The sequence below is a fragment of the Mangifera indica genome, chromosome 17 (assembly GCF_011075055.1).
Source record: "Mangifera indica cultivar Alphonso chromosome 17, CATAS_Mindica_2.1, whole genome shotgun sequence".
In the NCBI taxonomy this organism is placed as follows: domain Eukaryota; kingdom Viridiplantae; phylum Streptophyta; class Magnoliopsida; order Sapindales; family Anacardiaceae; genus Mangifera; species Mangifera indica.
Genome location: NC_058153.1, coordinates 6,248,108 through 6,320,196, shown reverse-complemented (window position 1 = coordinate 6,320,196; position 72,089 = coordinate 6,248,108). Strand labels below are relative to the sequence as shown.

General features: G+C 31.7%; 5 protein-coding genes across 11 annotated transcripts in view; 2 read left to right on the top strand and 3 right to left on the bottom strand.

The window, feature by feature from the left end:
• Positions 1–4,373, top strand: part of LOC123200745 (serine/threonine-protein kinase STY13-like) — a 5,810-nt gene extending 1,437 nt beyond the window's left edge. The window contains exons 2-3 of the mRNA XM_044616109.1: positions 1–470; positions 3,751–4,373. The exon at positions 1–470 is cut by the window's left edge and continues 520 nt beyond it. Coding sequence (XP_044472044.1) covers positions 1–470; positions 3,751–4,090 — 810 coding nt within the window. The 3' untranslated portion in view covers positions 4,091–4,373. The remainder of the gene's footprint in view (positions 471–3,750) is intronic.
• Positions 4,374–6,334: 1,961 nt separating this feature from the next.
• LOC123200744 (YTH domain-containing protein ECT4) lies at positions 6,335–12,872 on the bottom strand. 2 transcript variants are annotated; one of them, XM_044616106.1, is made up of 8 exons: positions 12,728–12,872; positions 11,901–11,938; positions 11,616–11,793; positions 11,190–11,263; positions 10,698–11,102; positions 9,179–9,685; positions 8,130–8,342; positions 6,335–7,277 (listed from the first exon to the last, which is right to left on the bottom strand). In XM_044616106.1, exons 1-8 carry the CDS (start codon positions 12,759–12,761, stop codon positions 6,870–6,872), a joined length of 1,857 nt encoding a protein of 618 aa, XP_044472041.1. In that variant the 5' UTR covers positions 12,762–12,872; the 3' UTR covers positions 6,335–6,869. The 2 variants fall into 2 exon arrangements, with proteins under 2 accessions (XP_044472041.1, XP_044472043.1); XM_044616108.1 differs by having other exon boundaries at positions 11,616–11,790.
• A 5,708-nt stretch (positions 12,873–18,580) lies between these two features.
• LOC123200743 (chloroplast envelope membrane protein-like) lies at positions 18,581–28,556 on the bottom strand. The gene is made up of 7 exons (XM_044616105.1): positions 27,688–28,556; positions 26,757–26,842; positions 23,267–23,440; positions 22,105–22,219; positions 19,335–19,432; positions 19,014–19,149; positions 18,581–18,821 (listed from the first exon to the last, which is right to left on the bottom strand). The coding sequence occupies exons 1-7, from the start codon at positions 28,288–28,290 to the stop codon at positions 18,753–18,755; spliced, it is 1,281 nt and encodes a 426-aa protein (XP_044472040.1). The 5' UTR covers positions 28,291–28,556; the 3' UTR covers positions 18,581–18,752.
• A 20,267-nt stretch (positions 28,557–48,823) lies between these two features.
• On the top strand, positions 48,824–52,101 carry LOC123199940 (30S ribosomal protein S17-like). 6 transcript variants are annotated; one of them, XM_044614993.1, is made up of 4 exons: positions 48,825–49,037; positions 49,419–49,607; positions 49,700–49,852; positions 51,839–52,101. In XM_044614993.1, the coding sequence occupies exons 2-3, from the start codon at positions 49,446–49,448 to the stop codon at positions 49,841–49,843; spliced, it is 306 nt and encodes a 101-aa protein (XP_044470928.1). In that variant the 5' UTR covers positions 48,825–49,037; positions 49,419–49,445; the 3' UTR covers positions 49,844–49,852; positions 51,839–52,101. The 6 variants fall into 6 exon arrangements, with proteins under 6 accessions (XP_044470929.1, XP_044470928.1, XP_044470927.1 ...); XM_044614992.1 differs by having other exon boundaries at positions 51,763–52,101; XM_044614991.1 differs by having other exon boundaries at positions 49,388–49,607; positions 51,769–52,101.
• A 3,355-nt stretch (positions 52,102–55,456) lies between these two features.
• Positions 55,457–59,606, bottom strand: LOC123199935 (glucan endo-1,3-beta-glucosidase 6). The gene is made up of 2 exons (XM_044614982.1): positions 58,659–59,606; positions 55,457–56,909 (listed from the first exon to the last, which is right to left on the bottom strand). Exons 1-2 carry the CDS (start codon positions 59,000–59,002, stop codon positions 55,808–55,810), a joined length of 1,446 nt encoding a protein of 481 aa, XP_044470917.1. The 5' UTR covers positions 59,003–59,606; the 3' UTR covers positions 55,457–55,807.
• Positions 59,607–72,089: the final 12,483 nt, after the last annotated feature.

The window sequence follows — 72,089 nt, the reverse complement described above, 5'->3', positions numbered from 1 at the left end:
AAACTCTATAGAGGTACATACAGTGGGGAGGAGGTTGCAATCAAGATCTTGGAGAGGCCACAAAATAATCCCGAAAAGGCACAGTTGATAGAGCAACAATTTCAACAGGAAGTCATAATGCTGGCTACTCTAAAACATTCCAACATAGTACGATTTATTGGTGGATGTCGTAAGCCAATGGTTTGGTGCATTGTTACTGAATATGCAAAGGGAGGTTCAGTGAGACAGTTTTTAAACAAACGACAAAACCGGTCTGTGCCACTGAAGCTGGCTGTTAAGCAAGCCTTAGATGTTGCAAGGGGAATGGCATATGTTCATGAGCTTGGTTTGATTCACAGGGATTTGAAGTCTGATAACCTATTGATATTTTCCGACAAATCAATCAAGATTGCTGATTTTGGAGTTGCTAGGATCGAGGTGCAGACTGAGGGAATGACCCCAGAAACTGGCACATATCGCTGGATGGCTCCGTAAGATCATTTAAATCCGTAGCTGCTATGATTCTTTTCCACTCATTGCTATCTTCCCTTAACACTTACTGGATGCTTTGCCAATCTTATTGTTGGCTGCGATAATCATTGTTTTTGTTTTAATTTTTGTCTTGGCATGATTTACAGTGATAGAATCTTAGTTTCTGTTGCAATTCTCTGTTTATATAGAAATTTTTATATCTTACTTGCCTAGATATTTTATTAGTATCTTTTTCAATGGCTTCTTCTTGATATTACTTGTGAATATGTTGCTTAAAGGAAAAAGCAGATTAATTATTTATAGCACATCTCATGTTTCTTAGTAGTATCTTTTTCAACTTAATGCCTTTATGAACTTGAGTATATCAACATGTATAATCTCTGGATTGGCTCCACTTACTTGTTGATTTCTTAGACATTTCTGTGGCATGGCAGGGCAGTGTTAGATGTGGTTTTCCCCCTGTACTCTAGAATTCTTGGAGCATTCTTATTAGGAGGGACATAGAAACTCTTTGCCAAAGTTTATTTCTGCTTGCTGGAGCTTGGAGATGTCCTAATGTATTAACTTTTAGAGAATGAGGAAATTTTTAATTTTTCATCATTTATTAACTTCATATTCTTGGTTAGATGACCTCATTCATGTGTACAAGTGTTTATAGAACGTATCATGTTGGCATCCTGTCTGATGAAAATTAATTTCGTAAATAATAATCAAATTTCTGGTTTGTTTGAAGCTAGGACCGATATAACTTGGTTAACTGTGACCTCTTAGTTCAATATATTGTGGGGTTATGGGGATGCAGTGAAGAAAACAGTATTTTACCCTTTTCTTTTCATGATTGTGCAAGACAAATGTTTGGTGGGCCTTTATTTTTCTGGGCTTTTGGATAATTAGGTTTAGGTTTGAATAAGGTAAAAGCTGTTTTTATTCTTTGGTTTTGGTTTTTATGTGCACTAATTGCAATAGTTGAGTGAAACCAGTTATACTTATGTGCCATTAATTATGATAGTATATAAAGAAAATGAATTAAGACAAATTTATATTTTATTATTATACATTATTAAATTTTTTTTCTATTTTAATATTGGCATGACTTGAACCAATGTTTTTGCCATACGCGTCAGATTATTAACTCATTCAGTTTAACTGTTTGATAGAAGCCAAGTCAACACCAACCCCTTTATGGATCCATTTTCTTGTATATTGGATAAGTTTGGGTTGTGCAATTATTTATGTTCCCACATTGAGGTTGGTTCCAATTGTGACTTACATGAGGTTAGTTGTCCTTGATGATGTGCTCATTTGAGTGTGCCATATAGGTTAATGAAGAATATATCTATATTAAATTCATCTGCATCTAGATATCTCTTACCTTAGCCCTTGTTGTTACCTTTGTGATGTAAATGGATAATATCAAATGTGTTAGCACATAATTTGTTTTACAACTTTTTTCAATTTTCGAAGACAGTTGATGCACAAATCTTCAAATTAACTGCATCGAGATTAGAAAGGGTGAAGTTCTAGTGTGTTTTTTATTTTTGGGCTTCTGTTTCTCTTTACTTAATGGACCTGCTGTATCAAATATCAAACAACATTTGGCATTCAATCTGATCCAAAGTAGGAATAAAATTTTTTTAAGATGACTAAATAATAAATCATTCATCATTACAGAGTTGGTATTACTAAAATTGCATGTCTTATTTAATTCCCTGAGGACATTGTGCCACTTGTGTGAAGAGCGTACTCTACAAAAAGTTTAGTCAATCTTTGGGCAATAACTTTGGTTTAAGGGTGATCGTGGCTTTACTAGGTTATTAATTCTAGTATTACTGATTATAACGAATCTCTCACGTAAAATTTCAAAATGTTTAGAAAAATTGCTAGTTCTTATATTTCAATTGTTAGTTGTGTTTGGATTATATGTTATATTAAATATTTGAGCTAATAGAGGCCAAAAAATATTACTTGTAAGACATCTCTTGCTAGAATTGCAAAATGGATCTTCGATTTGGCTCAGCATTACTCTTAAGGAAACGTTTATTAATTGATTGGAGCATGTTTGAGCTCATGATTCATTTTGGTCAAGATCAAAACACATTTTAAAGGTATAGGTCCACAGATAATTCAATTTACTTACTGGTATGTGGAATTAAAGTTTAATCTTGTAGAAGTTAAGAAAGCTTATTAAAGATTTGAATATCAAAAGTGTCAAAATTATATAGGGGAGCATACCAAAATACTGGTAGTTGACTTGGCCAAGACTTTTTCTGTGTGGTAAATTATGAAGTGTGCTTGTCTGGTCATCTTGTGACTTGATGCAAGAAAAAGCATGCTTAAAATAGTACGTTTCAATTATTGCAATTTTTTTTTTTTGTTAACCTCAATGATTGCAATTTCCTTTCAACTTCGCCGAGACTTTTTAATGTTTTAACTCCGTTTTTTCCGAAATTCTTGCCACATGGAACTAGATGTGTGAAGTTGATGGCTGATATCTGTCCATATTGAATTATCTATATTGTTAACTGTCGGTTGCTATCTGACAGTTATGATTGAAATATTCTTTTATTGCATCAGATTTCTTGTTTATTGTGATTTTTAGGTTGATTATGAAATTTAATGCGTCAGACACGTTACATGTACTTTCAGAGAGAATTTGTGTTCATTTTGGAGTATATTCATTGCATGAAAAATTGGCCTTTACTGCTTTGTAATTTTTATCACCTGTGGTCATTCTTACCCTTGTAAGGCATGAATGGTATTCACTGAAGTGGTTGTGTGAAAATAAGTTGTCTGTTCATCGTATTCTTTTGGCATGGTTATTGTATGAGAAAAAACATCTCTTTTGATGTTGTTGTAATAATTGTTGCTTCCTTTAAATGGTCATTTATTTTGTTCTATACCATTAGTATGCCCTATTAGCTTGATTGCTTCAGCTCTTGTGTAGAGTTTGTTTATTTTTATCCGATCCATTTGTCGTGAATTTAACTTGTTTATTACATTAATGCGGTGAAGGCTTTGGTCTTGGGCTTAATCATATGCATTAATTACCAAAGGGTCGGATAAATCCTGCAAGGGTGTGTGAATGTTATTTGCTAAGTAGAATTTATCTCCACAATCATGCCACTTCATATTGTGCATGCGTTTTGTTCTATTTTTCACTGATTTGTTGACTGAAAGCAAAGTATGTGCTTGAATATACTGAGTGAATATCTTTTTATTGCCTTGAATTTGATATTTCAATGTGGGCTACATGAGTGCAATATTGTTGTGTCTCTGCAGGGAAATGATCCAGCACAGGCCTTACACTCAGAAAGTTGATGTGTATAGTTTCGGCATTGTTCTCTGGGAACTTGTCACTGGATTGCTCCCTTTCCAGAACATGACAGCAGTTCAAGCAGCATTTGCAGTTGTGAACAAGGGTGCACGTCCGATCATCCCCAATGATTGCTTGCCTGTTCTGGGTGAGATAATGACCCGTTGCTGGGATGCCAACCCCGATGTCAGGCCTCCATTCTCCGAAGTAGTCACAATGCTTGAGCATGCACAGAGTGAGATTATGACAACTGTGCGCAAGGCTCGTTTTAGGTGTTGCATGGCACAACCAATGACAGCAGAGTGATGTGGAAATTTGTAAATTGAAAAAAAAAAAGAAAGAAAACAATGAAAAGAAAGCAGGGGAAAGACAAGACAAAAGGAGCAAGAGGCAGCAAAAGATGATCATATATGTTAACCTTGTGTATGTATCAGATTTAATTTGTCTGGTAAGATAGAAAAAACAACAAAAAAGTTATGATAAGGAAGTGTTTTGGTTTCTGAGTTGTCATTTTAATGGACTGAAGTTATGTTTTATGTATGTGTACATGTCCTTTCTAAGTTTTACCTGTAGCTTCAGCTTGTTTGCATTCGTTTCCTTTGGAAGAAATTGGTATGCATGTACTTCTGAATCATATGTTGTGTTTTGTTGGCGAGATTGAAAAGATAAATAATTAGGAGAAACCCCCAACAGAAATTGTTCTATGGAGGGATTTTAGGTTGAGTTTTAAGTAAAATCACTGTTTTCATCCAAACAAAATTAATTTTCAATTATATTAATAGTATAATAAAATATAAAATTAAAAATTTGTACAAATTTAAATTCTTATCTATCAGACAATTCTGTCAACCTAATATGTTAGTTTAAAGGCCAAACGACTATTTCCCATTCAAAGTATGCGTTTTTATCAAGTTTTTCTCTATTAACTTTGAAAATATCATTTATCCACCTATGGACTGTTAAATTTACCGAACTCTAACCCCTGAAAAATTTATCTCATTTTTCCCCATAAAATTTTAAAAACTAACAATTTTTTTCGACCCAAATTTTAAAAAACAGCGTTTGCCCCCTTAGGGTTTTCAATTTTTCATAGTTAGTTTTTTGGCGCCGTTTCTTTCTCTCCGGCGACCTCCAGGCGACTCCTCTTCCTCTTCGACTCGGCCTCCTTCCGGCGATTATGCTAGGCACGGTCGTCGAGTCGTCTTCGTCAGAGACGAAGTCTCGATGAAGACAAGTCGTCTTTGTCAAAGACGAAGTCTCGAAGAAGACAAGTTGTCTTCGAGGAAGACAAGTCGTCTTCGTCAAAGACGAAGTCTCGACGAAGACAAGTTGTCTTCGTCGACGACAGTTTCTAGGACAACCGCCGAAAGGAGGCTGCGCCGGAGAGGAAGAGGAGTGGCCTGGAGGTCACCGGAGAGAAAGAAACGGCGCCGGAAAACTAACTCAAAAAATTGAAAACCCTAGGGGGGAAAATGTAGTTTTTTAAAACTTGGGTTGGGGGAAATTGTTAGTTTTTAGGGTTTAGAGGGGAAAATAAAATCAAATTTAAGTTTATTTTTAATAATACAGACAAAATGACGATTTTACCCTTAAAACTGTTAATTTTAACTGTCCACGGGTGGATAAATGGTATTTTCAAAGTTAATGAGGAGAAACTTGACAAAAACGCATACTTTGGGTGGGAAATAGTCGTTTGGCCTAGTTTAAAAGTAAATTATATGTCTACTCTCGAGTGTAGCAACAAAATATTCTGTTTTTGTTGAATCTCTCCCCATTGATTCCTTCACCGATCTAGAAAATTAAATTTTGTTTTTTTGGTTACGAGCGTCACCACTTAAATTAAATTGTTCTTTTACAATTAAACTGATCACATCGAACAAAATAAATTTCAAATCTAATGATGAATCTTGTAATAAGTTAAGCTTTTAATTGAGATATTACTAACTGTTAGAGTTTTTCAACTAAAATAACTAATTTTACCAAACTTCCATTCACGATAAAAGAAAAAAAGGCAATTTCCCACCCAAATTATAGTTTAATCTCAAAAACATCTATAATAGTTAAAAAACTCAAATATCCACTTATAGACTAACTTCTATTAAAAATTTATACTAGAGAGGAGTAAAATCATTATTTTCTTCATAAACCCTAAAAATTTATAACATTTTCCCTCCTTAGTTTGAAAAGAAATATTTTTTCCCCAATGATTAATTTTAATTCTTTCATATTTTTCGAATAGCAGTTTCAAAAAGCTTGCCCCCAGAAGGTATTTGAGTAGCAAAAACAGTTGGATTCTAAGCATAAAAGTAAAATTTCAAATCCTCTTCAAAATTAAACTTTTAACTTATCTCAACCCCGAAAGAAAAATCCAGTTCAGATGAGATTCCTCATTTCCAAAAAAAATGTCGGATACAGATTTCTGTTATCTCTATTTAAGCTGTGCCAGGACATACACCTTACAATTTGGTTTTATGATTGACAAAAAGGTCAAAGATCAATCATAACACAAGCAAACATTTTGAATATGGAAAATAGAACACTGCAATAGCATTTCTGTAACAATGCATTTGAGGTAATTCTTTATTTCTTTTCCTCCCAAAATTGGGAAAGTTTACAAATCCTTGCATTAACTAAAAGCCCTCAGAAAACTGGTAAAAATAACTCTAGGATTACCTCTTATAAGGCATCAGGCATGGTATACACAAGCAACTCCCACATGGATATATCTGACAGCTTGTCACTGCTCAACACCAACTTCAACCTAGATCATATTCAAACAATAATGCACAAGTTCAGATATCAAGACTCTCTTCCTGCCTTAGCCAACCTCCATCAATTTTCAACAGCCATGAAAACTTGACCAAAAATAACAAAAACAAACTAGAAAAAATCAGTGTCAGATGGCAGCTTCACTCCTCAAATGCTGGATATACCTCCTTGATGTTGTCGGTAAACAAAAAAGATTATAGAATCACCAAAAGAACTAGGAGTTTGTTGCGTTACAGCAAGTATGCTAAAGATGGTTGCCTGTATCAACTACAAATAACTGCTCCTAGTGTCAAAGTAATTTTTGTTATCAAGGGGCTCAATTCTGATGCTGACCACCTGTTTCAGCTGCAGATCTTTCTTTGTTTCTATTTTCTGATTGTACAGCAACAGAGAAGCTATCAGAAGTTTGGTTTAAGGGATCAATAGCAAGTGAAACTGAAGCATCTGTTGATTCTGTTCTTAAGATAACACCCACATGATTTAGTGCTTCTTTAGGGATGTTTTCCAACTGGAGGACTTGAGCAAAACTATCTGAAATCTGATTTACAGAATTTTCAGTAACCAAATCTGGATCATCTTGCATTATGCTAAGTTGTTGTCTAGCCCTCCTTTCCTTCAAAGACCTCTCCCGCTCATCATAAAAGTCAAAATCCTCTAGTATACATGTACGCGCATCATGCTCCTTGAAAATTTTCAACATCTCAATACCCCATTCTAATTTCACCTGATTATATATCAACATCAAAAAGGGATTTTAGGTATATGTGACGTCAAAATTAAGAAAAGCCAGAGCTTAACATGTCACCACATCAAGGTGGGGAAAAAACAATACATAGATACCAATGAATATATCCATCTTAATACCACATTTTCATTTCACCTGATTATAAATCAGCATCCAAAAGAATGCTAGGTATATGATCTTCAAAATAAGTAACAGCCAGAGCTTAACAAGCAATCACAGGAAAGCGTGAGAAAGGAAAAACAAGATCAATAAAGAATATGTGCGTCTTTAGTAGAGAATAGCATATTGGGACAGAGGTTTAAAGACAATTCTAAAATTCAAGAGGATAAGAAGAGTTTGGGCTAGAGGACTACGTCTAGCCAAAAAACCAAAGTTACAGCTAGAATAAGATTCAGCCATGAGTTCTCAGAGGTCAGAACAAACAATACATTTTGTAAATCACGAAAAAAACGACAGCATATTTTCTGTCTTCCGGGGTACATCTCATATATCTATCTACAACTTAAAACTTTGAATTAAAATTCACCAATTTATCTACCTAAAACAATGGATTAATGTCAATGAGTTATCAACATTAAATGTGAATTGTTGACTTTTGATTTTAACGCCTGGCTAAATATAAATGAATTGATGAAACATCAAGGCGAGGATTTTACACACACACCAATAAATTCAAACAAGAAAATTTCCAGTACTTAAGTTAACATGAGCATAAAATTTTAACCACATACAAGTAATGGAGATGCTTGAAAATGATACTAGATTCAAAAGAATTGACAAACTTGTAAAAAGAAAGGTGTAAGAAAATAAATATATATAATAAACAATTACCTCCTGTGAATCCCGACTGTGAGTCACAGGCTTATTATCATTATTTTCAAGTAGAAGGTGACGAAATCGGTTGTTAGGAACATCTTTGATGATATGCCATTTGACTGGAAACTGCCCACTCCACCTATCTTGCTGCCAGTAATCAGCATCTTTCTCAAAATCTACAGGTCCTGCCATCTCAGCCACCCCACAGAAGTGTCCACTAGCATTCACCTGTACAAAATTATAGTTATATCATTCAGGACTACTAGTAGGCTAAACAAATGCAATTCCCAACAAAGCAAAATTCAGTTTGGAGAAACTGGCAACGCAAAAGGTTTCTGCAGGAAGCCTAATGATTCTAAAAAGACAGAGGTGAAATACCCAGCTTACACTTGGCGTTTACAAAATGAAGGATGTTTCAGCAAGGAAAAGAAATCAACAGCAGCAGGAAAATTTTCACAAAATTAAGTATCAAACCATCATGTTTAACCTTTACCAAAAATATAAGTAATAAGTAGAACTTTGAAGTATAACCTGGCAGAGTCATACTAAACCAAATTAAGCAAAAAGCAGGAACTAATTATCACAAAATAACAACAGCAGAATCTGCACTCAAGGATGAGGCACCCAGAGAAGAGTTCTAATGTTATGGGGAACAAGGATATGGAACAACATCCTTACTCCTCAAACGGCATTGACAAACCCTTTACGTCAGAGGTTATCCTAAGCTTCATGAATAGAAAAAGGGAGGGCATCTTAAGATAAGCTCACTTAAGAAAACAATGAAGACACTCAACATAAATGACATCTAATTTATTCTACTGACTTCTATATGGCAAATAACATTGAACAAAAGGTTAAAAGCTGTGACCAGCTCAATGGAACTACCAATCACCCAGAATGTCTATCACATTACATCATCAATAATCCCTTATTTTCAGTACTGTTTCAATATGGTACTGCTTTCCTTTACCCCCTTTATATTTTCTTCAGATATCAGTTAGCTAAGTTGTGCCAATATATTTGGCAAATTAAATATATTATTATTTTAGGTCATACTCACATACCGAAAACAAAAGGAAGATTGGAAAGCTGCCACTTGTCTTGTTTGCTTCATGATAAGCTGCATCTAATTTTTTATTTCCATGAGGAGTGCTGGCCCAAACATTGTGCTTGATACTTTTGTGAATATTGTCCTCACTAAAGGATTTGATGATGAAGAACTTGGCATTCTCATATTCAGTGACAAAGTCCGGTTGGTTGTATAGCTCAAGATTAATTTGTAAGCCTGTGAAGTTGTTTTTGCTATTACTAGAGGAAGAGCTCTGTTCAGAGGTGCCCTTTCCCTTCACCTTTGAAAACCTTGGTCCTCGATTGCGATCAATGCCATGTGAATCATTAGAAATGCAAATTGATTCCTGGTCCCTCTCTCGTCTTCTGCCCTTGTCAAGAGTAGGTCGCATCCGGTCATTACCACCAAAATAAGAGTTCTGATAAGGGATGCCATGAGGGTAACCTCCTGGGGAGGAACTCGGCATTAGTCCAAATCCATTAAATGCTCCTTGTTGAGAAATCTGCAACTATATGATGTCAGTGCCAAGGAGAAAATTTATACATAAATGTCATAAGAATCAGGAAAGCACTATTTATTTAACACCAGAATAAAGTATAAGAAGCATTCATCCACCGAGCAAGAAGATATTATATTCACCATATTCTCTAGAAGAACCATTCAGCCATGAAGAACCATGATAAAATTTTACACTGCATCCAGAGTCAATTATTGATTTTTCAAGCATAAGTCAATTACATGGTATTACATAACATTATCAACAGAACATGATCTCTAGTAGGCAATATAATTAATCTGGCAATATTCTCTTGAGATATCTAAACTAGTAAAATAGCAGAAAGTTAGCTGGATTCAGCTTATGAATCCTTTCTGGCATACTTCAAATCACAAATAGCTTCTAAAGCACTTTCAGTCACTGAATATGAGAATGAAAGTTTACTTCCTGACATACTTCAATTCAGAAATAACTTCCAAAGCACTTTCAGTCACTGGATTCAACTTATGAATTTTTATACACAGATTAATTTAGATGCAGCTGATAATCAGTGAATCCACAGCACATTGGAAAGTAGGCATATACTATGACTGCAATATACTCTTGAAATGGGGTTTTTAAGTAGCAGAAAATGCAGAACTTCACACCAGAGCTTCTCAATACATTGTGAGAGTAGTAAAATTTAGAATAGCTTATAGAGCTCTAATAATTGAACAGTAAAACATTTGTAGAGATACATGAACCTGGCCCAATGTGCTAATTTTGTTAGGCTGATTGTCACTTTAAAAACCAAAAATAAAGAGATGAAAGGGTAATAAGGTAATAAAAAAATCATTTTTAAGAAGGTAGAATCCAAAACGATGTACATTTTTTCATAATTAACGAAAGCCTCACTTAAGATATAATCATCTTATGCTAAACAGCTAGTAAACATGAACTAGATCAATCACATTGGAGTTTACCTCCTAGTAAAACCACCTCAAATATTATAATAATGTAAATCAAAATAAGTACAAACCTGCCCAACATTCTGCTCATATGACCCAAGTATGCCTATTGGTTGAGGATAAGCTGCTGGAGTAGTTAAAGAACTGGAGCCATGATTTCCAGAGACATTCCCCCCACCAAATGATCCACCAAAAGGTACAAAATAACGTGATCCTGACCCAAAAAGCAAGTTATCGGCACTACTTTCTGTTGTCATCAGCTCAGATGGTGATACTGGAATTGCTGGTACATTTGGCAGACCAGCCTGCGGGTAATAAGTTGGAGAAAAAGGGATTTGATGTGGAGAGTACAGCTGGCCTTCCACCATTATAGAAGACAATGGTGTAGCAACTGGAGAGTATTGTCCATATGCCATTTCAGGATTGTAGCCATAAACAGGATGGAACATTAGGGAGGTATTGTCATTGTAGATAACCTGAATCAGCTCAACATCACAATGTATTTACAAATATAATCAGCAAAATGGAGTTAAAAGACGATGTAGTGAGAGACTCATCCTTACCGGAGATACATGCAACCTGTCAGCATTAGCATATTGAGAATATCTATCTGATGTGGTAGTGATATTTCCATAACCTGAAACAGAATTAAGAAAATAATCCCCTTAATATTCTACATAATTAAAAGAAAAGATACTAAGAGAAATCACAAGCATTATCAACTGCATCCTCAAAGTTACAAAATTCAAAATAAAAGTCAACATTTATTGTAATATATCCATATACATCCTTTGATTTTCTTAATGTCTTCAAATCTGCTACTAGAAACAAATAATCTTGCTCAAATTCTAAAATGGACCACATTGAAAACAAAGTATTAATTTCCTATTAATTTCACATGAGTTTTACTGATGGGAACGTCTACCACCAGATATATTAAAGCTTTATATTTCTAACACAGTTATGGCAGCAAAGATCCAGAAACTAACCACCATACAGTAGATTTTGTTGATCGGAAGCATAAGTATGTAATGAGTGGACAGTGCCAAGCTCTCCACTTTCAGAAGATTCTGGCTTTTCATTGACGTCCTTTGGAGGCCCAATGACAGCTGCATCTGGAGAAGGATTTGCTGAAACAATCCTTTCATCTTCCGTTGAAAGTAGCTGCTAATAGATTACAAAATGAAGAGCTAATCGGGCAAAACACCTAATAGTACCATATTATGTAAACAAATATACTAAAAAGGAGGTTACAAAGATTCTTAACCAAATACCTGCTCTGTCAAATTGTTTGAGTGGACAGGCCTCTCTCCTGCACCAATAATCAAATGTTCAATGACTTAATGGAGTATTAAAACATAGAAAATCACAATGGAGTTGTCATGGAGGTTAAGCAAATTAAGGCTTAGAAATAACCAATCTGAGACACACAGACAGCTCTTAACCAAAACAGAGTGCAAAATGAATGCAATGTAGTAAAGTTTCCCAAGAACTTCAGAAATTACAAACGGATGACATAAGCTAATCTCAAGTAGGGAAACACAAAAGTCAAACCATGCCCAAACTCAGCATCAAGACACAAACATAATAGAGCAAAGAATTCCCTGAGCAGTCTAGTATCTCTGAAAGGTGCAGAAATAGATATCTAGCAGATCCCATGTTATTAAACAACAATTCCCGCAAACAGGAACCATCAGATTCTCTATTCAGCATATAAGCATAGCATCTAACAAGCTCAGAGCATGGTTAGAAATATTTCTTGAATTTATTCATGATAAATTAAACTGAAAATTGACAGACATGCTTATATAAATTAAATTACAAACCCAGCTAAACCAAAAGTTCCCGACCCTAAAAGCAGAAAATAACATTCAACCCAAAAAAGCAAACAAGACCCACATGGAAACAAATATATTAACCACTTCAATATAAATTAAAAACCCAGACAACCCAAATAGCAGCCCGGAAAGTAGAAAGACAAAGCAACAGACAATGCAGTTAAGAAATTTGAGCAAAAATAGAGGAGAAAAAAAAAAAAAAAAGAAACAAAGAAGAGGGAAACGAAGTGGGAAAGGAAGTGGAAGGAGTAGGGGTAAAATACCAGTGGAAACGATTCGATCAAGAGGAGTATCCATGAGAGGAAAAAAGAAATTAAAAGAATGGAAAACCCTAAGTGGAATTGAGAGGGAAAAAGGGTTTTTGGTTTGTAAAATTATTAGGCATTTAATGGGGACTGCTGATGATGCTGGTTTTTGTTTTAAATTTGATTCATTTTGAAAGTCTGGCGTGGACACCGGGGCTGTGTCGGGTTGTATTTGATATGACCCATCATGTCACGGGTTCTATCAGATTGTGATCCGTCAAATGGTGGGTTATTTCCGAGGTTTTAAAGCGGGTTGGTCCAAAATATTATATGTTTATTTTAAAAAAATTTTAAATTAATAATTTATAATTACAACCCTTTTTCATTTCAACAAAATAAGTAAATACATTCTTTAGAATTTTATTTAAAAGACGAAGGAAAAATGTAATTTTATTATATAAAAATAAAATAAATTCAATCATAAAATTTATAAATATCAATATCAATCTACCACAGTTTTTTAGTCATCTTCAAAATCTGAATACGATTTTACAATTTGAAATCTACAATCATCCAACCATTCATGCATATGATGGTCTTAATGTAAATTTGATTTTTTTTTTTGGTCATTTAAGACACATCCATTTATACTAAAAAATTATTCTTATGTTACAGTAGAGATCAGAGACATTACTACATTATATGTCTTGGCAAAAAGCATACAATAAGTTTTTCCTTGTGTTTTCCACCATGTTGGATATCAAAATTTTCATTTAATGCCACAATTTCAGTCAAATGATCAATATTAATATAATTAGAAAAATCATCAAATTTTGAATTTGCATCTACTGGTTGCTTATCTTTCTACAAGATAGACCACAAGCATGTTTTGCCTTTAGACAAACCACTTGAACTTCTCTGTGATTATGAAGTAGATGCAATGTTTCTATTCTATTATGAAAGCTAAATGTTTTGACAAATTTTCACTTGTAAATTATAACAAATGTTGAACTTCTAACAATTTAGTCCTAAGATATAATACAATAGTGACAACAAACAATAAATGCATATTTCCAAAATTTGTTAAATTTATCTTCAATTTGTTTTCGTATTTAGGTTTATAGTCATTATACATTTCAAGCAAAAAAATCTTTAATATCTTCTATTATGAACGCTAGAGGTTATAATAAATTTTCACTTATAACTTCTAACAAACATTGAACTTGTAATAACATAAACAGAAATAGTTGACCATTTTAAATTCACATATTATACGCGTTTGTCATATTTTATCATTTTAAACACGTTCAGTCGTATCTTTGAATTTAAAATGTATAAAACATATATTTTGTATACTTACCATATAAAACTCGTATAAAACATCTATATCATACGTTATCGTATTTTTTAATTTTTTTCTTTGGCAAAGGATAAAACAACGCTGTTTTACACACAAAATAACATTTTTTACATAAAATATATAAAATTCAACCCAAACATTGACAAGTTGTGTTCATTTTCTTTCAAACTTGAAAGTCTTTTACAATCCCATATATTTTCTTTTTTAATTTTATTTTTCACTTTCAACTCATCGTTTTATCATTCAATTTTTTGAGACTTGGAAATAATAATTCACACCAACTACTGATCAAAATAAGAATTCTATTACTTTGTTAAATTTATACTCTTGCAATGATAGGTTTTGACTTTAATTATTTTGATTGTAAAAAATACTTAAACTTAAACTTAATTGATAATGATAAGATATATATATTTTTTTTAATCGCTATCATGAAGCATTGTGCTCAATATTAATTTGAAAATGAAAAAAAAAATTCAAGCCTAATTATTTCTATTTTATAATATAATCATTAGGATTTAAAGTTCTTTTCAAATAGAGTAAATGATATAAGAGAAGATAAAAATTTTAAAAATATAATATAATTTTTCTATATTTTTTTAATATAGGGTTTAGGGTTTTTTTTATGAGCAATGCTATGTGTACCCATTTTTGGTACACAATTCATGTACACAATAATGTGTCATCATGCAATTAGGTGATTTTAAAACATGTGTCACAATATGATAAAAAATATCTAATCACATGATGACATCTTATCTGTGTACATAAATTGTGTGCCAAAATTGGGTACACATAGTTTTATTGTTTTTTTTTCAATCAATATTTACTTCTAAATTTTTTTTTTAATTCTTAGAGATAATATTTACATGACTTCAATCTAATTTGACTATAAAAGATAAAAGTAGGATATAGATCATCTACTATAAAATAGAATAATAAACTATTGTGATGTTTAATTAGTTATGTAATATGTTCGAAGAACTATAATTGAATCTCAACTATATATTATATTTGAAAGTATTGATATTATAATTTGAAAATTGATTATGTATAGTATTATGTTGGATCTAATGGCCAATTAAATAAGTTGATTGAAAATACTATATTGATTTTAACCAAATGTTTAATGAAAAATGTTTAAATTATGATTAATATTATTAATTTTTTAAAATAAATTTTTGAAAATATGTCGTATTAAACTCATATATATACGTTTTATATCTTTCTCGTGTTTGAATTTTATGAACATATTTTTATAAATATAGTTTTCAATATTCCCTATATCATATCTATATAATTTATGTACCATTTTTTTCTTGTTCCCTTATTTACTAATTAGGATTTTATATGAATAAAAAATTATAATTTGGATCATAAGCCTCTCATTTAAAGTTTTAAGCCTAAGATTCTTATAAAAGAGGATTAATCTCAAATGCCTCAATGTGGGATCTTTCAATGAACACATAAAAATCCTTAAAAATTTGAAAGGCCAAAATACCCCTGACCACCCAAGGTTGGATAAAATAACAAATTTTCATCTTTTAAATTTTAACAAACTAGACTCTTACTTTTTATTTGTTCTCATTAATAAATTTCGTTAAATGAAATAGCAAGAAGGTCACCTTACATAGATTTTTTTAATTCTATTTTTTTTTTTTGAATGGGATGTTTGGAGAGAAAATTGTAATTTTTGAACATGTTAAAGGGGTCAATAAAATTTTTTAAGGAATTTTGAAAATTCAAAAAAGCTTATGAGTGATTTTAAAATTTAATATGCCCTTTATTAGTTACCAAAATGATAGTTATACTCTAAAAAAACTAAAAAAAACAAAACTTAAAATTGATTTAAATTTTGATATTTTTTAGAAGTGTAAGTGATAAATTTTAAATTGGTAAGTACTAATTTATAAATTGAGATTTATATTAAATGGTAATGATAATTTTTTTAATTTTAATAAAATAATAAACTAATCTTTTTTAAAAACATTAAACAAAATTCCCTGATAAAAGTAAAAAACAAGGTCAAAGGATTATATCCCACCAAAGTTTAGGTGCATTTCCAAAGTCATACCCGTAGAGTTTAAAAAACCTAAAATTTCATCCATGACATAATTACCATTAAAATTTTTTGTTCGAGATAGAGATAAAATTGTTATTTTATTAATAATATTAAAAAATATAAAATTTATTAAATTTTCTCTCTTAAGTTTTAAAAACTAACAATTTGACCCATATATAAAGTTTTCTAACTTCGAAAAGTCACATTTTTCCCCTCAATTTTTTTAACCTTTCCGACCACCATCTTAGGCATCGACATCCTCTCATCTCCATCATAAATCATTGATCGACGCATGAACAGAAATCTAGAACGGTTCTTTTTGTTGAAGACGAAGGGATCTAGAGCCCAGATTCATCAAAAAAGAGACTTCATCATCATCCTTTCCATATCATTGGAGATAGTGGCCAGAGGGGAAGAAAAAAATTCCAAGGTTTTAGAAGAGAAAATATGATTTTTCAAAGTTAAAAAACTTTTAAAAGGGTTAGTTTTTAAAACTTAGGAGAGAAAATGTAATAAATTTTATATTTTTTAATATTATTAATAAAATAATAATTTTATCTCTGCTTTTAACTAAAAATTTTAACTCCAGTTGTTTAATAAATGATACTTTGAGTTTTTTAAACTCTGTAGGTGTGACTTTCAGAATGTAACTAAACTTGGGGTTGAAATAGTCTTTTGGCCTAAAAAACAAATATGAATTTGACTTTGTTAAAACTTATAAATTAGGGTTTTTATAAATGATTATTTTATTTCTTAAAATCTTATATGGGAAATAGTCATTTTCCCTTAAAAAAATAAAAATAAAATAATCATTTCTAGAAACCCTATAAATTATTTTAAAAAAAAAAGGGTCCCGCGGGAGCTCGCGGGTTCTCATTAGTTTATCGGAAACTTGGGTAATATGATTTAAACTAAATAATTTTGAATAATGTTTTTCTTAACGAAAGATATTGTACATGAAGTTTCATCACTCAATCCAAAGTATTTGATTAATATTAAGATGGCCCAAAGACTTACATCCACTCAAGGTTTACTTTATTATCAAATTTTCATTTACTAAATTTGAAAAAGGCCAAAGGAGTATTTCCCACCTAAACTATGTTGAATTCTCAAAGTTCTCTCTGTTAACTATGAAAATATCATTTACCCACCTATGACAGGTTAAATTTAACGGAATCCTAACCTTTAAAAATTTAATCTCATTTTACCCCCTAAAAGTTTAAAAACTAACATTTTATTTCCTAAACCAAGTTTGAAAAGATCACATTTCCCCCCATAGAGTTTGTTTCAAAACCCGTTCACTTTCTCCGATGCCATCATCAATCGTCTCTCCCTCCCGACGGTTCCTCTTCCACCGACGACCCACCTCAACTCCAGCTCAACCCATCCAACGCCAAGAAACGTCGTCTGGGAAGAGAAATCGTCTTCCTAAATGAAGACGACTCATCTTTCTAGAGGACGACGAGTCATCTCGTCTTCGTCTGAAAAGACGATTTCTCTTCCCATATGACGTCTCTTGAAGTCAGATGGGTTGGGGTAGAGTTGAGGCGGGCCATCGGTGGAAGAGAAACCGTCGAGAGGGAGAGACAATTGGCGATGGCGACGGAGAAAGTGAACAAGTTTGGAAACTAAACCCTAGGGGGGGAAATGTGATCTTTTCAAACTTGACTTAGAGAAGAAAAGTTAATTTTTTAAATTTAGGGGGGAAATGAAATCATATTTAAGTTTATTTTTAATATTAAATATAAAATAACGATTTTACCGTTACTACCGTTAATTTTAACTACTCATGAGTGGGTAAATGATATTTCCATAGTTAACGGGGGAAACTTTGAAAATTCCGCATAGTTTGGGTGGGAAATAGTCCTTTGGCCATTTAAAAACCCAATTACTTATTCATAATATATTTTTTGTGAAAATTTTACTTTTAATGTGAAAGTTAAAAATATTATTCAATGATTTTATTTATAAAAATAAAAATTTATCTCATTTTTCTAATTTAGTTTTGAAAACTGATAATTTTCTTCAAACTTAGTTTTAAAAAATTACTTTTTCCCCAAACCACCAGGGTTTCTATATTTTACGGTTAACATTTATCCCCTCAAAATTCAAAACATTATAATTACAACCCCACAAAATGTATTTTCTCTTTCCAACGACTGTTCTTTCTGTTGATTCACTCCGACTCATCATCAAACTACCACCAACGCTCTCTCCCTCTCGATGGTTTTCCAATGCAAAAATCATACAAAATCTGACTGAAATAGTGCAAGAGATCTTGCTTGGTTTCGATCGGATTCACGTCGTCGTTGACCATCAACCTTTCCTTTGGTGGTTGACAACATCATGATAAAAGAAATTTATTGTATACCAAAAATATATACATTTAGATTTATTGCTAAAAAAAATCATAATAATTATCTTTAGGTGTGCATGTGACAGCAAAGAATCGACATGTCAAGCTCTTAATTAAATTGATATGATCTCCATTTTAAGCAAAGCTTGAGAGGCAGTCCTTATCCTCATTCATGTTACTTATAGATGTACACACTACTCTATGGAAAATGCAGTGTTTGGTACTATATCTCAAATGAATTGCAAAACTCAATTGAAAATTTCGACTAGTGACGCTTCATTTCTCGGAATATATTTGATACCTTTGGGGATAACCTTGGAAGAAATTTAAACAGCTGCACCACAAACACAATCAAATAATATCAGAAATAGTTCATGTATGTATGGTAAATAAACACGATGATCAAAAGCAATAAAACTTCCCGACCATTTACGAACTCGACTATAAAATTCTTCATCCCCATGTCATGGTAAGCGATAAGAATAGAGAAAAACGGCATGTTCAAGAAACTCGGAAAGGGACATACCCAAAGTTTCGCACATGCATCGATGACAACAGGAACCAGGCAGATAAAAATGGTTATGGCAGACTGATCAACTTCAAGACCATAGTGCTCAACAATAATCTCCAAAAGAGTCTGCCAACCTGACTCAGAATGATATCTGCAAGTACCCATTACATCATTTTTTCAGATGCTTGGCCTGAAATATTTCAGTTCCATTCGCTACAACAGTAAACATGAGACTATTCCACAGGTGGCATCAATTGTAAGACACATCGATTTAAGCCAACTTGCACTAAATGAGTTCAGTAATAAGCAGGCTTTCAAAAGAGCAGGAAAGATTACCCTAAAAAAAGGTCTGTGACAAGAATAATTAGGAAAGCTTTCCCGGTATCCGAAATATTGTTTATTATCTTATAACCTGCAAATTTGAGCAAAGCTACCTGCAAAATGGGGAAAGAAAGAGAAGATAAAAAGCGTTAAAGAAAGGAACAATACACTTACAGCTGAGTTCAAAGTACTAATAATTGCCTAAGTGTGTTTATGTAAATGGGAGCACATATGTTCTTGTGTATGACAAGAAGTGCAAAACCAGAAAAAGGTGTACATGTTATCTAATAAAAGATGGCAAAGTCCATTTTGAGGCTACAACACCTCATTAGAAGTCCATAATGTTTGACAATATTTTCAAGTAATTTTCAGTACGCAAGATGGTTTCACATTTATTGTCAATAAACATGTAACAATAAAGATGACTTTTTGCTCCCCACCGTTATTAACATCAGGAAACATGGCCCCATAACAACCTTTGAAATTGGGAAACATTTTGAAGCATTGTTTCCTTTTTTAATGCTGATCATCATGATCATGGTGGTCAACCCCATGGTAACAATGATGGAACCATTGGTGTCCATTTACCAACATCACACAAAATCCACTCCCAAAACACAGATCCAAATACAACCCCAAAATTAAAACCCAAACCAGTATTTTGTGGATTATAAGCCCATAAATTTACCTATATCATTATTTTTCTATAACACAGTTCAGTCTTTTAATTTAAAAAATAAATAAATAGATACTAAACCAGCACTGATAAGATCTGTTTACAAGACAGTATTTGCACTTTCCATGCTTAAAGAATATGAAGTAATGGAGATATTAACGGAGTTTAGAAAATTAAATTGGATTTAGTTAGGATATTAGGACAATTTGATTGGGGAATAAGAATTTTATGACTCTTAGGTTTGTATTTTATTATTTATATTGAATCTTTATAAAGTTATATAGTTAGTAGATATCTGAGATGTCAATTGTTTTCACAAGGACATTAGATGTGTCTAATTTAACTTAGACCTTAATAGTCAATGTGACATGACCTATGTATTTAGGATACGAGGGTACTGAGAGTAGACAAATGGGCATAAGAGAGTACTGGAAAAACATCTGCTTTAACCACATTCAAACTTAGTAATAAAACACAAGGATTTAAATTATGTTGTGTGCAAAATGCCGAGAGGTCACCTACTTATTGAATGTTTTCATTCAAGTGTTCCTTTATGTGATTTTGCAGGTAAAGATGAGTAGCAGGACATGCAGGAGAGCAAGTGGTTCAGTTTAATTTGTTGCATGAGGCTGAGAGACAAAATCATCATTTCCAAATTTGTGATGTTTATGTACTTACTTCAGTTTGAGACTTTGTAGATACTTATGCACTGTGTGAGTATGATTGGGATTTTAGACATTGTTATGGACAATTTTTATTAATAATGATGTTATTTAGTATTTTTCTTATACTTTTTTGCATGCATTTAAGTAAGTATTTTAAATTGCATGTTTTTTATTCCGTTGAATGAGTTAAGAAATCAAGTTGTGCACATCTCTTCAGGTTATATTCCATGTAGGAATATGTATTTAAAGAGAAGTGTTATAATAACACTATCTTGATTGTGTATGACAAGCGATGAGACAAGAACAAAACAGATTCAGTTGAGACAATAGATTTTGACAAAAAAATTGGCTAGTCTCAACAAAGTTATTAAGTTGACAATGGACCATGAAAGGGAATCGACATAATTTAGGGTTTAGTTTTTTGAATACGACGATCAAGGGGGGAATCAACTTATTCAATAGTTCAATTGATAGATTTCAAAAAGTTTCAATTATTGTAATCTATTTGTCTACTTGGTGATCTAACTCTATTGGTAATAGAGACCAAATGGGCAATGAATGAAGAAGAAAACGTGAAACAAAATAATGAAAATAAGATATTGACAGAGATGCACTAGGCTAAGATTGACGAAAATGAAACTAAAAAAAAGGAGGAAGTACAAGGTTCAATCATTGATGACAATTGGAATAATCACAAAATAGATAAAGTTTTTTTCAAATTGGATAACAAGAAATGTAAAGAATTAAAAAAAAGATTTTGGGCTAGTTGGATTAAATATAATAAGAAAAAAATAAAAGAGACTTTTCAAGTTTTTCAACTTGAGAACGAGATAGTTTTCAAAGGGACAGATAGTATTAGAATTAGATGATGATGATGATAATAATAATAATAATAATAAAGTCATCATTAATAATACATTTAATTAGGATAATATATTAGGTTTGATTAGAATAATATTTGAATTTGAAATTTAGAATGTTGAAAGAATACCAGAGGTGGTTAGATTGAGGAGAAAGGGGAAAAATATAGTTTTTTATTTGGGAGGCGCGGACACGCAATTCTTTTGTTTTGTAATACTAAGAGTTTACCATGTTAAAAAGGGTTTTAATAATAGTATCTCATCAAAACAACTTTTTATATTCATCACTTACTAATCTTGTAGATTCTTACTAATTCCTAGGAAGTTAGAGACTAGTTCATGCTTCATATTGCCATTAATTTGAATGTTAAATCTTTTTCAGCTTCCAATCACTATGGAAAATGGGGTAAGCCAGTAGTGAATGCCCAATAAAAGTTTCGCCAAACTAAGGCAGGTGAATTCAACAATGGAAATCCTCATAACCTATGATTCATCATGATGGTAATGTTTCTATGATGATAAGGAAAAAGAAAATTCTGTACAAAAAATAAACATGTATCAGAAAAGAGTAAATGGTAACTCACTTTACTCTGATTGAAGTATAAAAGAATGAATAATGAGATCCCAAATACCATATCCGACAATATATTGGCAAAAGCTCTACGGTTCTCTAACCTCCATTCATCACGCAACTCTAACCTGTTGAGCAGTAACCAAAACCTCATAGGAAAAGCAACCAGTCTAACAAAACATAACATATATGAATAATCCATACAAATTGAGGACAGTGAGTAGGTGTTCTTACAAGAGTAATAATGTATGTCAGACACATAATTTATAATAGCTTAGACATTTCAAGTATATACTTTCTCCTTCTTTTTCCAGTTATATTTTGGATTCCTAATCGGAAGATATATTATTTAGGAGTAAAAAATATTTAATTTCCTTTAATCTTTTTATTTTAGCATCTAGCAGGTACACTTTCTTAATTTTCTAATGTTAACACCAAAGTACAAAATACATAATTCTTTTTTGTAGGAACTCTGTGGATTTGCCCCTGTTAACACTCTTCCACTTTATGAACTTCCCAGCAACCATTTAGAAGAGGACAAAAGAGGGAAACTAATGGGTATCTATGATTCATTCATATGCAACTTTCTGATCATAACCATAGGTGCATATTTTTTCTTAAAAAAAAAAATGAAGTACAACTTCACTAATGAAAGAAATTACAATTTAGTTCAAGTGAAACAGAGGGCCAACACCAGGGATTAAAATGAGAAAAAGTAAATACTGCACAATAGTTTAGTGGTACTTATTTGTGGACCATCATATATTGGAACAATTTCCAACCAGAGCATACAAGTAACACGTTCTTCATGAAAATCAATACTCAAAACCACAATAGATTGGCATATGCCTTTAATTAGCAAGGAAAAAGGCACATCTCTTCAATGATATATCTATTTGTTTCAAGCTAAAATTATAAGGATCAATCTCTAATGTATGGCCAGTCTAGTAAGGTCAAAATAATACATTAAATCAACTTATTGTGATTATGACAGAATCATATAATTTTATCAGTTCACAGTTTTCACAATTCAAGTGAAACAAAAAATTTCACCACCAACTCTATGACAAGCTAACATCAATCTTCTTTTTGTCATAACAACTATATTTGGAGGAGCGGAATTGAGATTGTGCAAGCTACATGGTATCGAAAAGAGTGAAGGAGTATTAACTTACGCTTTATGTCTTAACTCCCACCAAACTTCCTCATCTGAAAGAGGAGGAGATTTACCAATCTCAACCTCAAGCTGGAATCTTGCTTTTTGAACCTTTAATTCCTTGACCATTTCTAGCTTTTGATGTCTTTTCACGTCAAGCATCTGAGCTGCAAGTGGTACAGTCTTCACATATCTGTTGACAATACGATAATTTGAGTTGGAAAGTCGGAGCTGTACTCATTACCATTAACAGTCACAATAAATCACCTCTAAATTTTTAATAAATCAAAACAATCACACCCCAGAAAAAAAGCATCTCACTGAAATATGTCAAATTGATTGGAAACTAAAAAAATCTCACTGAAATGGTAATCAAGGTAAAATATAAGTTACTTAAGAAAACATGGTTGAAGTAATAATCTAGGAAGCATGGACACAAGAAATAGACATGATGAAACGACATTTCTCAAAAATATGGGATACGTGGGGGAAACATGTAATTATTAAAAATATAAGGGTTTATTGTACATTTTAATTTTATATATAAATTTTCATTGATAAAATAATTCAAATAAATATTACATTTAACTATAAAATTATACCCAAAAAAATTAAAGATAAATAAAAACAAAGCAAGCATCCAAATCAACATTCAACTATCAAATCACATAATAATAAGAACCAAGGATCATAAATAACAAAATAAGTCATTCAGACAAAGAACCAAGCTGACCCATGTTCAGACTTGACTTGGCTCATATCCAAGCAAAATTAAAGGGAAGGGATGCAAAAAGAAAGGAGCTGTTTTTTTTTTTTTTGAACTAGCAAGAAGTATATGGGAGTGAGAGGAAATGAGTTGGTGTGTATGTTGATGCCATTAGGGAGAAAAGAGGCAGAGGCAGAAACGGGACCTCAAGTGTTTAGGACTCTAGGTTAGTAAAGAGGGAGTGTATCATGACAAGAGAAAAAGAGTGCCTTACTTTTTTTTTTTTTTTCATTCAAAGAAACACATTTAAGAATTTTGTGTATTTGCAACAACAGCCCGACACATCTCGTACAGGTGTCGGGGTGTTTCCATTTTCGGAACATTTTGAAAACTTGGAAAACATCCCCTCCTAACGTGTCCATGCATCAGAGGTAATAATAGACTCCATTGTCTTAAAATTTGGAATGCATTTTTGGTACTAGTGCAAACTGAGTACTGCAATAATATTATCAGAGAGTATAATCTTAAAATATTAGGCTTACAACACAGCATTTGCTAGTTGTAGTTAAGTTGGACTATTGAATTTACTAGTGGTTGGTGTTAGTGCAAAATGAATCTTACTAAATAATGTATACATGGCAATTTAAGTTGGTGCAGCCAGTTAAATAGGAGTCATTATGTAAACGAGTTAAGAAATAAAGAAACACTTTATTCTTCTAATCCAAAATAAAACAATATATTTATTTGAAAAGTCTCATTGCATGGTAACAACAAACTTTGGTTGTCTTTATTATAATAAAAATATAAGTTATCATAAGTGTTCATACATACTTCGACATGATATTGATTTATGTGAAATTTCCAGATGTGAGAATAACAGAATCTATATCTAACTCATAAATCCTACATTGATGTAGGCTGTATTAATTATATTTGAAGCCCTAAACTGACGGTATTTGTATGTAAGCTCATTGATCATCCCGTATTTGAAGAAAAAGGGACAAAGAAATCAATAAGGGAGAAAAATGAACGATCATGTAACCAAGATCCTTATAGGGAAACCGCAGAAAAGTTTACTCAGTTCATGAAATAAATCAGCCAACAAGATTCTCATCAAATATCAGGATGGTAAAGAAAGACTAATTCATGTCAATTAAGAACTCCAAAATGAGAAACTTACAATAAAATCAAGGATTTCTTATTCCAAATCTAAAGAAAAGCTAAATATCTAAATGTGTTAAGCAAATTTCTACCAATTGTTTCATTCTTTACTTTGAAAGCATAGACTACTAGTATTTAAAGCATTGACTGACTAATTCAGTTAACAAAACCTTTATCTCAAAGTTTGAGTAAAGCTCAGAGTTCAAAAGAAAATGTTCTGCTTCTATTTGATTAACATGAAAATTCCAAATGGCTTGGTGTTTTATCCAATATTCACCCTATACTTGCTACAAAGAAAAAGTAGTGACTATCAAAATGAATGCATTTCTCCTTGACTAAATTAGTAAATCCGAAATCGTGATTATCTTTGAAATTCTGTGGTGTAGGCTACAGCTTAAGCACAAAACTAAATAGCGGAAAAATTTTAATTTGACTAACACATTTAATAGTTCAAGTTACTGTTCCCCAACAAATAGTGCAGGACTAATTCCATGGCCAGAGTCCTTAAATCTTTCAAAGGTGCCAGCAATCTTCAACAAGTTTGATGTCAGACCCTTGATAAAATCGTTCTATGACACTAGGCCTCATGAAATATGAAAGTTCCAAATGAAGTTGAATTGCTCACTGAACAAATATTGTGACTTGGACTGAACATAACATTTTAAAATAAAAATTAAGTAAATTTTTTTCTTAGATGCACCATCCATAACTCTGGAGCAGCATTTTTTTAGACTGGATGAATAATAAAATCAAATAAGGCACTAGACAAACTGCATTGCATGCAAAAGTTTCCATGAATTATAAGCTATTAAAATTCCAAAGCATCCAAATTAATAAAAAATAAATAAAAAAGGAGCTAGAGGTCACAAGGAGCTGAAAGAGTCACCCAAACCAAGACCTAGAAGCAAACATTCATCAAAAAAGTGACTGAACTCGTCAAATTTTGCTACAAAATTGTAATACTTCCAACTAAGCTTCTGGGATCTATATTAATCTAGAAACATGCTATGTTATTTCTCTCTAATACAGTGTAATGCATCAGGTCTTCATTCATTATTGTTCTTCTGACCATGGTTTAGCCATCCATATCCTTTGAAGCTTGAAACTTAAAGTCCATTATTAAAACTAAAAATATTGCTGCACTAAAGCACAGATGCATCTCAAAGGGGTTGAGTCCAGTTGATACATGAGTTCACAGAAACAATATCCTCAAAACCAAGAAAACAGTGATGAAATATGCTCCAAAACTCACGTCCTCAGTTATCTTCTAACAAAAGAATTGTATGGGCGGCTGGAAAAGAGAGATTAATCTATAGAACTGAAGCTGTTGTTATTAATGACTGGGATTCTACTTAACTGTTTTGAGGGAAATGGAAATCATTGAATGAAATCTGAGAGGTTAAACTTATTCAGTAAACTTCTTTATCATCACTAGCATCGACAGAAAGCATGTTGTTAAGTGAAACGATACATAAATCGAACCATTCAACTGTTTTATGAGAACAAAAAAGAAATTTTCATCCAAAATATTGTTTCACACAAACATAATATGCAAAAGTCAGGCAGAAGATAAGTTTTATATTTTTAGAGGCATGATTATTGATGAGTCACTTGAAATATGACTATTGCATTCAGTGATTACCTGTCCAAGAAAGGCATGAGAACATAGTCATGAACCACAAAGTCCAAGGCCCATGGAATAATTATTAGTACTGCCAAAAATTTAGCCTGCAACAGCAAGAACAAATATGGCTTAGGTTCTAATTATCATCAACAAACACAATATCCAAATACCTTAATAGAAAACTGCAAGAATGACAAGAGTATTCATATGAATCAAAATCATGAAATGCAATATTTTCTCATTTTATTTAATTCAAAAGTCAAACATAATATGAATGTAAATATTCAAGTTTTCAGGTCATAGAAAGTTCAATCAAGTGTAATGCTCAATGATTAGATTGTTAAGGCCATTTACTCCAGCATTTCAATCTCCAAATGTAGTTCTTATTAATAAGGCTGTTAAGGTTATTTATTCCAAAGTCACATTCATAAAGTTTTACCCGAATTTTATCCAATGACATAATCTTTCGTGATCCTCTTTATGTCAAGTCTTGGTTTTAAAAGGTAATTTGCTCTTTCTTATTCTCAAAGCTTTCAACAACCAGACAACAAAAAATATTTTAATTTTTTTTTTTACAAATTATAGACTTTTTGCAAACATACATGACTACCATACACACCACAAATGTTCTTTCCCTTATTAATTCTACATTTAACATACCGCATCAAAGCACCAGTAGGAAAGCATAAATTTTGAGTCAAATCATGGAGTCCTAAGTAGTGATAAAATGCAAGGCTTTGAATTTTCTTGTTAAAATCCGGTTGCTCAGGCATTCATTTTAATTGCATAACTTAACTAACTTAAAATGAAAATGGAGCAGTTGAAAATGTCCACAAACACTACCAATTACTGATTAGTTGCTGTATTAGAATAATACAAGCCATCATCCTAATGCTAGAATATAACATGAATTTGCAGGATTACAATACAATTACTCATAACCACTTACTGAATTCAAGGAGGCGTATCGAAAAACCCGGTCCTCATACAGAATATCATCCTCTTCTTTCCCAAAAACTAAGTCTCTCACAGACTCAACCAACCCCCTTTCAGAAAATAACTCAGTGGGATCCGATTGTGCTTCGTCCTTCCCTTCCCAAGCCCCATTACCCAAATCTTGACTCCAAGAACCATCAGTACCATTTCCATGATCATCCACAATCCAATCCTCCCACCTTCTACTTTCTTCATTCCTCATGTCTTCTTGGGCTTCCCTCAACTCAATTATCACCTCCGCCCGCCTCTTCCACGCCTCAAACTTTTCACTCTCTGATAACTTCTCATCACTACAAACCTCAGCCTCCTCCTTAAACATATCGTTATCTTTCAAACCAAGCCAATTCCCATCATCATCAAAGAAAAACCTTTGCCACCAACTTCTATTTCCCTTGGAATGGTTATTATGGTTTTTAGCATTTGGGATGAACCCACAAAACCTTTGTTTCTTACCACTCATTTGAAGCGAAGAACAGGAAGAATTATGCAAGTAAATATTGTTTCTACTGTGGTTTGCGTTAATAAAGTTATGACATAAAATCAATGAAGTGCTCATTAAGAACAGGTAAATAACAACTCCACATTTTTCAAGCCCTCAAGAGGTAAGTTGTTGATACAGTAAGCAGATAAAGGAACCAATACTCTTAAAGAAAAATCACTTTAAGAAATTAAGAGGTGGTTCCTGATAAACCACAAACTTAAAACAAGTAGAAAAACATGCAAAAGCTAAAAGCAGCAATACCCATGAAAGTAGGAGGAGATTAGCTGGAGTTTAAAGCTAAGCTAAAGGGGACGTGTTTGGACTGTGACTAAGAGTCCAACTGGGAAATGGATAAAGGTTTGGCTTGGGGAGGGGTTGGGTTTTTTTTTTTTTTTTAAAGGGAAAAGGACTATGTCCCACCCAAATTTTAGCCCATTCTTGAACCTATACCCAAGAAAGATGAAAAACCCCTTTTCTCATCTATAGTCAAATTTCTGTCAAGTTTTTCTGTTAAAGAGAGGGATAAAATAGTCATTTTATTGTTTATATAAAAAGTAATAATGTTTATTACTCTTCATCCCCAGATTTTAGAAATTAACATTTTACCTTTACTTAAAGTTTTTAAACTTTAAAAAATAACATTTTTACCCTCAAACCTAGGGTTTCTATATCTTTTTAAAACTCAGTCGCCTCTCATAACTTTCAAAAATAGCAGTTTCACCCCATTCTTCAACTTCATCTTCCAACGTCATCTCCAACTTCGTCTTCGACCTCATCCTTCTCTTGGTGCGACAACGATGGTGTGATGAAGAGATCTTCATCTCCTCGTCGCATGGTGCAATGAAGAGACAGAGATCTTTTCGTCGAACCACCCAGACGATGCTTCGTCGTCCTTTGTCGTCCGTCTCGTCGTCCAAACGTGACAACAAAACGTCATCCTTTGTCTGTTCTTCTAAATGTGGACGAAGTATCGTCTAGATCTGGACAACGAAGGGTCATCCTTCGTCGCCCTTTACCCTTCGTTGTCCTTTATAGTCAGAGATGAGAGATTGATGGAATGTGTCAACTGTCGGTGGTGGTCGGAGAAGAAAGTAAACCCTAGGGGTGAAATTTAAATTTTTCAAATTTTGAGGATGGGTTGATATGTTAGTTTTTAAAACTTGGAGGGGAGAATGATAAAATTTTAAAGTTTCAAAGTTTATAAGTAAAATGACGATTTTACCCCTATCTCTAACTAAAATTTTGGACGATAGTTTGGTCATAAGTGGGAGAAGGGATTTTTCATCTCTTGTGTATGTAAGTTTGGAAATGGCTTAAAATTTAGGTGGGAAATAGTCCTTTTCCCTTTTTTAAAATCTTAACCGTCTGTTGTTTTGATAATAAATCTTTGATAAAATAAATAATGTTTTTATTTACGCACCGTGCTCTCCCAATATGAAAAAGCACGAATTATTTATATTTAATTATATTTTAAATATATTATTCCAAAGTTTTGAATTTAATATATATTTTATAAATTTTTGTATTAAATATATATATATGTCCTTTATATTTTTGAGTAATTATTATAATACCATAATTATATAAAATAAAAAATTCAATTTTTTGTCATCTAAATCTCTAATCTTTTCTGATTATTTTTTACGATAATTGAATCTTGAGTATATATTATATTATATTAGGTTTTATAATCAATTAGATATTTTATATTTGAATTACTAATAAAAAAATTTATAAAAAGTATTAAATTTATTATTGATATTACGATATTTTTAGAAACGTATTATTGATAATGTGTCGTATTAAACCTAAATATATATGTTTTATATGTTTTATATCTAAATTTTATGATTATTTTTTTATAAATATATTTTTTACCATTTATTATATCATACCCATATAATTTTTGTACCCTTTTTATCCCTACATTTACCAACTACACTTTTAACCTCTTTTTAATTTTAATTAGGTCTTTCTCCACCCTTAGTCTTAATCAAATACAAAAGTCTTCTAGAATTCAAAAAAAAAAAAAAATTTTGTTGTTAATAAGTTATTAGTGTCTTTAGGGTTTATATATATATATATATATATATATATATATATATATATATATATATATATATATATATTTGTACAATTATAATTTTCACTCTGTCATTTATTTCAGCACTAAAAATTAATGCTATAAGAATTTTTGTAATTTATATTATTACAATGAAAATTCGTTATTAAGTATACTTAAAAACTATTATTGGCATTCGAACAATATTATGAATATATATTTTTTAAATACAATTTAGATATATAGATAATATATTATCATATGATTTGATATTATTTTATATTTAATTTAAAATCATTTAATTACATAATGACATGTATTTTATATACTTAAATTTTATATTATTTATATAAAATTTTATTGTTGTTATCAATCTTTTTATTTATTATTTTCTCATTTTTAAATTTAATGCTCATTTAATCATATCTCAAAACATAAATTCTTATTACTTTCAACTTCTACCATGGATATAAAATGTCATAATGCAAAGTCAATCATTGTAATATGAATATTATAATGGGAAGAGTGTATGAAATTATTAGTTTTGTGATAATATCAACGATAGAGAGTTACTCCAAGATCAAAGAGTTCAAAGGGTGGATGAAGGATTGAATGCCTAAGAGAGGGGATAAATTAGATAATTTAAAATAATCTTTACTAAATTAGAGAATTAAAACAATTTATTCAAATCAATTAATGTTGTCTATTTTTAATCTAATTTATGAGAATAACAAAAATATTTCAAATAATCAATACAATCAAAATAATATAACATAGAGTATGAGTTTAAGGGAAGAGAAAATCAAGTACGTGATATATAGTGGTTCGACTCAACCTGGTCTATGTCCACTCCTCCAGGTTTTCTCCTTTGGAGTATTCCACTAATCTTTGATTGACCAAAAACTCAACCAAACTTTTCTTCACAACAAAATAGCTTTCAAGGTATTATTAACTTTTACAAATGTTAAAACTCAATTTCTATCATTAGAAATTTTCTAATCTCTCCAAAAGTGAATCTTACTCTTTTATAGTACGAATTTTAGTATGAATTCGAAGTATGATATCTCTCAAAGAGTGTATATGAAAGATTAAGCTTAGTACAACCCAATGCAAATGAAATTATAAAGTATATGAGTAAGGGTTTTGATTAGAGAAGAGAATTTGCAAGTGAATAGCTCAAAACTAATTTGCTCTAAAAAATGTGAAAGTTCTCGGCGGCAAAAGTTCTTTACGAATGAATTTGATTGGGTTTATATAAGGGAAAATGAGAAAAATTACCGTTGTGTACAAAAACTAGTCGTTTTAATTTTCTAGAAAACATAAAATTTGATTGATCGAATGTAATTTGGTCAACCAAATGTGACGTGACACTCCCGTGGTGCCTATGTGACACTAACCGTTAGAAAGTTCAAACCAAAATAGGATCGACTGAATTTAATTCGATCAATCAAATTTCTAAAAGTCAAAATACATGGCTTCTGGATAATTCGAAAGCTGCCATTGAAGAATTCGACTAGTCAAATTCAGTCGACCAAATTTTATTACATTTTACCCCCTAAATTTTTAAAAATTATTTGACCCCTAAAACTTTGAAAAGTGATAATTTAACCAATTTTTTAAAATTCTTTCAAAACCAACTTTAAGATATGAAAATGTAGTTCACAAAACTTCATTATTTTAAATGAATTAATAAACTTTAGTAAAAAAATTGGCTTAGCCCAATAAGTTTGAAAAACAACATTTTAACCCAAAATGTGAAAGATATGAAAATAAGTTTTCAAGTGAACTATCACATACAAATAAATATTCTAATCAAAACGAATGCTCCAAATTCCAAATATATCTACCTAAACTTGAGTTTTACTTCAAATCTTTAAGAATTCTTCACTTGAGTCTTGTCTTCATTTTTATCTTGAAACTCCTTCAAGTGTATTAGATAAATTCTTGCAATCTAAACTCACACTCAAGTAAAATCATTAGTTAATATGCTTAGGGACATATTAGTTTGTTATCATCAAAATAAGAGCATAATGACTCTTTGAGTCAACAGTGGACTCATGCACATTATTGAAGAAAGGATTGGACTAACTATATACAAATTGGTTAGGGGTTGAAACTATTTCCTTGATGAATGCAAAATAAGATGAAATCAATGACTTTAAACTAAAAAAAAATATATATATAAATAAGGTTGATTCTCGAAAGTTAGTGTGCTCAAAGGTATTGCGAGCATAATTTTGTTATGTCATATTTGTAAGTGGAGTTAGGAACACAATTAAGAATTTCTTTTAAGAAACTCTCTGTTTGTGTGTGTATATATATATTTGTATATATAACTATATATACATATTTTTAATATACAAATATATATATACACATGAATGTGTTATAATATGATTAGATGATTTTGAATTAATAATAAAGTGCACCCAATTACGTGATGATGCATTTATGTGTATATATATTTGTATATAAAAAATAGGTATACATAACATTGTTATATATATGTATTGAGATAGGTGTATCAGTGGACTAGATATCCAGAAAAATATCGAAAAACCAATAAAGGTGACAAATAAGTAAACTATACAACACAATTAAGATAGATCCTTAAATTCTTTTGAAAATAGAAAAATCCTCTAGTTATTTTGAAACTAAACTCTTTCCTTTTTCTCTTGTTTGATTGTACTATATTTTTAAAGTATGTATATTCTACAATTGGAATTGATATAATAAGATGTTTGCCATTTTAGATATATATATATACACACACAATGTATGTGTATATATATGTATATGTGTGTGTGTGTGTGTGTATGAATATGGTTATGATAATGTTGACTTATAAGGATTATACTTGTGAAATTCCTTAGGTTCTTGTATGGGTTACGGTGTTGGTTATGTTATGGGCATGATGGGACTGGTTTTGGTGAATGGAATGAAGTATGAGAGGTCTAAAGTTGCTTGGGATATTGTGGTTGTCAGATTACCATCAAAACTGATACGAATCTTGAAATTGTAGAGGTTGGCGATGCCTATCCCAAGAATACAAGGATAGATGTCCCATCGCGAGGTGGAAGATGACCATTTATGGTTATGCATGAAAGGGTATATTTGTAAATTAATTGTGTATGGTATTTAACATGTGGGAGAGAGGTCAGAAGGGGGGATGTTTATCCCTTCTATTATGGGATAGACATTCCTCATAAAAGATAGGACTACCATCCTCCAATGAGGTATAACCATCTTTTATGGTAACAAAAAGAGGATACCATATTGAGTGTTGGGAAAAAGACATTTTATCCTCTGTATGATGATTATGGGATGTAAAAGGTGTCTAGGATATCCATTCCGAATAGGTTTAGATAAAAAATGTCTAGGATATCCATTATGATAGTACATAAGTTGTAAGAGGCACTCGAGATGTCTACCTCATAGGTGTCTAAGTTATAAGAGGCATTTATGATGTCCATCTTATTGATACATGGGTTATAAAAGGTATATAAGATGTCCACCCCGATTCTCACTAAAGAGTAAGAAATGTCTAGGACATCTATATAATATACATCTGGGATACTTAATGATATGGAAAAAGAGACAGTTGAGCTACCTAAGAATATTCTAGAAACGCTCAGTGATTGTGTATGCCTACTAGGTGAACTATTACTAGTGTTTTGTTTTTTCTTACAAGTAGACGTAAGGGCGGGGTAAACGAGGAAGCTAGCGGATCAACTCAGTAAGGGTACAATCACCATCAGTGCCTCTTTTATTTTAGTCTTTTACATTTTTCATAAACTATAAATTTCACATTTTATTTAATAAAATTATCGAAGTATTCCATGAAATTAATTTGTTATGCATGAATATAAGAATAGTTTCTATATACGTGATACATCACCTATAAAATTACCTTTAAATGTATGACTTAAAGATGAGGTGTTACATTTTTAGTATTAGAGTATTGTTTTGTGACTAATTGTTTAAATGTTTTTATAAACATTGAGTGTATGAGCATAGTGGCCTATGAGACGCCGGTCTTTCCTACGACTTGACCGCTATGAGTATTATACTTGTTTTTATGACTCATATTATTTTATTGAGTTTTAGGATTATTTTTACAGAGAGAAATAGAAAACAAAAAATAAGGAGATCTAACCATTTAAATAATGTTTCAGATAAGAGTCACTTTAAGACTCCTACGCATGTGTCAACTCTAGCACCAACACTAGCCTAGCTTCGACACCAGTTTCATCCTATTTATGAGTTAGTAGGTCAACATCAATTATCATAGTTCAAGGGTACCACGAACCTGGTTGAGGCCCTCGAGTGATTAGATTCTGTGAAAGAGGTCATGGTTATGTTCATTATGACTGATCAAGAAAAGATCAAGTATGTTGTATCTCTACTTAGAGGGGATGCTAAGGCATGGTGGAGGCTCGTATGCACTATTTGTCCTGTAGAGGGCATGACATGAAACAATTTCAAATAGGCTTTCAATGAGGAATACTAATTGACCGATGCCACAAAGTCTTGTGCTTAAGAGTTTTTCAATATGAAATAAGGTAACATGATAGTTCAAGAGTTCTCAACGCACTTCAATACTTTCGTTATGTATGCACCCAGGTTGACTAGTACGATCCAAGGCAGGATAAAGATGTTTGTTTAGGGGCTTTGAACTAACTTTACTAAAAAGGTGATAGTAAGAAATAATTCCCCTACTACTTATTATGAGGCTCTAAATAGAGCCCTGAGAATAAAGATTATGTTGGATGCAGAAAGAGAAAGGTTCAAGGTTATAGGTGATATCTAGAGGAGTTGACTAGGGCTCAGTTTAGAGGGATTCAACAAGTTAAGGATCTGGATCTATTAAGGACAAGAAAGGAAAAAGGATATTCGAGACAAGGGGCTTGAGGAAAGAGGACAGAGATAAAAGACCCTATCATGAGGATTTTTTGGTATGTTAGAGGTGTGATCGTCGGTATCCTAGGGAGTATTGAGTAAGATCGAATGTGTGTTTCAAATGTAATTAGTCAGGTCACTTTGCCAGAGAATGTCCTGATAGGGTTGACCCAACATCGACACTTTTACTAGCACCAATTAAGCAATAGAGAGGTATAGACAGGCCCAAGTCTATACAATGGCCTAGGCACAAGTTGAGACTAATCTAATGGCGGTGACGAGTCAGTTGCTTTTCATGTTGTACCTATTTATGATTTAATTGGTTCAGGTGCTACCTATAGTTTTATGGCTCAAGGATTAGTATAGAGGTTGAGGTTGTAGCCCACAATAGTTAATCATATTAGTATTGAAATGTCAGATGATGATAAGATATTAAGCGATGTTATGCTCTTGAGACAAACAATGACATTAAGGGTCGATAGCTGTGGGTAGATCTTATTATATTTGAGATGTTTGACTTCGATATGATTTTGGGAATGGACTTTCTCAGTAAGTATGAGGTTAAGTTTGATTGTAGAAAGAAAAGGTCAAGTCTAGTCTAGATAGTGGAGATGAGTTCACTTTTGGTGAAGGTCGAATGTTTACCATGATGATTAGCAATGTTAAGGCCCAAAAGATGTTGAATAAAAGCTTATATGGGATAGTTGGCCTATGTGATCAGTAAAGTCGAGACAAAGGAAACTTTAAGTGTGGATGTCACGCTAGTGGTCTGCGAGTTTCTAGATATATTTCCAAATCATTTACTAGGATTAGCATTGGAGAGAGAAATAGAATTCAATATCAAGTTTGCTCTGGGGATAGCCTTGATATCTAGAGCACCATACCATTCGGCTATCGCTGAGTTATAGAAACTGAAGAAACAATTATAGGAACTGTTCAACAATAGGTTTATTTGATTGAGTCATTTATCATGAGGCACACAAATCCACTTTATCATAAAGAAAGATGGGTCAATGCGTATATGCATTGACTATAGGGAATTAAACAAGGTGACAATGAAGAACAAATACCCACTATTAAGGATTGTATATAGATGCATCGTACTAGAGACTTAAGGCTATTTTGATGCAGTGAGGTAAAGTAATTGCATATGTTTCCTGTTAGTTAAAAGAATACAATATTAGGTAGTTGACCCATGATTTGGAATTAGCTGCAGTGGTTTTTGCCCCTAAGATTTGGCTCTACTACTCGTATGAGGTGAAAACCAATATATACACCAACTATAAGAGTTTAAAGCACTTCTTTACTCAACGAGAATTGATCATGAGATAGCATTGATGGCTAAAGCTGGTTAAGGATTATGATATGGATATCATGTATCATTTGGGTAAAGCTAATATTATGGTCGATGCTTTGAGTCGAAAAACAGTATTATCCCAGGTGACTACAACCCCTGCGTTACAACAGGAAATCCAACACAAGTAGATTGAGATAGTTATTAGGTTGTTAACTAGGTTGGATATCAGGATTACCCTACTTAATGAGATCCTTGCCAGTCAAGCCACAAATGAGTGGTGTGCACAGATGATCCAACGAGTTACTAATAGACTATAGCTAGATTTTAAGGTGTTGGATGAGGTTCTAAGATTCAAAGACAAAGTTTGTATTCTATAGGATGATGAATTGAGGACTCAAATTTTGACTGAGGCATATAGTGCACTTTACACTATCTACCCTGAGAGTGTAAAGATATATCAAGATCTGAGAAAATCATTTTGGTGGTCCGATATGAAAATGGTAGTAGCAGACTTTGCATCAACATGCATGGTTTGTTAATAAGTTAATGTAGAGCATTAACGAGCATCAAAGTTATTACAACCTTCGACAATTTTTGAATGAAAATGGAAAGAAGTCTCGATAGATTTTGTAATAAAACTATCAAGAGTAAGAAAGGGATACAATGCCTTATGGGTCATAATATATCGATTGACCTAGTCAACACACTTCATTCCGATGAGAGATAATATAGATATTGATCGATCGGGGTAGATATATGTCAGAGAAGTTGTGAGACTTTATAGGGTGCCAAAAAGGATTATGTTAGATAGAGACACTCAGTTGGTTTCAACTTTCTGATAAGGCCTAGAAAAGACTTTGGGTACCAATCTATCTTTCAATATTATCTATCACCCCCAGATAAATAGTTAGATAGAGAGGGTTAACCAAATAATTAAGGACATGTTGAAAGCGTGTTGCTTAGCCCATAAGGTAAATTGGATAGATGTTTTACCTTTGATGGAGTTCTCGTACAATAATAGCTACTAAACGACTATTCAAATGGCTCTATATAAAGTACTCTATAAGAGAAAATGTTAATCTCCATTGCATTAGGATGGTATAGGGGAAAGAGATGCATTAGCAAGGGTTTTAGCACCCGAAATGACCCAACAGATGATTGACCAGGTCAAACTAATTTGAGAGAATAAAACAAACCCAACATCGACAAAAGAGTTATGTTGATCAGAGGATGCGACATTTGGATTTTGAGGTAGGTCACCACGTCTTTATGAAGATTGCCCCATACCACCATATGATGAGATTCAATCAAAAATGAAAATTAGACCTTGATATATTAGCCTTTATGAGGTATTGGAGAGGATTGGCAATGTAGCATATAGACTTACACTACTCATGAGCACAGGGCAGATTCATAATGAGTTTCATATATCATTACTATGTAAGTGTTTAGTTGACCCAACCTAGGTTAATCGCTCTAAGGATATGGAGCTGAAGGATAGTTTGGTTTATAAGGTACGCCCAATACAAATAGTGGATAAACAAATTAAAACACTCAGACATCGACAAATTCCCTTGGTAAAGGTGCAATGGTAAAACCATTAGATCGAAAAGGCTATATGAGATTTGTAAAAGTGTAATGGCAGAACCCTTGGAAGATAACCATTTTTGGTTATGCATGAAGGGGTAGATTTGTAAATTAATTATACATGGTATTTGACATGTGGAAGAAAGGTTAGAAGAGGGGCACGCCCATCCCTATCTGTTATGGAACAGTCATTTCTCAGACGATGGATGATACGGAAAAAGAGACAATCAAGCTGTCCAATGATATTTTAGAAACACTTAATGATTGTGTATGCCTACTGGGTGAACTATCACACTATCACTCATATGTTTTGTTTTTTCTTGTAGGTAGACATGAGGGTGGGGTAAGGGGGAGGCTAGCAGATTAGCTCAGTGAAGGCGTGACCATTATCAGTGCTCATTTTATTTTAGTCTTTTATGTTAAATTGTTTTGAGACCATTATTTATTATTACATTTTCCGTAAACTATAAATTTCACATTTTATTTAATAAAGTTATTGAGGTATTCTATGAAATTAATTTGGTATACATGCATATGAGAATAATTTTTGTAGACGTGACATGTCATCCCAAAAAATTACCCTTATGGTTATGACTTGGAGATGGGGTGTTATAGTTATATAGTGTTGGGTATAATTATTTATTTATTAATGATCGAGTTCTTTTTTAAATTAAATTTGTCACTTATGTGAAAAACTCGCCAAAGTGGAAATTTGATAAGGATTGTGGCTCGTTTCCTCTTTTGGTTTCTTTGTGAAGTTTGAGTTCATATTTATTTAAGAAAACTTGTTATAATAGAAATACAATTCTACAAGAAATAATAATTCTACAAGGATTAAGAATGTATTTCATATGTGGGAAAAGATTGTTTCCCACCCAAATTTTAGCATAATTTCAAAGTCACACCCACGGAAGATGAAAAACTTAAACTCTTACCCATAACCAAGCTGTCATCTAAATTTTTAGTTAAAGACAATGGTAAATTGTTATTTTATTTATAAATTTTAAAAATTCAAAATTTTATTATTCCCTCCTCCAAGTTTTAAAAACTAACACTTCAACTCATCCTTAAAGTTTGAAAAGTTTAGATTTCACCCCTAGGGTTTGCTTCTTTCTCTGGCCACCACCGACGACCGACATTTTTCATCGATCTCCTTCCCCTGACTACAAAGGACGACGAAGGACGAACCTTTGTTGCCTAGATCTAAATGACGAAACATTATCCATATATGGAAGAATAGAGAAGGACGACGCTTCATCATCCTTCGTCATTGTGTCTGGACGACGCAACGATCGACAAAGGACAACGAAGCGTGTCGTCTTTCATATCTAGGTTGTGCGACAAAGAGATCTCCGTCTCTTTGTCGCACCACCGTCGTTGCACCAAGAGAAGGAGAAGGTCGGAGATGACGTCGGAAGATAAAGATGAAGTTGAATAATTAAGGTGAAACTGCTGTTTTTGAAAGTTATGAGGGTGACTGAGTTTTGAAAAATATGAAAACTCTAGGTTTGAGGGTGAAAATAGTACTTTTCAAAGTTTAAAAACTTTAGGTAAAAGTGAAGTATTAATTTATAAAACCTTGGAGGAGGGAAAAGTAATAAATTTTATAACTTTTAATATAAACAGTAAAATAACTATTTTATCTCTCCCTTTAACAGAAAAAGCTAACATAAGTTTGATCATGGGTGAGAGTTTGGGTTTTTCATCTTTTATAGGTATGGGTTTGAGATTTGACTAAAATTTGGATGAAAAAGTCATTTTCTCTTTATACTTGGAAATCAGTTTGTTCATGGAAGAAAATAATATGTAAAGGTGTTACAAAGTTTGTTGACATGTAAAAGTGGATATCATTAGTTTGGAGTTTTAAATGCAGTGTGTTATGATCTTGTATCTTTGCAATAATAATACGGCCAAAGTACTTATTCCCACCCAAAGTTTACTATTTTCTCAAATTTTTACTCGTTAACTTTGAAAAACTTAAATATTCATTCATTCATCTATTAAATTTTATTATAGCCAAAGGACTATTTCCCACCCAAACTATGTTGAATTGTCAAAGTTCCTCCCGTTAACTATAGAAATATCGTTTACCTACCCATAGCCAATTAAATTTAACGGAACCCTAACTCCTGAAAATTTAATCTCATTTTCCTCCCTAAAAGTTTAAAAACTAACATTTTATGCCCTAAGCCAGAAAATATCGCATTTCCCCCCTAGGGTTTTGTTTCCAAATGCGTTCACTTTCTCCAGTGCCATCGCTAGTCGTCTCTTTCTCCCGACGGTTTCTCTTCCACCAATAGGCCCCTTCAACTCCACTCCAACCCATTCGACGTCGAGAAACATCATCTGAGAAGAGAAATCGTCTTCCCAGATGAAGACAAGAGTCATCTCGTCTTCATTTGGGAAGATGATCGTTTTCCCAAACGACGAAGATGAGATCGATCGATCTTGTCTTCATTGTCTGGGAAGACGATTTCTCTTCCAGACGATGTTTTTCAGCGTCGGATGGGTTAGGGTGGAGTTGAGGCAGGCCGTCGGTGGAAGAGAAATCGTCGGGAGGGAGAGACGGCCAACGATGGCGCCGAAGAAAGTGAACACGTTTGGAAACTAAACCCTAGGGGGGGAATGTGATCTTTTCAAACTTGGCTTAGAGGAGAAAAGTTAGTTTTTTAAATTTAAGGGGGGAAATAAAATCATATTTAAGTTTATTTTAAAATTAAATATAAAATGATGATTTCACTCTTATTACCGTTAATTTTAACTGCTCATAAGTGGGTAAACAGTATTTCTATAATTAACGGGGAAAACTTTGAGAATTCAGCATAGCTTGGGTGGGAAATAGTCATTTGGCCTTTTATTATTATCATTAAGAAAAAAATTATTATTTTGAGATTTTATATAAAGAAATAATAATTTATTCCCATTTTCTACTTTAGTTTTAAAAACTATCAATTTTTGTTTTAACTTAATTTTAAAAAATTATTTTTTCACGCCCACCATATAAGGTTTTTAGGATTTCAATATTTTAGGGTTAACAGTTGCTCTCTCAAAATTAAAAACATTACACTTACACCCCAAAAATTCATTCCCTCTTTTTGGCAACCATTCTTCTTGCCATTGACTTCAACGACATCTCTTCTCTTTCTCCAGTGGTTTCTTGACACACAAACCATGCAAAAATCCAACCAAAATGGTCGAATTTGTCATGCAACAATCTATGCAAAATCACATAGATTTGTCGACAATCTATGCATTGACTGATACATAAATCAATCGTACAACTTTGCACAGACGATATCCACCCTTACTAATTAACAATAACTTTTTACTTTATCTAAAATTTGAATTAAAGTGGGTAAAGAGCATTTATTATTCTTGGCAATGTATTATGATAAACCTTAATCAAGCTTCTGCCATTTCTTTGATGTTCGCTTCAGCAACCACCATTGTTACCCAAGGAAAGACTTTTTCCTATTGTGTTTATTCCATATTTCTTTTTTATACCACAATTTCTGTCTTCAACAGTTTCTAAATGTATAGATAGCCTTTTCCTCTTGTATTTATGCCATTAATACTATTTTTTTCGCCTTGATTGTTAGCTTTTGTCAAATCCAGAGAAGATTTAGTATCACTGTTAACTTTTATTACAGAAAACCTCCACAGTGGTCTCCAACAACCTTAAACAATCTCTGTGTCCATGATTGAAAGAGGCAATCCATAAATGGCCATCCAGACTAGGGCTAGACTCGAGCCGAGCCGAGCTCGAGCTCGAGCTCGGCTCGGCTCGATTCGAACCCAAAACGAGCTAGACTCTACTCGGCTCGATTGAGCTCAAACTAGTTCGGTAGATTTTTTTTAAAAAAAATTTATACAAAACGATATCGTTTTGATCTATATATATACAAAACGATGTTGTTTTGATATGAAAAACGAACTGAGCCGAGTCGTAAATGAGTCGAGCTGAAAACGAGCCAAACTCGAGTCGAACCGAGTTTGGCTCGAGTCTCGAGCCGAACATAAATAAACCGAGCCAAGCCCGAGCTGGCTGCGAGCTGAGCTCGGCTCAGCTCGAATCCAGTCCTAATCCAGACTCTTGGACAACCCATCTTGTCAAGAGTTTTCTAAAGAAATGGGTACCGAGTTTTAGGCCTACTTAGACACGTCAATTGGGCTAAGTCAAATGGAGGCCCGGCTTGAAGCACGAAAAAAAGCCCGGGCACAACAAAGCCTGGCCCATATTGTAGCATGTCGGGCTGGGCCCATGGGCTTTAATATTAAACCCATGGGCTGGCCCGGGCCGGTACGACACTGTTCATATATATATATATATATATAATTTTTTTTTTTAAATTTTTCCCGCCTATCCTGTCGCAAGGCAGCTGCTGCTGCCTTGCGACAAAAGCAAAAATTTGCTTCTGCCAAATGGCAGAAGGTGCTTCTGCCTGGCAGAAGTCGTTGCCAAACTTTTTTTTAAATTATTTTTTAATTAATTTATTTTTTCCTATAAAAACCTATTCAATTTTTCATTTTCACTTTCAATTACAATTACAAATTTCTCAACCTCTCAAACTCTCAATCTCTCAAACTCCCAATCTCTCAAACTCTCAATCTCAACTATTTATTATATTTTTAATCTCATTTTATTTTAATTTTATCATTACAAAATATTACAAATGGATCCAATGTCAAATGAATTCAATCCATTTGAATATTATCATGTTGGCGCTGATGATATTATTGATGATGCACAAGGTGGAATAGGTGGAGCACCAACAGGTGAAAGTGGTACGGGTACAGGTTCGCATTATTCGACAGACAGAAAAAGAAAACAAACGTCAATGGTATGGGAACACTTTGATAACATAGAGGAAACAATAGAGGGGAAATTAATTCGTCGAGCAGTATGCAAACATTGCGGTTCTTGTTTAACATGTGCAAGTACAAGTGGGATGGGACATCTTCGCCGACATGTTACTGATTACTGTAAAAAAATTCCACATGAACTTAGAGGACAAAAACAAATTGCATTCACCAGATCGCGATCTGTTGGTCCAGGTGCCACTTCAGCAGGAGGTCCGAGCGGTTCTGGACATATGGGAGAAATGTTGACTTTTACGTACGATCAAATGAAGGTACGAGATTACATGGCCAGGTATGTCGTTGTTTCTGATCAACCTTTTAGTTATGCAGAAGATGAAATTTTAGAATGGATGATGCAAAATAGTATTCAACCAGTATTTAGAAGAATTCCTAGGTCAACTTTTAGGTCAGATATATTGACAAATTATGAATTAATGAAAATAAAAATTATTGGAGAATTAAGTAATTTTAATTGTGTTATTTTAATAACTTCTGATTTATGGACTATTACAAATCAACATATAGGGTATCTTTGTGCAACTGCTCATTATATTAATTCTGATTGACAATTATGCAAAAAAGTTATTGTATTTAGAAATTTAGAATATCCACATAGTGGTCTTGCAATTTATCGTGCATTAGCAAATATTTTTGACGAATATAAAATTAATAATTTTATTTTTTCAATTACTTTTTATAATGGTAAAAATAATAATAAAGTTATTGAATATATGTATAATCATTTATCTCCTCCATTTAATGGAAAATTATTTCATGTTAGGTGTGTATGTCATATTATTAATTTAATCGCTCAAGATGGCTTAAGTTTGGCAAAAAAACATTTAGAAGTAATTAGACATGCCATTGCATATATTTCATCATCCCTATCACGGGTACAAACATATCATCAATTATGTAGATCAATGGGGTTAAAAAGGAAAAAATTAAAAATAGATATTAGCACTAGGTGGAATTCAACATATCTCATGTTGAAAGCATGCGAAGGGTATGAAGTTCCTATAACATGATACTTCAATACCCAACCAATGGATTCGCAAGATCCTATTTTTTTGACAGATCAAGATTGGGAAATAGCTATGGCTTTAATGAACTTGTTAGAGCCATTGAAAACAACCACAGATCATTGCTCAGGTGTGTATTATCCAACAACTTGTTCTAAATATATAGTATGGTAGAAATAAGTGATATTTTTAAAGAACATAGGTATCATCACTCTTATAATGCTTTTCAAAATATATGTATGCAAATGGAATAAAAATTTAAAAAATATTGAAGTGAAATTCCTTTACTTTATTCTGCAGCTACTATTTTAGATCCTAGGGCAAAAACTAATAGATTACAAAATTTATTTGATGTTATTAATGAAAATTTGTCAATTAATAGCAATGTAAATTCTGTTGAATATATTCAAGAATTTTTATTTGATATGTATAGTATTTATGAACAAAAATATGGAAAAACTGAACAAAGTTCTGCACCAGAGGTAAGTTCTGGTAGTTCAGGTAAAAAAAGTTCACGCATATGGTCTTTATTGCGCAAAGGTAAACAAACTGTTAGTCAATTTTACAATTATATAAATATTGACCATTATCCTGAAATTGTTCAAAGATATAATGCTGAAAAACTAGATGTTTTGGCATGGTGGAAAGACAAGGCAGAAACCTTTCCTGTGCTTGCAGCCATGGCTCGAGATCTACTAACACCTCCAGTGTCAACTGTAGCATCGGAATTCGCTTTTAGTGCAGGGGGATGCGTGCTGGATGATAGACGATCCAATTTACATCCAAATATGGTCGAAGCGATAATGTGCATGAAAGATTGGATTAAAGCTGATTTTAAATTACAGAATCGTGTGACAGAAGATGTCTTTGAAGAATTCAAAGATTTGGATATAGAAGATGAATAGATAAATATTATATAATAGATAAATTTTATTTATGTTTTGTAATTTATACAATATGTAAATTAATTTATTTGTATTTTATTAACAATTTATAATATTTTTTATCATGTAACCACGATATTCCTCCGCCATAATGAGGGATTATAAATAAAATATTCGGAGTATTGTCCTCGATTTTAATAATTGAAAAATAATTTGTGTTTAAAAATTTTAATTAAAACTTTTTAAAAAATATTTAATAAGGCTCGGCCCGGCCCATTTAATAAGACCCGACCCGGCCTATTTAATAAAGCGCGACTCGGCCCATTTAATAAAGCCCGACCCGGCCCATTTAAAGCCCGTTAGTGGTCAGGCCGGGCTTTGGGCCTTTATATTTTAAAGGGCCGGCCCGAAGGCCCATTACTGTTTGGGCCTCGGGCCCGACCTGACCCATTAGCCCAACGGGCCGAGCTGGAGTCGGCCCGGCCCGGCCCATTGACACCTCTGGGCCCACTTAAAAATTTTTCCTTCAGATTATTTTAGTTTTGATTTTGTTTTAATATTTATCCAATTTAATCAATTATATTTCTTTCGTCAAATTTATTTTAAGATAAATCTAAATTCAAATAAATTTAATTTTTTTGATTATTTGATAATGAGAAAATTCATATGTTGATGAAAGGTCACAACCATAACTGTTACCATCAAAATATGATTTAAAGCAAGAGTTAAGGGTTTGAGAGCAATTCAATCAAAAACAGGAAATTATTTATAATAAAATCATTCCATGCACATTGTGCAAACATTATGATTTTAATTTAACATGTCGGAGTTCAAGTGGCACCAAACATCTGTATATGCATATCAACAAAAATTACAAAAAATCCACAACACTTGGCAATAACATATTTCACTCACAAGGTCAAAACCGTTATGTGACTCATTCACTCGTCCATCTTATAAGATCTAATTTTATATATAGTCAATAAAATATGAGGGACTATATGTCATATAAGTTGTCTCAACTAATCAACATTTTTCATTTGATGATAATAGTATTTTAGTATGATTTATGCAAGATAGTGAACAACCTGTTTTTCAAATCTCACCATGATAAAACTAGAAATTTTACACGAAATGATAGCAAACCTATTTCAAGAAAACATGCAACTAAGGATGAGAATCTGGATCTACAGTAACATAACAAATTTCTCAGTGGCATTTCTTTAAACACCTTGCAAGATGACAATTTTGATACCACCCAATTTGAGAACAATTACTTTGTAAAAAAACAAGAACAGTTTGAAATATTTTTACATGATATTTACCACGTCATTGTCACATTAGTATGTGCAATTTATTTATACATAAAGTTTGTATATATAATATTACTGTTTAATTAATTACGCTATATCAAAACTTTAAATATTTCCGTATTAACTTTTTTTACTCGTATCACTTCCCACATACTACAACTCTTGAAATATATTTTTTTAACTTTGATTTGTGTACTATTTTTTACCCAATATAGTTAAATGAATTTTAAATAGTTTTACATCCACTATTTTTTTTTTTTTTTTAATTTTTATGAATTCATCTTGTGCTTGATTACATTATAATAATGAATTTGTGCATTATTTGCTAATCATATACTAACTAATCCTTCAAGAACCTTTAGAAATTAATTGTAAACGTGAACTTATATTTAAATTATAAGAATAAGTAACATTTTCCCACTCAAGGTTTGACCTAAAAATATTTACTGTCCCTAGTTAACATAAATAGCAATATTTTGTCAAAAATCAAATTCTATTTTTAAAAAAACTAACAATTAAGGGCAAAATAATTTTCTATCCGACTCAAATTTTTTAAATATGATAATTTAATATTTAAAAAAGTTTAAAAACTTGCAAATCAATTTTTAAATTTTTTTTCAAATTGTTATATATTTTGAAATTACTAGATGATCCTAATAGTTTGATAAGACATTATTCCCTATAATTTGTTGCATTCTGTTCAATTATTTGGAGGTGTGTGACTATCATTTTCATACAGTTTTTATGAATTTTCAATAATACCCTAAAAATTTAAAAGGCCCCAAAAATTTTCTAAAATTATAGTTCACACCTAATATATGATTATATGGCAAATATACCCTTTTTTATAAAAAGAGAGAAAAAATGGTGAAGGTGAAAGGAATGAGAAATAAAAAACTTCTTATATAAATATTTAAAAGATTATTTTTAATTTTTATTAATTTAGGGTTGCATGATAATTTTGAAAAATAAAATAGTAAAAATAAATTGATAAATTCATTTCTTAGTATTGTTGTTTCATTGATAAAGTTTAATTTTTGATGAGAAAATATTAAATATACTTGATTTTATGTAAGAAAATGTTATTTATGTTAATTAGAGGTGAAAAACTGTTTTAAGGCCAAACCTTGGTGGAAAAATGTCATTCACTCAAAATATAATTAGCATGAATTGTAAAAGTGAAACACCATTAACTATATATTAAAAAAAAAAAATTGTGAAGAAGGTAAACACTATCTATTAGGCCAAAAGGCTTATTCTTACTCAAGGTCTTGTCTATTATCAAATTTTCACATACAAAATTTCAACAATTTAAATATTTTTACGTTATTCAACTTCTGTTAAAATTTTTTGTTAAGGAAAAAGGTAAAATTATCATTTTACTAGTAATATTATAAATATATATATATAATTTTTCTCATGTTTTGAAAATTGACAATTTCATCCCAATATTAACTTTTTTAATTTCTAAAAGTGACATTTTCCACCCCATATCCTTAGGGTTTTTTCTTTCTTTCTCCTACCATCATCTCTGGCAATGACAACTTTCTTTTCCCACCTTTTTACCTCCCTTTCAGCAGTTAACAAAGCTAGACGAAAACATCGTCTTTGTCGCTTCATCGAGGAAGAGGCAAAGACAATTTGTTTTTGTGGTTTCGTCAAGGAAGAGACAAAGACAATTTGTTTTTGTTGTTTCGTCAAGGAAAAAGAGTGGGAAGAGGAAGTTGCCATCGTCAGAGTTGGTGATTGGAGAGGGAAGAGAAAAACCCTAGATATGTGAGGGAAAAAGTCATTTTTTAAAACTGAAAAAGTTGAGACTGAGATGAAATTATAAGTTTTTAAAACTTTGGTGGGAATGACATAAAATTATTTTCTTAATATTATTAATAAAATAACGATTTTACCATTAGCTTTAATAGAAAATTTTAATAGAAGTTGGATGATAGGTGAGAACTTAGATTTTCAAAACTTAATGGGTAAAATTTGAGAGTAGACTAAACTTTTGGTGGGATTTAGTCTATTGGCCTATGTAATGATATGAAACGGTTTCTTTGCATGTAAGTTCTGTTTGGGATATTGAAATTTTTACTCATAAATGAGTTCATTTATACAAATTTATCACACTTTTTAGACATTAAATATTTATTCCATAAAAATAACAAAATATCTAAATTACTCTTATTTTCAATTTTGGATAAAAATAGGGTTGACGGGTTCACCAACCCACCAACCCACCAACCCTTGGCGAGGTTGTTAACCCTTTGATAGGAGTACTAACTTATTCTTTCACCAAACTATTCATCTATAAATACACAAATTAAAATATAAGTTTTTAACCAAAAAGACTTTTTATTATCACTCACCAAACCTTAAATCTAACTTAAAATCCAATCATAAACAATCAATAATATAAGATTTGAGCTCATTTTTAATATTTTTATATGGACAAAAGAAAATGCTCATAAAATATGATAAAAATACAAAAATTTTTGTATGATTGAACGGTAGTGAAGTCAAAATTCATGTGTAAACAATAATCACCAATCAACAAAGAAGTGTTTTTGAAATTCTTTTCAATTTATGGTAAAAATATTTAACCGTTTATATGTGTAATAATTTTGTATACGAATTGATTTTTTTGACAAAAATTGCAATATCCCCCATTTTTTTTTAACGATCTGCGCTTAGGGTTATTCTTTTAGGTTTGGACAGAAATTAAAGGTTTTAGGCAATTAGGTTACTCGCAGTCACACGCTTGATCCAGTAACCTCACTTCTTCCTACCAAGAGCAGCTGTCGTCCTCCACCACCGCCAGCAATTTTCCTTTTGTTTTCTTAAACCACGTCGTTTTGCCTGCTTCACTGCAGCCTTCGTCACCGGTCTCCACTGCCGCTACCAGTAATCTCCTCTCTATTGAATATTTCCTCCTCTATCGTTTCATAAATTCATGCTTGTTAATCGTACCAATAAGATTTACTTTTTCCTATGCAATTAATAACCGTATGTGTTGACTAGGTTATGGTGTGATATAGTTGTCCGTGGAATTTTTTTTTTTCTTTTATCTTGTTTGCTGCTAAAATCCATAATCTATAGAACCCGTTAAATAAGTTTAATTTAATTTAATTTAATTTTTTCATTTATGTAAAAGTTTGATTTATCCATTTATAAATTTTCCTATCCAATGATGTTATGTTGACTTTTTCAATTGATTTTTCATTGTTATATAACATATTTTGGTTAAATGTAAGCCGTGAACAATACCTAGAAAATCTGACTTAGGTTTGGAAGATTTAAAGTCTTTACAAAATGAAGTCAGTGGTGGGGATGGTTGTTTCCAACAAGATGCAAAAGTCAGTGGTAGTGGCGGTTGACAGACTGTTTCACCACAAGGTGTATAACCGTTATGTCAAGCGGACTTCCAAGTTCATGGCACACGATGAGCACAATCTTTGCAACATTGGTGACCGAGTCAGTTTCAATCTTTCTCATATTTGTTATTCATTTGGTTGTAAAGCTTGATTGGTTTGTTACTTAGTGTTTATCATCTTGGGGTTTTGCAGGTTCGGTTGGATCCTTCTAGACCTTTGAGCAAGCATAAGCGTTGGGTTGTTGCTGAAATCCTTAAGAAAGCACGAATCTATGTGCCCCCATCAGCGGATACTGCTGCTGCTTCAATAAGGAAAACTCAAGCTTCAACTTCATAACTTGATAAGGTAATCATATATCCTTGTTCTATGCTTTGTATAGAGATGTGAAATGGTACTGTGAAACATAAGTACAAAAATGTTCCACGCTACCATTTCACTAGCATTTTTGACATGGAATGTTATAATTGGAAAATTGTGCTTTCAATGAGAGCACTAAGTAGAGAAGAGCATGGAATTTTAGGATACTGTTTAATGAATCACCCCATCTCAATTGTTCAAATACATGCAATCTATGTTAATATATGTCTACAAAAATCACACTATTGACTTACTAAATAATACCTATTTCTTAGGTTTCTTGTTTTCGGAGCAGGTGAAAAAAGTTCCTCTAGCTAAAGCCTATGGAAGATGAAGTAATTGCTAAATGAAATATCAGAAACCTAAGGACTTTTAAGTTGGATAGACGGATTAAATTATTGAATGTATTGGACTAAGCTGACTGTTTGACTTATAATGTTCATATTTATCTTTTCTATGATCATCCAAACAAATTTTGGTAGCTGAATACCAAAACTTTTGGCCATAAAATATACATTTGATATAGAAAAAAATTATACTTACAAACAAATTGTACAAATTTATCTATACAAATTGAGGTGGTAGTTTGTGATTAGGTAATGTAATTGTTTTTTTTTCTCCCACTGCAAAATTACTCAACTAGATGCTATTACATCAGCTTGTATGAATAAGTTTGTACAATATATTTGTATATATAGTATTACTTTTTGATATAAAAAGAGACCTTGGAAGTAATGATGCTTCTTGTATCTCTCTTTATTTTTGGCCTTTTCTGAATTGTGTATTGCTCCTTTATATTTGCACCTGCAAAATTCTTTCTAGTTAGCAATTTGAAACTTATCATCTACCTTGACATTTGGAATCTATCAATTTTATTATGGGTTTCACCCTCTTTCTGTATGAGGTATCACAGTGTACTTCTGTCTTGTTATTTAACAGTGTTTAGCTCTTAGGATTACTTGGACTTAAAATGGACATCCTCTATCTACTGCTTCAGTGGCTTGTCATGTGAAAGGGGTTCATGAATTTAACTGGGATACCTCCTTAGTTGTTAGTTGTTGTCAAATTTCTATAAAAATTGAATTTAAGACTGGTTTATTAGCTTCATAAAGAAATTGCATGGATGGTCTTTATTTGGTTGTTGGGAATATGTTTATGCTTGTGTTGTGCTAAAAACTGAACCAGAATGCGTATCTCTTAGATCTTTCTCTGCTTTGGCACTAAAGAAATATGGTATTAAGTAAATACCTTTTAATTAATAAATGTAAGAAAAAGGAAATCATTTATCAGTTTAAGTCTGCGAAATATATTTACTATTGATTCCCAAAGTATGAAAAAAAAGGTCAAATTGTCCTAGTTACTTTGAATCTCATATGTATTAATAAATTTTGAAGGCATGGTTCTTGGGAAGCCAAATTTTCTTGTTGCTTGATACATTTCGACTAATGTGTGTATATTTTTTGATTTGGTAAAATAAGATAATTTAGAAGTTTGGAACTCAGAAAATTCTGGATATGAGCTGAATGCTGTTACAACACATTAAACTTTATATTAACTTTCGAAAAAGAAGATAATAGTGAGTATAGTAGGGATACTGATTTGTGATGTCTCTGCAATGCTAGATTAGGAATACTTTAGTTAACATTTATGTCAATGCCTCCTATCACTAGTAGCATAAATAATTTCAGTGGTCACGAAATATTCTGCATACAGTTCTGATTTCTATTTATTGTTTCCTTTCTTTCTTTCTTCTTTTTTTTTTTTTTTTTTTTTTTTTTTTTTGCAATTCTTGTATGTGCTGTCAAAAATGCAATCCACATATATAGGGTGGGACTTTTTAACTGCTGTAATTAAGCTGGTTCAGCTTCACTCAGCCAGTAACAATTAGAATTATTCTCTTGCAGTTGCAGTCCCAGTCAGCTCCAGTAGATGTCACCTTGATGTTGTTTTCGTTTATTTTGATAATTTATCCAGCTATATTTGAGAAGCAGGGGGGCTTGGACTAGATGGCAGTTTTGTGAATTGTTTGTAGCAATAATGCATGCTCGGCTGAGACTGAAAAGGTTAATCTTCTTTCTTCCATTTGTTTTGAATATGACTAACCTTTGGACAGACAAACCTCTCAGTAGTTGATGCTTAATTTGTGCCAAACTTTGTTGCCAGTTCTTTTTGGAAAGTGTCTGCATAGATATTGTTTGGTTTATTAGGAGAATGAGTGACAATAATTTTTTGGTTCATTTTTCCCTTGAAAGTGAAATGTCAGCATCCATCCTGTATATGGAAATAGCACTGGTCAGAAAATTTAACGAAAAAAACTACCTACAATGGATATACAAGCAACCAATCAATCATGAGGCTCTATATCCATGTCTCTGATTGATTGGTTCCATATACAATTGAGGAATTAAAGACTCGTTAACATGGTAGACATTATATGCATATACTTTGTGTTGGTCTTTTCCTTTTTGTCGACAATTTAATTACTGAAGAATCAGGATTGCCTTGGGTATTTTACACATTGTTGCCATAACATTTGCTTTGCTCTTGTAATGATCCAATAGATGAATGTTGGTTGTGAGGTTTATGGTTATAGCCTTGAGTAGAATTTTGAGTCTCTGAACTTCCGTTTCTATCAGGATGGGAAGAAAAAGGCTTAGGACAATTTATTAAACATTTGAGCAATCCTTTTGTAGCTGAGAAGAATCTATCAATATCGTTTGATCTACTCTTAAATACGTGTTGGTAGGGTTGGACTCGAACCGATCCTATTTGAGCTCAGTTCGAACGAGCCAGCCTTAACTGAGCTTGGTCGAACTCGAGCTATTTGCCAGATTTTTCAATTAAAAATTTTGATACAAAATGACGTCGTTTTAACTAATATGTATTAAAACGACGTCGTTTTAATAACGAAAAGCGAATCGAGCCGCATTCGAACTGAGTTCAAGCTTCGTTTTCACGAGCTCGAATTCGAGTTCAGCTATATGTGAATCGAGCCCTACGTGTTGGTTATCTTATGATGTAAGTAGTGTATATCCAATCATGTCCCACAAGGAAAAATGGAATAATAAAATTGATACACTGCATAAAATATACAAAAACATGATAACGGAAATTATAATAAAACCAACTTGTATGATTCAGAAGATATGGTGAAGATCTCCAAATGGCAAAGAAATTCTCCAAGTTCTCGAATTCTTTCTCATTCTCCATAAATTAAGGAAAAAAACTATTTCCAAAAGTCAACATTTAAAATGCAACTAGATGTAGCAATCAATCAACAAACAAGTGATTAGATGGTTCCCTAGTTAGAAGCTTACGGCTCATTGTAATCCAATATGAGGCTCAAATATCTTGAAAAGCGACTAGGTGGCTCTGATTCTACAACTTATGAAGTAGAAGATTTTCTACTAAATTAGATTACAAATATAATTTTATCGAAAGTAGAATTCATCTAAATTTTACCACACAACACCTCGAAAACGTTCATTGATAAAAATGCAAACTTCTCCCATGGATAATATGTCATTGATATACGTATAACTCCCTCTCATACAAATTTAAATTATAGATTAAGGTATTAAATTAGAGAAGTTTCAAGTGTAGTTTTCCTCCTAAAAACTTGTATATAAATAAAGTAGTTGTATGAGGAATAAGAGAGGAGAGGAGCAACATACAAAAGATAATATATCTAGTCTATGTTATTATTGTACTACACTTAACTATTGATAATGCTATTTATGTAAATATTTCGATTAACAGGTAAAATATGTAAAAAATCATGTATCTCATCTACTCGTTTACTTATCTTAATTTATCTTCTGATATATTTATAGTAGATTTACTTAAGGTTTCTCATATTTTAATTGTTGTTACTATAGTCTATCTTGTGTAAGATTTTAAATTGCATATATAAGTTGGTGATAAGGAATCACATTAACAAAATATAAAATTTATAACTATTGAGTATGTATCATCCAAGCTACTAAATTAAAAGAATTCAATTAAAAATCTAACAACAAAATTTTGTATTTGTTGAGTATGTATTACTATGATTTACTAAAATTGAAAAAAAAAAACAAATGAATATGTAATAATATATTCTCAAAATCAATTTGGCAAATGTTTTTCACTGTTGAGACAAATGAAAAATACTTTATCACAACGGCCAAATGACTATTTCCCACCTAAGGTTTGGTATAAACCCAATATTTCACTCATTAATTATCGAAAATTTAAATACTTATTTATTTGTTAAAGTTTACTGTTACTGTTACTTTTAACAGTCATATTATTATTTAATAAAAATATTTAAAAGAATTATAAATTCATCATATTCTCCCCCCCCCCCCCCCCCTCTCACCTCCCCCCCCCCCCCCCTTTCCCCCAGGTTTAAAAATTAATAATTTACCCAATCTTCTCCCACCTATAGTTTGAAAAACTTACATTCCTCTTCTAAGGTTTTTGCAACAAATGCTGACGGCCAAAGATGATTGCAACAACAACGTTCTCTCTCCCTTCTAGCTTCTCTCGTAACTACAATCCATTTTTGATCATCATCGGTCATCTTCTTCTCTCACTGGCCAGTATACGATGAGACCGAGATTTGAGTCTCTTTATTGTGTCATTGTGTAATGAAGTGATCTCAGTCTCTTTGTCATGTGACAAAGAGACCGAGATCTCTTCATCTTGTAACAAAAAGACTCAGATTTCAGTTTTATCGTGCGTTAGCCGATGAGGGAAAAGGACGACTGATGATGGTAAGAAATGAACTGTGACTAAAAGAGAAGCCGAGAGGAAGGGAGAACGCCACCAATAATTGCTGCAAAAACCTAGGGGGAATGTAAGTTTTTCAAACTTTGGGTGGAGGGATTTTATTAGTTTTCAAACTCGGGGATTGGAAACGTGATAAATTTTTAGTTTTTAAAATATTTTTATTAAATAACAATTTTACTTTCACAGTAACAACGAAATTTAATAGAATTGTGGGTATTTAGATTTTCGATAGTTTATAAGTGGAAAGTTGAGTTTGCACTAAACCTTGGGTGGAAAATAGTCATTTGGCCTATCATAAATCAGAACCCTGCCCGACTTCGCTGAATAGGTAAATCTCGAAATGCAGTAACTAAACTCACAACCCTTATACCGAGTAAATCAAATATGATTTATTGTGGTATATTATTAGTTAGCCCTAAACTATTCATACCGTGACTTTTCAAATGTGAAAAGTTATGCTATTCGAGCACTGACCTTTCACAAAGAAAATCTTTCTCTTCACTTAGGCTAACCCTTGGTGTCAATTTTCACTGCAGAGATGATCATGATGTGTTTTTCCTTTTTAGGTACTTGGATGGAACATGTTAACAGGTTTATGTTGATATCTCTTTGGTGTTAATCTCAACTACTTTTGATGCTGCCCAATTAATGTGTTTCCTTTTTAGGTTATATCGATGGAAGAATATCATAAACTACTAAAGTTTTTTACTTTATTCTGAGATGACAGATTATGCATTTTGTTATCACATAAATCATCAAATTTCAAAGAGGTTTGAATGATAAATCTATTCAAAGGTTAAATTTTGATGCCAAAGAATCTGAGATTGCCAAATAACTAACTGGGCTTTTTTCTTTCTCTCATTTATACAAATCAATGACATAAAAGCAAATGGAATAACTTTCAGCTCCAGCTGCCAAGGCAACATTTCAATCCTCACTGGTTAGGCTTCAATTAAAGTACTTCACAAATTGAACATTCCAAAAAGCAAATACAACACTTGACAGTAATTTAATCTTAAAACAGCATAATGATTTAAGCATTTGCCTTGTAAATTGCAAAATAAGGAAGATGCTTCTGCCACGTATGGATCATAATGCTTCTGCTACAAAGCAAATGCAAGTAGTAGTCCAGGAAAAATGATTCTTCATGAATCATCAGAAGCTTCAAGCTCACAGAATTGTTAGTGCCAAGAGAATAAACCCCACGATCGAACCTATTGGCTTTCTCTTTCCTGCACCTCCATAATACGGCTGAATCATTATCGGAAATGAGCAACTTCCAACAGATGGATCTGATTTTGTGATCATTGATAGGTTTGGAAATTTACAAGCATTGTCTAGCTGATTATGCGTCTGATAGTAACTATTGAATGCATATGAAATATTTCCCAGAGCATCAAGATTTCCGCAGGATGTCCCATAACCAAGTTCAGTACAGTCGGCAAGTCCACAGGCATAGCTCACACTTGGTGCCACCTGCGGATCATCAAGCCTTGCTGAAGGCTTCAATACACACCACTTTTTCTCCAAGTAGTGCACATTCCTTGCTGGAATCAAAGCATTCGAATTTGTGGTGCCAAGGTTGAGCTGGTATTTGGCTCTCCCATCATAAGTAAATATCCCCCAGTGACGTTCGAAATTCCCTGGATCAATACTCTTGGCATCCTCATCAATCAAGCTAAACAAGTAGGCGTCAATGGGCCCAGGTCTCATTGGTGTTCCTTTCCCACCAGAAATATGTGACATAAAACCTTGGTTGAACCTTTGTGCATACTCTATATTTGCATTTTGATCGCCATCAGTTGGCCACCCAATCTCTCCAATTATAATTGGCAGGTTCCCATACCCATTCTTCTGTAGAGCATGCACAAGAGTGTCATGATTTGCATCAAACATATTGTAATAGTTTGTCCCACCATCGTTCAGAGGTTGTGCATTGCCATCAAAGAAGGCATACTCGACTGGGAAGTTGGCATCCGTGTAAAGGCTTATAAATGGATAAATGTTGACAGTAAATGGTGCACCATTATCGCTCAAAAACTTGACAATGGAAAGCATGAGATCATGGATATCAGTTCGGAAGTCACCACCAGATGGATAGCCTGTCGAGGCCTCATAGACATCAGCATTAAGGGGGACAGTGACCTTCACTTGACTGCTAAGCCCAGCCTTAATCAGGGCAGATTGAACGTTCTGAAGTGCAGGGAAGGTTGAATTGAGGAAGCTTTCATTGTATGTTTGCAAGAAAGGTTCATTCCCAACTGCAACATATCTGCAAATGATAACCTCAGAAATTTTATAAAGCTTCTATTTGCCCACATCTACAGCCTATAGAATGTGAATGAGTTAAAGGCAGCCATTATTAAAGCAAGCAACAGAAAAATGTTGTCAAAGTCCAAGTAAAACCATCATTCGTGCAAAGTATTTGTACGCATTCCTACTGCAGGAAGTCCTGAAACATTAATGTAAACTTATGAAACTTCACTGCCGAAAAATGCATGAGCAAAAGAAAAACCATGTTCCATGCAAATATTTCATTTGGGAAAGAATCCTTTTAGGGAGAATTTAAAGAGTCCATGGAAAAAACATTTCAAGACAAGCAAACAGAGGAAATGAAAATTTATCATCTGGGAATGGTAGAGAAAGAGAATACTAGCAAAAACATACTGAATGATTTCCAGAGTATAATAAGTCAACAATAGCAATAAGCGCAAGCCAAAATCACTTTTATTCATTTTCGTTTTAGTTTGGTATTAGTCAAGTTAGCCCATTCTCTTGGGCATATACACAAGCTTCTTGTCAGAATAACTAGGTCTTTTAAGCTATTCAACTTTAACTTCAGACTAGGAAAATATCTTTATGACTGCTCAAACAAGTAAAATGAAAGCAAAAAACATTATTTAAAATCAGACAACTCCAAGAAATAATTTCCTGGTTACAGAAGGCTAACATAGACCAGACACTGGAGCAAAACCAATGAAACATAAAATAAAAGCTATTTAATTTTTCAAAATTTATGTTTATACATGTTGACGAAACCAGCAAAGCTAGCATTTGAGCACACTAATGAGGCCCAGAATGAAAAAGCCAAGTTCTTCTCTAACGACACATTGAACAGTTTCAGTCATTCTAGTTATGAGTAAGATTTAAAGTAATGGTATATCCTCATATTACTACTAATAAATTTTGTTAATATGGAAGTAATATTAATAAATCTGCTACTGTACTGTAGGGAAGAAAAAAAGTTATTCTATTTGGTAAGAAAACTTGAGAGATCTTCTAAAGTGAAAGCGACTAGAAGACAAGAAAGGTACTCATATGCTGTACGTTAATCTAAAAGGATGAAGTTGATGTTGCTTCGCTTGGGTAAACCACGGAAATCATTGTCTTTATTATTTTTCTACCATTAATTATGATGTTAGTGTGCAACTATGTGTTTGATACTGTGGTTCATATTTTTGTATTAGTTTCACTGCAAAAATTTTAGCTCTGGGGCATCTAAATACCAAATAAAACAATATAACACAATAGATAGAGCAATCCTTAGACATCCTTCCTTACAAGTTTGTCACTCTACATATAATTGGTAAATGTTGTGTAGAGCCATAATTGTTGATAGGTAAATGTTGCAAAAAGCAATAAAGCATTCAAGGCTTAATGAAATTAAACTTGAACATATGATTCTCTAAGTTATGTTGCAACACAAATAAGAGTCAAGCTAAAACGAAAATGGACACCTACATAACAATCACCAGTTATACACAAAGATTTCCCGCAATATATACCAGGCAATTTCAATGAAACTCACGCGAAGTAAACCAAATGAGAAACACCAGATATATAACTCTGCAACAAACTAGAAATTGAAGGATTTATAACATATAATACCTCAACTAAACTTTACAATGAAAAGATATAACCTAGTTCATTTTTTCAATTAACTGGAAAAGTAAAGTTGATTCTTTTCAGCCATAGTTGAATGGAAAAATAAATAAATAAATAAATGCAAAGGGAAGCACACCTGATATTGACATTGTTAGAAGAGATATGTTTAGAGACATTGCTGGAAACCCATTTCTCAGCAGCCTTCATGCTGCCAGCCAAAGATGCAAGCTTATCATTTGGGATACCAACCATGACCTCAATATTGGAGCCGCCCAGAGCCTTTAGTGTTCCATACTCTGCATCAAAAAGCTTCACTTTTCGAATCCCATTATCTTTCAGAAGATTCACCACAGTGTCTGGGGGCAGAGGATGGCTTGCTTGTGTGCCCCAATTAGCACCAATACCACTCACCAGAGAAATCAATGAACACAATAAAACCAAACTAACAGTTACATAAACTGAAAAGCACCCCATCAGCATTAACAAAACTGGGTTCAAGCTTCTTTCCAAATGGGGCCTTGTAACCACCCAGAACCCAAAACAAAAATAACAAAATCTAGATATGAAGGTAGAGGAGAAAAGATGGAAGCAAAGAAAGTGAAGAGCTGATCTGGGAAATATTAATGGAACAAAAAAGGAATCAAACCCATGTTTGGAGCATATATACCACAGTAAGAGGTGAAAAAGAAATACCTTCAGATTCAGCAGAAATGACTAAACACACTATAACTAAGAGTTGAGGCTAACTTGAAGATGGTAAATCAAAACCGCAGAATAGATTCTTGAAAATGAAACTGGGAATATCTAGAGAGAGCACTTAAGAGTTGGTAAAGTGGGTGAGAGTTGCGAGTAGATGCATGGAAGTTCTAATCAAAATGAAAAAGAATCAAAAAAAATAAAAAGGGAAAGGGAAAAAGAGGGAAATAATGAGACAATGAAGGAAGTTAAGAACGGTGAGAGGGTGGAGTAAGAGGTGAGCTCAAGAATCCTAGCAACAAAGTCCACAGTTAACACATTAAGCTACTCTCTCTCTCTTTCTCTCACTTTAGTAGCTCAGCGTCAGAGACACAAGCAAAAGACAAAGCAAAGTAAAAGCTACTTAAAGATGGCAACATGAGTCACTACCCTCGCTACTACTTTAACTAATGAACCCACCAATTTAAACCCAAAAAGGAAAAAAATTTATTCATTATATTATTTTATTTTACTAGAATATATAAGAATATATTAGAAAACTCCAAAAAAAAAAAATCCCTAATATTAATATTTTTTTTAAAAAATTGGCAGAAAATTTTAAACTATTAATTCAAACAATATTTATTTTATTGGTATAAGAGCTTTTTTTAACAGTTTTAAGGAAATTTTTAATTTTTTTTTTGTTTGAAAATGGTTGAGGCCATTGAAACATAGGTTGTGTTTGTATTGTTTGAAAGTTAAATGGACCTAATTGATGAAAATATTTTAAGGAAAATTAATAAAATTAAACTTTTTTTTAATTTTGTCATACAATTTTAACTCTATTTTTTTGTCTTATACAGATATAATGAAGACCTAAACTTAATACCCTTATGACCCTCATTTCTAATTTTAGACCCTTATCTATTAAACTTATTTTTATTTATATTCTCATTTAAAAATCAATTCAAAAACAAAGAAATCTTTTATTAAAATCATTTTAATTCAAACGAATAACATTTCATCATATTATTTGATATTTTATTTAAAGACTTGAAATTGAAATTTTAAGAGTTGTTTGTATAATGATGAATCATACTTTGTTAATTTATAAATTGTTATTTCTATTGTTGTTTTATAGTTAATTTAGTTTTAAAAATAGTTCATTTACATCAAATATACTTTAGCATGAAAGAATATTTAGTTTTTAAGATCGAATTTGTAAAAAGGATCATACTTTAAATCTAAGTAGTAACCTACCAGCACTGAACCACAGCTCATTGTCTAATTCCACTATTTGCACCTCCTTAGTGAAAATATTATGACATAATTTTACTAGGAAATGGATGGGATTTGAGGAACTTACTAAATGTGTGCGCTTAAAAAACTTTAGTTCACCCTCAATCAAGACAACCCTTATGGTCTCAAACATTTCCATATGAAAAAGGTTGGTGACAATTGCTGGATAGTAAAAAGCCTCCAAAGTTATCATATTAAGTGTCACTCTAGCCATTATTTATACACCATCACATATCAACATAACATTCAAGAAAAAGTAGTCAAAATATAACCAAACTAAAAACACTAAATATATTGTATAGATTTTTTAATCAAATCTAGGTTTCGGCAAGACATCGTAGGATTCATTTAGGTTATTACACACCATATTAGATATCTATTTCAATACATATTCATACAACAACAAAACATTCAAGCAAAATAGTTAAATATAGCCAAACTAGAATTAAATGAAGCTTGAAGTAGCTTGTTAGAACTATGTTTTGGCGAGCCATTGTATACTTCATTTATGATTTATATTGGCCATATTTGAAACCAATTTCAACAAAAATTTGTACAAAAACACAACAATCAGGCGAAGTAGTCAAATATAGCCCCTAGAAACCCCAAACTTTGTTCATGTGACATCATGAACAACACATACTCACATAACAATACAACATTCATGCACAGTCATCAAATATCACCAAAATAGAAACCTTATATGAAACTTGTGGTAGCTTACCAAAACGTTGTTTTGACAAGTCATTGCATGCTTCATTTTCGAGGCTATATTTGACATCTATCACAATGCATATTCACATAACTATACAACATTCAAACAAACTAATTAAATATCACCTAAACATAAACCTTAGATGAAACTTGTGGTTGCTTGCCAAAACATGGTTTCAACAAGTCATCATAGGCTCATTTAGGGCTTTTGAGGCCATATTTGGCATCCATTCATTTCAAACAAAAATTATCTAAAACCAAATCTATTTCAACACAGATTTGACCAAAAGACTTAGCCAAAATGAAAAACTTTAATGCAAATTACAAGATTTTTATTGAAACTGAGGGTTTCAATAAAAAAACACATGTTGTATTTAGGTTCCTTATTTTGGAAAGATTACACACGTCTCATAAACACATATCAACCCAACAAACAAAATTTTAATCAATCGATCAAAGTAAAAGACATACTTTAAATTAATTTTGATATTAACACATGCCATTTATGAAAATGAAGAGAGGATGTAATGAATGCCACCAATTAACAATAGCCACAAGAGAAGATATATTTTTGTTTTAAAATGAAGTAAATATGGAGAAATTATTTTCAATAGAGATGAGCAAAATACTTGAACAATAATCAAAACCACTGCGTGCCCAGCTTTTGGTTTCAATTATTACCTATAACCAACCTACTTTGAGTAGTTTCTAGTTTCATTTTTTATGGAACCAATTAGTTTCAATTTTTATTCTAATGTCACCTTTTAAGGACTCAAAATCATACCATATATTGGAATTTTGATTGGATACCCAACCTAGTTTTCTTCTATATTTAATGTTTTCCAACTTGGTGCACATAGGCTTTCTTTCCCTTAGGATTAATCGCTTTATTTTTAAATTCTTAGAAACCAAGAAGTGGCACATTTGAACCAACAACCTATCACTCTTTAATGTAACCTTTACCCTAACAATTTCACTCAATTAAGATTGTGCTCTTTGACTACAATAACATCTTCTCCTTCACATTTTTCCCTTGGTCTCTTTTGACTTTTAGATTTGATTCGTTTTTGTGGTTAAATGGAATATAACATGTTGTGGTGGTTAAATGAAGTTATTATTAGTGTTTGTTGAATGATATGAATAGGTTGTTAAGCTATTACATATGATGTGTGCTGATTATAAAAATCTGATAACTAGTAAGACAAAATCCTTAAGTACATGCAATGTGCAATTTCTATCTTGTATATGTGAAATTCTCACACGAAATGCCCATTTGAAATGTATTAAAAGAAAATTTTTTATAATATTTTTTCTTTCATGGGTTACGTACATCCATCTTTGAAATTCCTATTATCTAGAGAGAAGTGTTAATTTCTTTTTTACCATTCATGCATCATAAAGAATAATTAAATATGTTACGAAAATTGACATAAAAACTATTTCTAAACCTAATTATTCTACCTAAAATACAATAATAACTCAAGTTAGACCACGAAAATGGACTAAAAATCTAAGTGCAACATCATATTATCCATATCCTTTACCTAGCACAACACAAACGAGTGTGCACCCCTCATGCATAGCCATTGAACAACCTTAAATTTATATTCTTCAACACCTAGTCATTTTCTCATATTTTAAATTATTCAACATAACCATAATATAATAAATGACTAAAATAACTTTGTTCCGCACTTGTGAGTGTTACAAACTAAAGCAACAAGGACCATGAAAATTACTTTGTTTTGGGATCTTTTACTTCAATCCCAATCTAAAATAGATTACTGATTTAGAATGTTAATAAGATTTCAATTCTATATAGAACATAATTATTGATTACAATACATCATTTATTAGAGTAGTTTATGAATAATTGAGTCCAAATTCAAACCATTTAATAACAAGGGGTAAAAAAAGGCAAATTAAGGTTATTAACTCTTATTGGGGGCAAACAGGGGAGAAAAACAAATTCAGTTCAAACCAATCTCTAAATCATGGAAGAGAAGAAAGCTCTAATGAAAAAAATAAAGCTCAAGCCTATTTATGCAAAGTAGAATAAGATGATATAATGATATAGAATGAGTTTGAATATGATTATTTAGAGAATTATTTACTACAATATAAAATAAAAGAATTATTTACTTGTTTCACGAACAACTGTCCTATACTAATTTCATAAACATCTCTTCTTGACTTGTTTCATTCAAAATTTAATTGATTTTAGACCAACCACATTTCACTTGCTTGAATTGATTGATCAGAAAAAATAGTAGGAGTGACATTCATGCTTGAATTTGAATGGTAATGACATAGCAAATATGAAAGGGTGTGCACGGATGTCAAAAGGTGCACACAGATGAGTACAGGTGTGAAAGGATGTAAAAAGATACGAATGGATGCAAAAAAGTGTATACAAGTGTGAAAGGGTGTGTGCAGATATGAAAAACTATGAACAAGTGCAAAAGAGTGCATACAAATGTGAAAGGGTACGTGCGTAAATATATTATATTTTATATATATAATAATATTATTATATTATATAAAATATATATAATATAATATAATGTAATATATTTACATACGCATCCTTTCACACCCGTATATACTTTTTTGTACCTACACGCATTCTTTTGCACTTGTGCATACCCTTTAGCATATGTACACATTATTTTGTATATACACGTACTTTATATAATTATGTATATCATTTCGTTACGATTTATGAATATCACCCTTTATATAAAAAATTAATATATTTTTAATTTATAAATATTAATAATTATATAAAAATTAATCTAAAATTAGTCAGATTTTCTAATGAAAACCTATTTCAAATAAAAAAAATAAGGTGTAGTATATTATTAAAATAAAAATTTCAATTTACTTACAAAAATAAAGTTATTAAAATATAGTGGAAAAAAAGTTTATACTCGCAATTTCACGCCTATTTGAATTAGTTTTCCAATAATAATGATAGTGTTCGAAATCTGGTACATTTATGCAGGAGAAATGAGGCGGGACAGAGAACGTTGTAGAATTGGGCAGATCAATTTGATAGTGACATGACATCGTCATTTGTGTCGCATTTAAAATAATGCTTGGAAATTCGTATTTGTTGGCTTTATAAATGCCACGTGGATGATATGACCACACATTGTTGTCTGCTACCGCACGTGATTCTATCTCTATTCTTATTATTCCAATTTATTATCATTCATTACAACAGATTTTGTCCCCTTATTTTCGTGAGACGGTGGTCACGACAAAACTCTTCGGAACGTTTTATATCAGAAATTAGAAAATTCTTTAAGGTAGATTATTTAAAAATTATTGATGTAAATTAGAAATTTATTTAACCAAATTTGATAAATTTAGATAAATATAAATAATTATTATATTTAATTAAAGATAATAAAATATTATTAGTATATTATTTTATTTAAATATTTTTAATATAATTATTATAAACTATTTGTAATATTAATTAAAAATAAAATTATTTTTATCTTAAAAAAATTAATAATGATATAATTATAATAAAATGAAGATTATTTTGATAATTTTTTAATATTTAAGATAAAAGTGATAATCAAATTCATATCACCATTGATAAAAGAACATTACTAGAATTTTATTATTACTTATAAACCAAATAAAATAATATAAGTAATAAAAGATAGATTATTAGAGTAATTTTTAATACCCCTTAACCAAACACCTCCTTAAGTCCACTCTTTATTTCATAAAATTCTGGATGATATATTATCATATTATTAATTGATATTTTATTTTTAATTTAAAATTAATTAATTATATAATAATATATTATATATACAAAATTTTAATTATATATTAAAAATATATAATTAAAAATCCAAGAGGATAGGCGTGTGTATAGCTTGGTTTGGTATGGGTTGAGAATATTTACAAATTAAACTTAAAAAAACAGATTGAAAAATTCACAAATTAAATCGAATCAATTTGAGTTTCAAATTAAACTAAATTAAACTGAAAAATATAGTTTAACTCAATTTAGATTATGATTTGAATTTATTAAAATATTTCACTTCTAAATATATATTATTTAATAAAATTAATTAAATTATGCCTTCTAGAATATACTATAAACACATAAAATAAATATAAAATATATATATTTACTTCGGAATGTTGATGGGGATAGCGGTTGGATCTAAATTGACGGAAGCTTCGGAATGTTGTTTAATTTTAGTGAAGATAAATGATATTTTTGTATTTTTACTAATTTTATAAAAATAAAATTGAAAAATTTTATTAACAAATAAATTTCTTTTTTTAAACTTGAGAATTATATGTAGAGTTAAAAACAATCATTCAGCCTAATATTAAAATTGATGCTATATGTTGCATGTGTAAAAATAATTTTTTATATTTGCATAAACATTGCCCAAAATTGTTAGAATCCTAGAATAAAATCCAAAGTTCTAAGGGATTTGGTTATAGAATAAATCCTCCATTTTTTGGGATTAGGTTTAAGTTTTATATTTGGTATTTTCTATTCAGCACTTGGTAGTAGTTTTTTTATAGGATAAAATCACGTGTATTTATATACTATAATTAAATATACATATCATTATTATTTTTTATGTGTCTTGCCACAACGAAAGGGATGTTGATGACCCTTTACTAGTAATAAATTTATATGTATATATTTTTAATATATAATTTAAATATATAAATGATATATCGTCATATAATTAAATAATTTTAAATTAAATATAAAATAATATATAATTACAGAATAATATATTATTTATATATTTAAACCATATATAAAAATTATATAAATATAATAATGTCCTTATTACAGTAAGATGTGACTTGTAGAAAGAAAAGCTCAAGAGACTTGTTTTTATTATTTATTTTTTTTATTTTTAAAATTTTAAATATTTATTTATAAATTATTTTTTATTAAAAATTTTAATCGATAAAATTATTATTTATTAAAAAATTAAAATTTTATTGTATTTCATTTTCAAAATTAAAAATTTCGAAATTTCTCGCGTCTAAAATTTGAGAGCTGACAATTTCTTATAAGGATTTCTTTTTCTCTCCTCTTCTTTTTTTTTATTTTTAATTTTCTGGGCGGATTATCGATCGTTCTACACAGCCGCCACAGTCCCACTCTTGGCACCGCCGTTGGGAGATGCAGCTTGTTTCTTTGCTGAAGCAAACGAGCACTTTTCCTTCCTCTCATCTTGATTCATCTGATATTGCCTGCTTTCTAGGCTACAAAAGCGCTATCTCCTCTGCACAAATATTAATAAATCTTCTTCAATATTTATTTGTAGTTATAATCTAACGAAATCTCAATACATCTCGTGAACAAAATCTAAAGCAAGCGAAAAACTTTCACAAGAAAATATTTGAAGAGGTTGCTTTAAATGGAAAAAATGAAGGCCAAATCTGAGACTGAAAGAAAGTTGGAGTCTTTGAAGATAGAGATAGAATAAGAGTGAGTACCCATACATAGATATGTCACGGCTGGGCACCAATCGACGTTAACGGAGACAACAAGCTCTCGAGAAGTGATCAGAGTCAGTAAAATCAGAGACAGATAAAACGGGGAGGACGGTCAAAGGTGACTCCCGGTCAGAGAGAAAAAGGAAAAATGATTATTTTTAAAATTTAAATAAAAAATTATAAATTTTTTTTAATAAATATTAATTTTAATTAAAATCTCTTATAAAAATTAATTAAAAAGTAAATTTTTAAAAAGTTAAAAAATAAAATTTTGAGAATTTAATGTATATTAGGTGGGAACAAGGCTTTGGGCCTAAAGTAAATAATTTAATTTGAAGATTTCCTTTTCAGAGACAATTATTCATGGCATTCAAGTCAGCTTACCTGCCAGCACGACCCTTTTTTCTTTTTGGTTTTCTCAACCGGAGTAGAACCAAACAATGGTTAATTTTGGCCCGTCAACCACTGAGAAGTCTAGCCAACTTCCCTTCATTATTGACCCCAACTTCTACCGCAACCACGACCATTCAATGAGGATACCCAAGATCTGCCTTAACCTTCTCTGTCCAAAAAAGTTATAACTGCTCTAATGAAATCTACCGTGCCACTAAATTGACCACGTATCTTAATTGTGCCATAATTCTTCACTTTTCGTATTATGCATTCTAAAAGATGTTTAGCAATACTAACGTAACAATTAAATGAAAATAATTTTTGTATATTTTATAATACTTGAATTATATATGAATATATACATATTTTAAATCTTATGCAAAAGAAAAAACAAAATCAAACTAATCAATAGATAATAATATATAATAAGAAATCAAATATTCAAAATATATTTTAATATAGGGAATAAAATATATTTTAACATTCTCTCAAACTCAAGTAAAGAATTTGTTGTCTTGATTTATGATGTAAATCATGAAACTGTCTTGGAGGATAGTTTTTAGTAAAGATGTCGGTTCTCTGCTTAATAAAAAGTACAAAAGCGAGATGAAAAATCTCTTTGACAAGATGATGACAAATAAAATGACAATCAATCTCTATGTGTTTGGTCTACTAATGAAAAACATCTTTTTAGGCAATCTAAATGACACTATGATTATCACATTAGATGTTTGTAGCATTTGAACGAGAGACTCTCATATCTTACATCAATGATCATAATCAGAGAAGTTCAGAAATAGTTTCTGCAAGTGTTATATACTATATATTATACTTGAACAAAAAACAACTGTTTGCTTCTTATGATGCCATAAGATGAGAGAATTTCCTAAAAAAATAATAATTAATAGTGGAACGTCTATCTGTAAGATCACCCACCCAATTAACATTAGATCATGCACGTAATATATGTGAGGACCAAGCAAAAAAATAAAGACCATGGAACAACGTACTTTTGATATATCAAAGGATACGAAGTCCTACCGCAAAGTGAGTAGTACAAGGGGTAAATATAAATTTACTAACAATATGAACGACATAGGCTATGTCTGGTTGAGTACTAGTTAGGTAGATAAGACTTCCAACTAGGGATGACAACGGGGAGGGGCGGGGAGGGGATATCAATCCCCATCCCTGTCCCCGTCCCCGTTACGGGGATAACAAAGAACCCCCGTCCCCTCCTCGCGAAGGAAAATCCTCTCCCCGTCCCTACGGGAAAAAAATCCCTCCCCATACCCAAGTCAATAAATTTTAATTTCTCAATATTTTATGAATATACACTCTTCAATGGTGCATTATTAATAATTCTAATAATCAATAAATAAATTTTACGAAACTACAAAAGAGTACCTTTTTTATTAGAATGAAATTAATTAAACAAAAATATATCGAAGAGATCTCACAACTTCTGTATAATGCTCCATCTTTTATAGAAAATATTTAAATCTTTCAAGCACATTTTCCTGTAATATAAAATAAAAGATGTATAGTTAAATGTCCAAATCATTGTTTCATACATTGACATTGTCAATTCCATCACACTATGAAGTTTGAAGAAATAAGAAAACAATTAGACAATATCTGACACTTTTAATGCGTTGAAAATCATCATACTCAAAGACATCGTCATTAGCAATAAATGGAATAGACAATGCTGCTTCAACATCAACAATCTCACTCCACTTAGCTAGATCCCTTGGCCTATCTGCTACTTTTTTGTAAAATTTTTCAAAAAAAAACATGTCACAACTGAAAAATCTAACAATATGCAATAATTAAACTAATTAAAATATACTAGAAAATTGAAATCCACTTACATGTCAAACATCAAGGTTGGACAGTGAAACTCAAATTCATGTCATCAATTATCAACTACAACAAAGAAAAAAATAGGTAATAAATTCTTGCAATATTTTAAAAACCTATATTTTAGAGATTAATGAAAAATACTTACTATCTTCTGAATCATTATCATCGTAGATTGTCGAACAAGACTCTTCACCTTTCAAGAAAATAAAAAAAATTAAAGACAAAATCTAATAAGTATTAACTTTATATTAAAGTTGATAAAAATTCATTTTATTACCTTTTAAGTCAGCCTATAACCAATTTTGAGAACACATCAATGCCTCCAATGTACCTAAACAAAGTCTATTGCGATGTGGACTTATTACCTTTCCAGTAGTGTTAAAAACAGACTCAGAAGCAACAGTAGAGATTAGAATAGCAAGAATATCTCGAGCAATCATCTGCAAGGTTGGATATTTAGGCCCATTTAACTTCCACAAAGTCAATATATTAAAGTCTGGACTCCTAGGTAGAAGTTGCTCCTCTAAATAACATTCCAGTTCTTACTTTCTCAAGATATTACTTGATTCTTGTTCAATAAACATATCAAAATCTGCTAGATACTCTTCATCACCACAAAAACTAGATTGAGAAGGAGATGAAGCAAACAAAGTTTGACTTGTACTACTTCCATGCTCCGATTGATATTCATAAAGCAAATCATGACAATATTGTTGAATTCTAATTATTTCATCTTTGTCATCATCTTCATCTATCAAAGGAAAGAAATAATCTAACAATTTCATTTTGAATCTAGGGTCTAAAACAATGGTCACCCCCATAACACCATGAATCACACTTTAATACTTGTTAAATTTTTCAATCATTTGTGCAGCCATCTTCTTTATCATGACATTCTCACACATAAGCTATTTTGTCAAATGAATTTTGATTTGACAAATTTTAGGAAAATATTCATTTGTAGTCAGAAATTTAGTACCAGAGAATAGTAGAGTGGCATTGTAAAATACTTCTAATTTCCCACAAATATCTTGTGTCAAATCCTACTCTTCCTCCGTTGGTAAACATTTATATTGTGGCTCACAAAGCTTTAACCGACAAAAAACTTCTTTGTAAATCAAAGCAATATTAAGCATAAGATAAGTTGAGTTCTAACGAGTCTTACAATCAAGAGACAACTTCTTTGTACTTTGAATGCCCAACTGATTGACTGCTTCCTCAAATTTTTGCTCCCTTTTAGGTGATGCTCTCCAAAAGGAAACACTCTCTCGAATCTTTGCAATTCCACCACTAATTACAGATAAACCATCTTGAACAATTAAATTGAGAATGTGAGCACAACAACGCATATGAAACAATGAACCATAAAACATAAGTGATGAATGTGGCAATTTATTCAAGATATCATCAATAATTGCATCATTAGTGGAACAATTGTCCACAGTCAATGTGGACAATTTTCTATCAATATTCCACTCATAAAAGCAATTAACCAATACCTCAGAAATCACATTTTTTTTATGTGGGGTAGGAACATAAACAAACCTACAATTCAAATAGAAAATTGTTTACTGAATACATATATATGTATGAATGTATATATTAACAAAATATATTAAAAGACATTAAACATAAAAAAAAAATTACCTTATAAGTCTATTTTGTAACTTTCATTTGTTATCGATAAAGTGGGTTGTAATACTCATGTACCTTTTGTTTTGGTTGCTTGTAGTCCACAAATCACAAGTGATTGCAATTCTCCCTAAATTTTTGTTTAACAATTTCATTGTCTTGCCCTTTTCAACACCATAAATGTTCATTATATCCTTCTTAATGGTATTTCTAGAGACCATCTTGAACAAAGGTTGAATGGTGTTACAAAATCTCCTAAACCCACAATGATCTACTATGCTTAAAGGATATTCATGCAATATAATCATATTTGCAAGGTCTTTTCTACTTGCCTCTTGATCAAATTGATAAGTGGATAATGTCAACTTATTATTCTCTCATGGGATCCCACAAGCAACTTCTATTATACATTATGATATTTTCTTTTTGGACAAACTTTATGATAATCATGTAAATGTCTAGTGCCATTTTTTCCCCTACTAACCAATTGTTTGTGGCAATAGTTACACTCCGCTTTGTCTTTTCCATCAACCTTTACTTTCTTGAAATATTGCCATACAATTGATTTACACCTTCCAGTAGGATCAGTAACAAGAGAGTTGTCAGGTGCATTTTGAAGAGGACTTGAACAAGGACTATCCAACTCCTGACTTGATTTATTAATTTCATCAACGGGCAATTGCATCTGATTACTTCCTACCGGAGTTGTAGTATAAGGACCATTTTCAAAAGATGTCAGTTTTTTAAAGGATTGAGAATTTTGCATGTTAACATCTTCAATGTTTTTTCTTTTATTAACCAAAGAGTTTTCAGCAGACAATCCTATTAAATAGTCTAAAATTTAAAATACAAGTTAATATAGAACATAAATATTAAAACCCATAATGCGAATCACAATCAATAAACTTTACTTATACTAAAACTAAGTTCAAAAAATTTGGGTCAAATACAAGCACTTAAATAAGAATAATTATAACACACAAGTCACTTAAACAGAATGTGGATGTTTCACAAAATTCTTGTAAAGGACAGTTGAAATTTGAACAAAATTATTGATTTATGATACAGTACAAAAGTATGCAACTCTTTTTGCCACACTTTCCAACAATTTCTTGAGAGAATGTTTTTTCCATACTAATCTTTTTCCACCCTTGAAGTGTAACAACCAATTTTCTCACCCATTTTCCAATTTTGTTAGTAAAATCTGTCAATTTCTTTGATAAACTCATCGTAAAGATGAGATTATCATTTAGTGGCTCACTTTAAATTTTTTACTTTAACGTGGAAAAGATACAATTACTTGTATATCCTTTATTTAAAATTACTAATGTCTTTCTTAGAACAATGTTTAAAAAACGACTACCTTCAATGATTTTTCACTTAATTGAATAAAACCCACCTCATTGTAATTAAAACTAACAATAATAGCCATTATTGTTTGGCCTTGTATCAGGGTAACTTGTCATCAGAACTTCACTTTTCCTCT

Coding starts and splice junctions, on each gene's coding strand:
- LOC123200743 (XM_044616105.1), bottom strand. CDS start 28,290: ATGAGCACTTCATTGATTTTATGTCATAACTTTATTAACGCAAACCAC. Junction 26,843..27,687: donor GATACGCCTCCTTGAATTCA/GTAAGTGGTTAT, acceptor TTGCTGTTGCAG/GCTAAATTTTTGGCAGTACT. Junction 19,433..22,104: donor TATACTTCAATCAGAGTAAA/GTGAGTTACCAT, acceptor CCCATTTTGCAG/GTAGCTTTGCTCAAATTTGC.
- LOC123199940 (XM_044614993.1), top strand. CDS start 49,446: ATGAAGTCAGTGGTGGGGATGGTTGTTTCCAACAAGATGCAAAAGTCA. Junction 49,608..49,699: donor TTTGCAACATTGGTGACCGA/GTCAGTTTCAAT, acceptor GGGGTTTTGCAG/GTTCGGTTGGATCCTTCTAG.
- LOC123199935 (XM_044614982.1), bottom strand. CDS start 59,002: ATGCTGATGGGGTGCTTTTCAGTTTATGTAACTGTTAGTTTGGTTTTA. Junction 56,910..58,658: donor TCTAACAATGTCAATATCAG/GTGTGCTTCCCT, acceptor TATCATTTGCAG/ATATGTTGCAGTTGGGAATG.
- LOC123200744 (XM_044616106.1), bottom strand. CDS start 12,761: ATGGATACTCCTCTTGATCGAATCGTTTCCACTG. Junction 11,939..12,727: donor TGATCGAATCGTTTCCACTG/GTATTTTACCCC, acceptor TTATTGGTGCAG/GAGAGAGGCCTGTCCACTCA. Junction 11,103..11,189: donor ACAGGTTGCATGTATCTCCG/GTAAGGATGAGT, acceptor GAGCTGATTCAG/GTTATCTACAATGACAATAC.